This window comes from Dendrobates tinctorius, unplaced genomic scaffold, assembly GCF_039654945.1.
Source record: "Dendrobates tinctorius isolate UK_male_01 unplaced genomic scaffold, ASM3965494v1 ptg000062l, whole genome shotgun sequence".
NCBI lineage: Eukaryota > Metazoa > Chordata > Amphibia > Anura > Dendrobatidae > Dendrobates > Dendrobates tinctorius.
Window position 1 is genome coordinate 8623187 of NW_027361730.1, and position 72089 is coordinate 8695275.

Here is a 72089-nt window from a genome sequence, read left to right on the forward strand (position 1 = left end):
ATACCACAACTCATCATGCTCCGATACGGCAGAGAAATAGCGGTATAGTACAATGAAAAATACCTCACTTTTTACATCTCATGACGAGGCCCATCTATTTCTCCATACAAAATCATTGGTCCCATATAATGTTTGAAACAGTATATGATGAGCTCCACATAATGCTACAGTATATGTTGGTCCCCATGGATGAAGCTCCACTGTCTTATGGGCCCAAATAATGCTCCAAACATAATGGGCCCCATTTCTAATGCTCTAGTGTATAATGGGCCCTGTAAATGCTGCTCCAGTGTCTGATGTCCACCTTTGGAATGTTCCAGTGTATGGTGGGCCCCATCTATCATTCTCCAGAGTATAGTGCTCCCCAAAAATTGCTGTCCCAACATTGAAAACAATCAAATAAGTCTCCTCACTAGGGAATCCCTGTACTTGTCTGGACAGGTGCTGTAGCTTGCTTAAAAGCTCGCCAGCCGTTCTCACGCCCAGTATGGATTGCACGTGATTGCACAAAGGTTAGAAAGGGTACCGTATCCCTGGATAACATGTATGGATAGCGTACACATTCAAAATATATGTCTATACAGCATGAGGCAGGCTCAGACGGTGTTAGGCCCAATATGGATTGCACGTCATTGCACAAAGGTTAGAAAGGGTACCGTATCCCCGGATAACATGTATGGATAGCGTACACATTCAAAATATATGTCTATACAGCATGAGGCAGGCTCAGACGGTGTTAGGCCCAGTATGGATTGCACGTGATTGCAGAAAGGTTAGAAAGGGTACCGTATCCCCGGATAACATGTATGGATAGCGTACATATTCAAAATATATGTCTATACAGCATGAGGCAGGCTCAGATGGTGTTAGGCCCAGTATGGATTGCATGTCATTGCACAAAGGTTAGAAGGGGTACCGTATCCCCGGATAACATGTATGGATAGCGTACACATTCAAAATATATGTCTATACAGCATGAGGCAGGCTCAGACGGTGTTAGGCCCAGTATGGATTGCACGTCATTGCACAAAGGTTAGAAGGGGTACCGTATCCCCGGATAACATGTATGGATAGCGTACACATTCAAAATATATGTCTATACAGCATGAGGCAGGCTCAGACGGTGTTAGGCCCAGTATGGATTGCACGTCATTGCACAAAGGTTAGAAGGGGTACCGTATCCCCGGATAACATGTATGGATAGCGTACACATTCAAAATATATGTCTATACAGCATGAGGCAGGCTCAGACGGTGTTAGGCCCAGTATGGATTGCACGTCATTGCACAAAGGTTAGAAGGGGTACCGTATCCCCGGATAACATGTATGGATAGCGTACACATTCAAAATATATGTCTATACAGCATGAGGCAGGCTCAGACGGTGTTAGGCCCAGTATGGATTGCACGTCATTGCACAAAGGTTAGAAAGGGTACCGTATCCCCGGATAACATGTATGGATAGCGTACACATTCAAAATATATGTCTATACAGCATGAGGCAGGCTCAGACGGTGTTAGGCCCAGTATGGATTGCACGTCATTGCACAAAGGTTAGAAGGGGTACCGTATCCCTGGATAACATGTATGGATAGCGTACACATTCAAAATATATGTCTATACAGCATGAGGCAGGCTCAGACGGTGTTAGGCCCAGTATGGATTGCACGTCATTGCACAAAGGTTAGAAGGGGTACCGTATTCCCGGATAACATGTATGGATAGCGTACACATTCAAAATATATGTCTATACAGCATGAGGCAGGCTCAGAGGGTGTTAGGCCCAGTATGGATTGCACGTCATTGCACAAAGGTTAGAAGGGGTACCGTATCCCCGGATAACATGTATGGATAGCGTACACATTCAAAATATATGTCTATACAGCATGAGGCAGGCTCAGACGGTGTTAGGCCCAGTATGGATTGCACGTCATTGCACAAAGGTTAGAAGGGGTACCGTATCCCCGGATAACATGTATGGATAGCGTACACATTCAAAATATATGTCTATACAGCATGAGGCAGACTCAGATGGTGTTAGGCCCAGTATGGATTGCACGTCATTGCACAAAGGTTAGAAAGGGTACCGTATCCCAGGATAACATGTATGGATAGCGTACACATTTAAAATATATGTCTATACAGCATGAGGCAGGCTCAGACGGTGTTAGGCCCAGTATGGATTGCACGTCATTGCACAAAGGTTAGAAGGGGTACCGTATCCCCGGATAACATGTATGGATAGCGTACACATTCAAAATATATGTCTATACAGCATGAGGCAGGCTCAGATGGTGTTAGGCCCAGTATGGATTGCACGTCATTGCACAAAGGTTAGAAAGGGTACCGTATCCCCGGATAACATGTATGGATAGCGTACACATTCAAAATATATGTCTATACAGCATGAGGCAGGCTCAGACGGTGTTAGGCCCAGTATGGATTGCACGTCATTGCACAAAGGTTAGAAAGGGTACCGTATCCCCGGATAACATGTATGGATAGAGTACACATTCAAAATATATGTCTATACAGCATGAGGCAGGCTCAGACGGTGTTAGGCCCAGTATGGATTGCACGTCATTGCACAAAGGTTAGAAGGGGTACCGTATCCCTGGATAACATGTATGGATAGCGTACACATTCAAAATATATGACTATACAGCATGAGGCAGGCTCAGACGGTGTTAGGCCCAGTATGGATTGCACGTCATTGCACAAAGGTTAGAAGGGGTACCGTATCCCCGGATAACATGTATGGATAGCGTACACATTCAAAATATATGTCTATACAGCATGAGGCAGGCTCAGACGGTGTTAGGCCCAGTATGGATTGCACGTCATTGCACAAAGGTTAGAAGGGGTACCGTATCCCCGGATAACATGTATGGATAGCGTACACATTCAAAATATATGTCTATACAGCATGAGGCAGGCTCAGACGGTGTTAGGCCCAGTATGGATTGCACGTCATTGCACAAAGGTTAGAAGGGGTACCGTATCCCCGGATAACATGTATGGATAGCGTACACATTCAAAATATATGTCTATACAGCATGAGGCAGGCTCAGACGGTGTTAGGCCCAGTATGGATTGCACGTCATTGCACAAAGGTTAGAAGGGGTACCGTATCCCCGGATAACATGTATGGATAGCGTACACATTCAAAATATATGTCTATACAGCATGAGGCAGACTCAGATGGTGTTAGGCCCAGTATGGATTGCACGTCATTGCACAAAGGTTAGAAAGGGTACCGTATCCCAGGATAACATGTATGGATAGCGTACACATTTAAAATATATGTCTATACAGCATGAGGCAGGCTCAGACGGTGTTAGGCCCAGTATGGATTGCACGTCATTGCACAAAGGTTAGAAGGGGTACCGTATCCCCGGATAACATGTATGGATAGCGTACACATTCAAAATATATGTCTATACAGCATGAGGCAGGCTCAGATGGTGTTAGGCCCAGTATGGATTGCACGTCATTGCACAAAGGTTAGAAAGGGTACCGTATCCCAGGATAACATGTATGGATAGCGTACACATTTAAAATATATGTCTATACAGCATGAGGCAGGCTCAGACGGTGTTAGGCCCAGTATGGATTGCACGTCATTGCACAAAGGTTAGAAGGGGTACCGTATCCCCGGATAACATGTATGGATAGCGTACACATTCAAAATATATGTCTATACAGCATGAGGCAGGCTCAGACGGTGTTAGGCCCAGTATGGATTGCACGTCATTGCACAAAGGTTAGAAGGGGTACCGTATCCCCGGATAACATGTATGGATAGCGTACACATTCAAAATATATGTCTATACAGCATGAGGCAGGCTCAGACGGTGTTAGGCCCAGTATGGATTGCACGTCATTGCACAAAGGTTAGAAGGGGTACCGTATCCCCGGATAACATGTATGGATAGCGTACACATTCAAAATATATGTCTATACAGCATGAGGCAGGCTCAGACGGTGTTAGGCCCAGTATGGATTGCACGTCATTGCACAAAGGTTAGAAGGGGTACCGTATCCCCGGATAACATGTATGGATAGCGTACACATTCAAAATATATGTCTATACAGCATGAGGCAGGCTCAGACGGTGTTAGGCCCAGTATGGATTGCACGTGATTGCACAAAGGTTAGAAAGGGTACCGTATCCCCGGATAACATGTATGGATAGCGTACACATTCAAAATATATGTCTATACAGCATGAGGCAGGCTCAGACGGTGTTAGGCCCAGTATGGATTGCACGTCATTGCACATAGGTTAGAAAGGGTACCATATCCCCGGATAACATGTATGGATAGCGTACACATTCAAAATATATGTCTATACAGCATGAGGCAGGCTCAGACGGTGTTAGGCCCAGTATGGATTGCACGTCATTGCACAAAGGTTAGAAAGGGTACTGTATCCCTGGATAACATGTATGGATAGCGTACACATTCAAAATATATGTCTCAGGAGGCAGGCTCAGACGGTGTCAGGCACAGTATGGATTTGACGGCCCAGATTACACAGCGGAGGAGCAGGGAGAGGTAAAGATTGCAAATGCTGGGGCCCTGGCCAAGCAAGGGGGGCCCACCCGTGGGCGTCGGTACTGGCACTGGGCCCCTCATAGTACAGCGGTGTGTCTGACGGCGGGTGTGTACCACCACCGTCAGAGACACTTGATTGCACTATGAGGGACCCTGTGCCAGTGTCCGCGCCCAAGAGTCGGCCTACCCACCTGTCCAGGGCAACGGCACTCGCACGGTGTCGTGCGGTAGGTGGTGACCCCGGCCATGGGGGGGGAGGCAGCACAGTTAGGGAGTTTTAGAAAGTGGCATATGTTGATGTTGGACATTCAGCTGATGCAAAAGGCGAAATAGGTGAAGTACCAGGAAGAGGTGGACCAAAGCAAGCCATTTTTCTGTCACCCTATGTGTCATCAGGGGAAGGTGGGACAAAATCCTTGGAAACCCATGCGTGGTTCATTTTAGTGAAGGTTAGATCATCCACATTTTGGGTTGACAGACGGGTCCTTTTTTCTGTCAGGATTGAGCCAGCTGCACTGAAGACTCTTTCCGATAGCACACTTGCAGCTGGGCAAGCGAGCTCCTGTAAGGCATATTGGGCCAATTCAGGCCAGGTGTCCAGTTTAGCGGCCCAATAGTCAAAGGGGAATGACCTGTGGGAGAACATCGATATGGGAGGAAAAGTAGTTTGTAACCATAGTTGACAACTGCTGTCTCCTGTCACTTTCCATCGATGCAGTATTACCAGTTGTGTGAGTGGTATTTGAAAAATCAGTCCACAACATTGTCATGAAACCCCTGTCTCCAACGCCACTTCTGCTGTGTGCACCACGAACACCTCTGCCAAGCTGCCCCCGGCCCGTACGGCTCGTGTGAGAACCATCACCGCTGCTGTGTGCTGGGGATGCCTCAAGCAACCGATTTACCAGAGTTGCTTGTTTATTAGCCAATATTAGGTCAAGGTTCTCCTGTGGCATGATGTTTTGTAATTTGCCTTTATAGCGTGGATCCAGGATGCTGGCCAACCAGTAGTCGTCATCGTTCATCATTTTGGCAATGCGGGGGTCCCTTTTTAGGATCCGCAAGGCATAATCTGACATGTGGGCCAATGTTCCCGGTGTCAATGATGCACTGCGAGTGCTGGGTGGAGGAGCACTTTCTGGCAAATCCACATCCCTCCAGTCACGCACAAACCCTGTACCAGACCTTGCCACGCCAACATTTTCACTTGCCCCACGAGATGCATCCTCCTCCCCTAAGTAATCATCCCCATCATCCTCCTCCTCCTCTTCTTCCTCCTCCTCGTCCAGGAGAGGTCCCTGAGCAGACAATGGCTGAATGTCATCAAGGATTCCCTCCTCCTCTTCCTCCTCATCAACATTGGCTGCAGACGCCTGCTCCTTAAGGTGCGTCAAAGTTTGCATGAGCAGACGCATAAGTGGGATGCTCATGCTTAGGATGGCGTCGTCTACGCTTACCAGCCGTGTGCATTCCTCAAAACACTGAAGGACTTTACAAAGGTCTTTCAGCTTCGACCACTGCACGCCTGTCAACTCCATGTCTGCTCTCAAAGTGCCTGGCCGTGTATCCTCCCACAAATGCATTATGGCCTGCCTCTGCTCGCACAGCCGCTCCACCATGTGCAGGGTGGAGTTCCACCTTGTTGCAATGTCGATAATGAGGCGGTGGTTGGGAACGTGGAGCAATCGCTGCAGCTTCTGCATACGAACGGAGTGTACAGGCGACCGGCGGATGTGCGCGCACAGTCTTCGCACCTTCTGGAGCAGGGCTGTTAACTCCGGATAATTTTTGAGGAAGCACTGCACCACCAGGTTCAAGGTGTGAGCCAAGCAAGGTATGTGGCTGAGTTTTGAAAGGGCTATGGCTGCCACAAAATTACGGCCGTTATCACTAACTACCTTGCCTGCCTCAAGATGTACACTGCCCAGCCATGACTCAGTTTGTCACTTCAAGTACTCGGCCAGCACCTCGGCGGTGTGTCTGTCGCCCAAACACATCATCTGCAACACAGCCTGCTGACGCTTTCCACTAGCTGCTCGATAGGGGGACACATCGTGTGCAACAGTGGCAGCTGCAGATGGAGTGCTCGTACGACTGCGCTCTGTGGACGAGCTTTCGCTTCTGGAGGAGGAGGATGAGGAGGAGGGTCGAACGCCTACAGCCAACTGTTTCCTATACCGTGGGCTAGGCAGCACTGTCCCACCACCGATGTCCCCTGTGGACCCTGCATCCACCACATTAACCCAGTGCACAGTGATGGACACGTAACGACCCTGGCCATGCCGACTGGACCATGCATCAGTTGTGAGGTGCACCTTTCCGCTCACTGACTGCTTGAGTGCATGGACAATGCGGTCTTTCACATGATGGTGGAGGGCTGGGATGGCTTTGCGAGAGAAGAAGTGGCGACTGGGTAGGTCATAGCGTGGTACTGCATAGGCCATGAGTTCGCGGAAAGCTGTGCTTTCCACCAACCGAAAGGGCATCATCTCAAACGAGATTAGTTTGGCAATGTGGGCGTTCAAACCCAGTGTACACGGATGAGAGACTGAGTACTTTCTTGACCTACTCATAGTGTCTGGGAGGGTGAGCTGGACTTGAGAGCTGCATATGGTGGAAGTAAATAAAAAAATAAAAAAAATTTGATATGGTGGAAGTAGCGGTGGACAGGGCGGACTGAGAGAGGGTTGATGATGGTGATGGAGTTGGTGTTCTTTCTGATGGCCTAGAATCAGTCTTTCGTTGATATAACAGTGGGATTCCCTGACTGCTGTGGCCTTGCAACGACACCTCAACATTTGCTGCTGTGCTAACCGGTGGGCTTACAGTGGGGGAAACAATGTAGCGTTGCTGACTACCTTCGTTGTGATCAGTTGCACATGTGGCACTTGAGGTTTGGTGTTGTGTCCACGCTTGCAAGTGCATGCTGGTTAAATGTCTAAGCATGCAACTGGTATTCAAATTTTTCAGATTTTTCCCTCGGCTAAAGGTCTTTGCGCACTTCTTACAGATAACCTTGGCCTGATCATGAGGATTTTGTTCAAAAAACTGCCACACTGCACTCTTCCTACTTTGGCAGACATTTTGCGGCCTAGCACGCTGTGATCTTTTGACCCTCTGGACAAGCTGTCCAGCAACTCTTTTGATGTTTGGAACCTGTCTTTGGAGTGCTCCGGGCCTGCCAGATAACAGCTGTTGCGATGTCGATGTCTGCTGTGGATGCTCCTCATCTGAGCTATTGGAAGCAGCACCCTCTTCCCCCAATGGATGCCAATCTGGGTCAACAACTGGATCATCCATCACCTCCTCTTCTATGTCATGTGCACCTTTCTCTGTGTCACCGTGTATGGTGGTATAGTGTGCGGGAAGGGGCACCTGAGTCTCATCAGGGTCAAAATCTGGCTCTGTACACTGCGAGGACAATGTAGTGCTCTGAGTGAATGTACCAGCAGAATCATCCATCAGCGGCTGTGCATCAGTGCACTCCATGTCAGATTCATCTTGGCCTGGGTAATTCACCATTTCACTTGATAATCCAGGCATGGTATGTGAAAACAGCTCCATGGAGTAATCAGTAGTATGGCCTGCATCATCCTTCAATCTTGGTTGGGGTGAAGGACACAAGGAAAGGTGTGGTTCATGAACATGAGTCTCCAATGACGACTCAGTGCTTTTACTTTTTACAACTGAAGAAGAGGAGGCGATAGAGCTGGAGGCTGAGTCAGCAATGTAAGACAAAACTTTTTCCTGATGCTCTGCCTTTAAAAGCGGTTTGCCAACTCCTAGAAAACTAAGCGTTCGAGGCCTTATGTAGCCAGACGATGACGCAGGGTCAGCACCTCCTGCATTCGGTCCTATTTTGCTCTTGCCACTACCATCAGATCCACCACCAACACCATCATTACCAGCTGCCAACCCCCGCCCAATTCCATGGCCTCTTCCACCAGCCTTCCTCATTTTTGGTAGAAATGTAGACAAAATCCAACAAACTATATAGTAATGTAAAACAAGGTACAAGGTGTCTATAGGACAGGGGAGTTTTAGAATTTCTGCACACACTTGTGGACAGTGGACACTTGTGGATTGTGTGAGGCCCACTGATATCTGAGCGCTATGTAACACGCTCGATGGCACAGCTGCCTGTGACCAAAGTGACGAGAGGATAATGGAGATTTTGAATCTCTGCGTACACTTTTGGACACTGGACACTTGTGGATTGTGTGCGGCCCACTGATATATGAGCGCTATGTGACACGCTCGATGGCACAGCTGCCTGTGACCAAAGTGACGAGAGGATAATGGAGATTTTGAATCTCTGCGTACACTTTTGGACACTGGACACTTGTGGATTGTGTGCGGCCCACTGATATCTGAGCGCTATGTGACACGCTCGATGGCACAGCTGCCTGTGACCAAAGTGACGAGAGGATAATGGAGATTTTGAATCTCTGCGTACACTTTTGGACACTGGACACTTGTGGATTGTGTGCGGCCCACTGATATCTGAGCGCTATGTGACACGCTCGATGGCACAGCTGCCTGTGACCAAAGTGACGAGAGGATAATGGAGATTTTGAATCTCTGCGTACACTTTTGGACACTGGACACTTGTGGATTGTGTGCGGCCCACTGATATCTGAGCGCTATGTGACACGCTCGATGGCACAGCTGCCTGTGACCAAAGTGACGAGAGGATAATGGAGATTTTGAATCTCTGCGTACACTTTTGGACACTGGACACTTGTGGATTGTGTGTGGCCCACTGATATCTGAGCGCTATGTGACACGCTCGATGGCACAGCTGCCTGTGACCAAAGTGACGAGAGGATAATGGAGATTTTGAATCTCTGCGTACACTTTTGGACACTGGACACTTGTGGATTGTGTGCGGCCCACTGATATCTGAGCGCTATGTGACACGCTCGATGGCACAGCTGCCTGTGACCAAAGTGACGAGAGGATAATGGAGATTTTGAATCTCTGCGTACACTTTTGGACACTGGACACTTGTGGATTGTGTGCGGCCCACTGATATCTGAGCGCTATGTGACACGCTCGATGGCACAGCTGCCTGTGACCAAAGTGACGAGAGGATAATGGAGATTTTGAATCTCTGCGTACACTTTTGGACACTGGACACTTGTGGATTGTGTGCGGCCCACTGATATCTGAGCGCTATGTGACACGCTCGATGGCACAGCTGCCTGTGACCAAAGTGACGAGAGGATAATGGAGATTTTGAATCTCTGCGTACACTTTTGGGCACTGGACACTTGTGGATTGTGTGCGGCCCACTGATATCTGAGCGCTATGTGACACGCTCGATGGCACAGCTGCCTGTGACCAAAGTGACGAGAGGATAATGGAGATTTTGAATCTCTGCGTACACTTTTGGACACTGGACACTTGTGGATTGTGTGAGGCCCACTGATATCTGAGCGCTATGTGACACGCTCGATGGCACAGCTGCCTGTGACCAAAGTGACGAGAGGATAATGGAGATTTTGAATCTCTGCGTACACTTTTGGACACTGGACACTTGTGGATTGTGTGCGGCCCACTGATATCTGAGCGCTATGTGACACGCTCGATGGCACAGCTGCCTGTGACCAAAGTGACGAGAGGATAAGGGAGATTGGATTGCTTTTAAAAAAGCAGTTTGCGGAGCAGTGGGTAAACAGCAATGCCAGCGTGTCAGGAAGCCTTAAAAGGCAGCCCAACAACCAACACCACTGATACACCACAATATAGCCTCCCCTTGCACTGCACACACAGTGACTTGTGTGTTGTGCAGGCCAAATCGCTAGCAGCAGAAGCAGTTTTTTTGTCTTCTTCCCTGCCTAATGCTCTCCCTACAGAATCAACAGCAACCTCTCCCTATACTAATATCGGCAGAAGTAAGATGGCGGTCGGCGTGCACGCCCTTTTATACCCCCTGTGACGCCCACCAAAGCAAGCCAATCACTTGCATGCCCTTCTGAAAGATGGTGGTGACCCGTGCCTATGTCATCACGTTGCCCACAGTGTCTGTGGATCCTGATTGGCTGAAAAAGAGCGCAAAACAAACTTTTGAAACGCGACTTTGGCGCGTAAGTCGCCGACCTCGTGGCCGACCTCATCCTAGGGTCGGGTTTCGTTTCATGAAACCCGACTTTGCCAAAAGTCGGGGTCTTTTGAATTTTTTCGACCCGTTTCGCTCAACTCTACTAATGACATTATAAAGAACATGTGTTGTGTTTTAGTCCACTAACTTATTATAGTGCAACATATATCAGGACATTCATCTATAGTTCTACAACTACTTTGACACTTAATGCAAGAAGACAACTCAAAGGAAAAATTGGCTGCGTGTAAAAAGTCAGCTAATTTTAAATAGCGTCCTTGCAAGGACCTAGTAACATTTCTACTAAAAAAGTTATACTAGAGAAAAAAAATAAAATAATAAAATAGCTTAAGGGAACCCCTTTAGAAATAAACCCCCTAGCAGCAATGGTTGACATATGACCACACCGAATAGCTAAATATGTTTTGATCTCTCACTGTGACAACATGGAGTTAAAATAAAGCATTGTCCATCCATATGGTGTTTGAGAACAGTGGAAGAAAAAGATGCAGAGAGGCTCTCATCTTCACCCAATAAAAGACTCCCAGAATAAAAAGTATTTGTTCTTTAGTCTGGAAAGCAACCAACTGTTTAGGGAAAGAAACCTTGATTAGTGATAAGCACTTGGCGTCTTAGGCTTGGGGTGATGGTTTCACACTGGCAGAGAAAATGGATGTTATTATGATCCCACAAGTTCCTCATCAATTAGATTCAGATTCAAGTGAAGTTTTCCTTAATCACCACCTAATCACCAGAACAAGGCAGAGTTGAGTCGGGGTCTGGGAGTGAAGCAAAAACCTACTAAATCAGTTAGTTTACGATATAACTGCACAACTTAATCGATCAAATTTCCATGTGTCAAAGACAGTTCAAGTCTTAAAGAAAATACAAATCAACTCAAGGAATGTACCAAAAAAGTGTCTCAGGGTTGTTTCACATTAGCGTTTTTTAGTGCTGCGCTTCGTGCGCAATAGAAACGCATGCAAAAAAACGCATGATGCGTTTTGCATGCGTTTGCTTTTTAGACGCATGCGTTTTAACCAGTTTCTAGCCAAGTTAACTCTTAAAACGCATACGATTTTAAACGCAGGCGTGCGCATGTCCATGTGCACGCCTGCGTTCCCATAGACTGTAATGTGATTTTTTTGGCGCATTCCATGCGCATGCTTTTTTTTGACACGTTGGATGGACCAAAAATGCAACAGGTTGCATCCGGGCGCACCTAGGCGCACACTACAAAAAACGTCATGCTCACGAAAACACATACAAACACCAGACCATGCGCCCCCATGTTAAACATAGGGGAGCATGGCGCATGCGCATGGACGCGCACGATGTGCTGCGCTAAAAAACACTAGTGTGAAACCAGCCTCAGACAAGGACAAAGTTTCTTATGTGTGTGCCTCATAAACTTTACTGACAAACTCAAAGCTTGACTTCATTTTTTTTAGCCTGCTCATTCAGGCTTTAGTAATTTCATTTTTCAGAGTGAATTTATAACATTAAGCCTTACCACTTACTGTGGCTTGAAAACCGTCCGAAGCTCCCAAAATCATATCTGGATTAATTATTCTGTGAAATCTGCACCTTGATTACTATCAATTACCTCGATAACGCAAATTTGCAAATAACTTTAGACTTTAACTTCTGCAGTGGCTCGAATGGGCTTCAGTAATTTGTACCCACCATTAATAAACTTCCCCATTCATATAAACACTTACTCATGCCATTCACACTTGGATACTTGTAAGAAATCAATGTTTAACATTAGTTAATGTAGAAAGATATAAATCTATGTGACACATTCATTACTGCACTGAGATTTATTTCTTTCTGTATGAAATTTGAGTAAAAATGTATTGTGTCATACACATAATGCGATGTTTCGACGTATTGGAGGTCTTCATCAAGCGAAGACAATGTGACATGTCCCCAGTATAAATAGTGTAAATGAAAGCAATCTCTGCAATCAGAATTAAGAGAACACCCACAACACTTACAAAAGATAAAAGAAATAATCATATCCATACAGAATTAGGACAACGCAGAACATCTATTCATACAAAGTGACTTTTTCTCCCAGTCTCATACACAGAAAAAGTATATCAAGGAGAGGTTTACATGCACTTCCAGCTTTCTAATTTATATTAAATCCTGCCCATTTTGGTCTTTATACGTGGATGAGACCACTATGGAGATATCCACTTACATTAGCAAAACATAACAGCACTATTGCACCCAGTGTAATGGACCTTCCTGTCCCGAAACACTTTGTTGAAAATAGGCATTCAGTAAAGCACATGAGGTTTAGGGTTGGAGAACTGAGTGCGTGGTAAGGCGAGTCTAAAGATTTTTTTTTACATATTACATTTATTATGTCCCAGGGCATAATACATTAAATTTGTACATTAAATTTGCTGAAAATAACTTCTACAAATTGAATTTCCACGCGAACATGAAATTAACATTTTTGCCTGATCCACTCATCTCTACTTAAAATGGATTCATGAACTTGGAAGTCTACAACCTAAGAGTCTTAATACTGAGTGTAATTTGCACATATTGGCTTAAGTTAGATATTTATATTTTTTGATAAATTGTCAGGTTTTTTTTAGTATTTCAATTATCCGAGAACTGGATATTTATTTTATATATTTTTTTCATCTCTCTAGATCTTACTTGGTAGATTATTGACTAATACCTTGATGATGGAAAGATGGTGACTTTTATATTGGATGTTTTGGATGTTTCCATTACCATACTGTTACCGGCCTGTGGATGTGATTTTCGGCATGCACTAATGTTTCATAGATATTTAGATGTTTCCTTGAGAAATATTTGTAAATGTATTATTTTTGTGTCAAATATAGGCAATTTATTGAGACATGTCTACGATAAGCCATTACCTTTCTCATGTTTTACTACTAGTTTTCAGGCTCTCTTCTGCTGATACACAAATGAACCATTATCTAACTTAGCTCTTTCATCTTCAGTATCTCTATTGGCTTTTCTGTTTTGTAGTATCTATACCGTCTACAGATACCTTCATCATCTTGAGACTAAAACAGTTGCTTTACTCCTCCCAAAAGATGGAGTCGTAGAGGCAGTTTCACTCATTTTGGCACCAACTTTTCCCAACAATGTTTCCAATATAGCATACTTCCCTTGCTCTCTTTTTTATGTGTGCACAACCAGGCAGGGAGCACCTCCACCTACTTGTGAAGGACCGCTCACCCTGGGAGATCAAATAAGCCTAAGCTTATCCATGCCAAACTTTTATTATGAGGGCAAAGACCAGACAGCCATAATGAAGTGTAACTATGTACATGTCAAGTGGTGCACTCACCATTGGTACACGATGGGGTGCTAGTGGTCACTGCCATTCCAAGAACATAACCACTTGCCTAAACACAGCCTTTGGGAACTTATACTGCATGTACATGGCAGCCACAGTGTGTGAGGATTGCCCCAAGCCCAACATTTTCAATAAGTTAGCTAGGACACAAACAAGCACATACAATTGTAAAATCACATAAAATTAAAGAGATCGCCATTATGTCTCGTAGCCCAAGTCCCCAAAGCAAGACCCAGAAAGGAGGGGAAATGGAGTGACTGGTAAAGATTAAATCTATGGCCTCATTTGTCTGCCTTGAAGATTCTCCTGTTTGGGTTGCTTTGCCAAGGAAACTGAGCCTGCTGGATATGAGAGTTTCTCCACCACTCGATATGGAACCCTGTCTTCCCAAGCAAAGTTCTAGTATTCACAGGTAATATGGATAAAACGTTTATTTATAAAAGTTCCACATAACAATATAATAGTAAATATGTGTATGGAAGCCATACTAAGGGTGTGTGCACACGTTGCGGTTTTTGCTGCGGATCCGCAGCGGTTTAGGTTCTGCGGATCCGCAGCAGTTTTCCATGTGGCTTACAGTACCATGTAAACCTATGGAAAACCAAATCCGCTGTGCACATGCTGCGGAAATTTCCACACAGATTTGCTGCAGTTTATTTTCCGCAGCATGTCACTTCTTTTTTGCAGAACCGCAGCTGCAGTTTTCGTCCGGGAAGAATGAACATACTAAAGTATTCTTTCCCTCACTCACTCTCTCTCTCTTTCATCCGCACAGCCCAAACCGCAATAGAATCTACATCAATTCCGCTGGACAAAGTTTAGGAATCCGCAGGTAAAACTGCATGCATTTTACCCTGAGAAAACAAAAAGCAAAAAACACAAATATCCTGAACTAAAAAGTAAAAAATAAACTGCAAATAATGCATAAAGGTAATAATAATAATAAGGGTATTTAGTAAACATAATTTTGATCAAAATAATGTACAAGCCATCCCGTCACATCACGACGACCCTTGTGGGACAGACCCTACTCTAGTATTTAAAACCTTTTCACTTGCCAAGTGATGTAAATGTGAACAAGGATCGAGCGACTGAACCACTAGTAAAAGCTTAGGCCAGACAGGATGGTTTTCCCAGCTCAGAAAGAGGGCGGTCACACCCATATATGCACAGAATGCACAATAAAATGAATAAAAAATTGGAGTCTGAACTGAGAAAGTAAGTTAATATGTATGCACAATGTATGTGCATATTAACACATGACCATTAACCAGAGAAAACAAAAAGCAAAAAACACAAATATCCTGAACTAAAAAGTAAAAAATAAACTGCTGTGATAAAACACTCCGGGATCGCCTTTGCTGGGGTCAAAGGTCACGTGCATTCAGCATGAAACTCAGGCGCAGAGCTGGGATTCGGGTATAACTGACCCTGGGTCAGGTTTATTAATGGTGAAAGCAATGCATAAAGAAATAAAACATAAAACAAATCCTTGCCTGTCCGGCACTAACTAAACAATGGACAACCTAACTACCAACTGGCGGGCTTCTCCCATCCAGCCAAACCACAGTTGCAGTGGGCACTGCTTTCACTCACGTGTGTCTCTCACACAGACAGGCTCTCTGTGTTCCCAGGCTGAGACACTCACACAACCACCTTGCATCCTTTTATATCCACCTCCCATTATTCATTAGCAAGCAGGTGCGATACTGACCAGACTAGGCCACATAGGAAAGGAATCTGGGCGAGATATACCTGCCCTCATCCACTATTCCCACATGATTCTCACATATCCCCCCCCTCTGCTCAGACCACTCTGGTCGAGCAATGACACCCGCCAAACAGTGCACTCGGGACAGGGCATCTTCATTCCCCATCTGTACCCCTGGGCGGTGCTCCACCGCAAAAGTGTAGGCCTGCAGGGCAAGGAACCACCGGGTCACCCGGCTATTCCGTTCCTTGTTCAAGTGCATCCACTTGAGAGGGGCATGGTCAGTGATCAGCCTGAACTTTCGGCCCACCAGGTAATATTTGAGGGCCTCTAGAGCCCACTTAATGGCCAGGCACTCTTTTTCTACGACTGCATACCTTTGCTCGTGTTTATTCAGCTTCCTGCTGAGATAGAGGACTGGGTGTTCGACTCCGTCCCTCACTTGTGAGAGTACGGCCCCGATACCAATATCAGAGGCATCCGTTTGTACCACAAACTCGCTGCAGAAGTCCGGAGTCACCAGTACGGGCTGAGAGCAAAGTGCCCATTTTAGGCCATGGAAGGCTTCTTCAGCCGCTAAACTCAATTTAATCATGACGGAGTCTTTCCCTTTTGTAAGATCCGTCAGGGGGGTAGCGATGGCTGCAAAATTGGGTATGAACCGGCGATAATAGCCGGCGATCCCCAGGAAGGCTTGCACCTGCTTCTTGTTGACAGGTTGTGGCCAGTCCTGAACCGCCTGAATCTTATCAACCTGGGGTTTAACAACACCCCTCCCAATTACATACCCCAAATACCGGGCTTCTTCTAGCCCGATGTGACATTTCTTGGGGTTCGCGGTTAGACCTGCCTCCCACAGGTCGTCAATCACAGCTTGTACTTTCTGGAGATGAGTCTCCCAGTCCGAGCTGTAAATGACAATGTCATCCAAATAGGCCGAAGCGTACCGCCTATGTGGCCTCAGGACTCGATCCATCAGTCTCTGGAAGGTCGCCGATCCCCCGTGCAGTCCAAACGGCATATACACATACTGAAATAAACCTTCCGGCGTAGCAAATGCCGTCTTTTCTCTGGCAGCCTCAGCCAGAGGGATCTGCCAATACCCCTTTGTTAGATCTAGGGTCGTAATATACCGGGCTTTTCCTAACCGATCTATTAACTCGTCGACCCGGGGCATAGGATAGGCATCAAATTTTGAGACCGCATTCAGTTTCCTGAAGTCATTGCAGAACCGGATGGTGCCGTCCGGTTTAGGAATTAGCACAATCGGGCTGGACTACGCACTGTGCGATTCCTCAATGACTCCTAACTCTAACATTGCCTTCACCAACTCTTTCCTTGATCTCAAAGGGGCCCTGCCACTTTGCCAGGAACTTACTGTCCACCGTGGGGACCAGGATCAACACCCTATCTCCGGGTGCAAACGTACGGATCTTGGCGCCCCTATCATAGATTCTTTTTTGGGCTCCTTGAGCCTGTATCATGTGTTCTTTGACGATAGGCATAACAGCCGCAATATGGTCCTGCATTTGTGTGACGTGATCTATCACTGTTTTAAACGGAGTGACCTGACCCTCCCAGGTTTCTTTTGCAACGTCTAACAGTCCGCGAGGACGTCGGGCGTACAATAACTCGAAAGGCGAGAATCCCGTGGAAGACTGGGGTACTTCCCTGATGGCAAAAAGCAAATACGGAAGTAAATAGTCCCAGTTCTTCCCATCCTTGTCTATCACCTTTCTCAGCATCTGCTTCAGAGTTTTATTGAACCGTTCAACCAACCCGTCTGTTTGAGGGTGATACACGGATGTGCGTAACGGTTCGATTTGTAACAATCGGCAGAGCTCCTTCATTACCCTGGACATAAAGGGGGTCCCCTGGTCGGTGAGTATCTGTTTTGGTATACCGACCCGACTAAACACATGCACCAGTTCCTTGGCAATCGTCTTGGTGGCCGTGTTACGCAAAGGGATGGCCTCCGGGTAATGAGTGGCATAATCCAAGATGACCAGGATATGTTGGTGTCCACATGCAGACCGTGGAAGGGGCCCAACTAAATCCATCCCAATCCTCTCAAATGGGACTTCAATAATAGGTAGGGGTACCATAGGGCTACAGAAATGGGGCTTAGGTGCAGAGGCTTGGCAGTCAGGACAAGACTCACAATATACTCGAATATCGTGATGCATGCCTGGCCAAACAAAACAGTGTAATATCCTTTCGGTGGTTTTCTGGACTCCCAGGTGACCTCCCATCACATGTCCATGGGCCAGGTCCAGCACCTGCCGCCGGTAGGGTTTTGGCACGACTAATAGTTGCACCATATCTTCCCCCTTTTTCTCTATCTGATAGAGTAAATCATTCTCCAGAACCATGTAAGGATATGCCAGCCTAGAGCCAGGTTCTACGGGTACCCCATTTATCACTTTTACATTTGTCCTAGCCTGAGAAAGGGTAGGATCCTTTATTTGCTCGCTTTGGAAGTCATCTTTCTGAACTTCTAAATCCGGCAAACAGGGAGGTGGACGGCTGTCGGCCTCCTCCTCTTCCCCGGTCTCCTCCGTATCACCCGCCATGACTGAAATGGGAACTGCAGGTCATTTCCCGCAGACTCTTCCCCCGAGTCTTCCGGGGAGACCTCTTCCCAGGGTTCGGGACCCACACGAGCCCTGGGAGAAGAATCATGTACACTATTACCCGAGGGCATCAACTGATTCTCCACTGAAAAAAATCCCGGCCCAGGATAACATCATGCAATAACGCCGGGACGAGTCCCACTTTATGTTGCACAGACCCATAGGAAGTAGTAATGCATATGACCGTGGTGAGGTACGAACAGGTGTCTCCATGCACACACATTACAGAAAATTTGTCTGATGGTCCAGTCGGGGCTGACACCAGACTGGCCTTCACCAGAGTCACCACACTTCCCGAGTCTAACAATGCCACCACATTTTTGCCATCAACAGTTAAATCACACAAGTGTTTTTCCACATCCTTTTGACCGGCATTCACACTCACTACCCGTGCAACCATAGACATGCGGTTTTTAGAGTCTGTGACGTCGCACTGCATGGGTTCAGTAGTGACCGGACAGTTCGCAGCAATATGTCCCATCTCTTGGCAGCGGAAACACCTAACGGGCCCCTTGCTTAGACCATAGTTCATTACTCTTGGCCTCGCAGTGCGGGCAGTCCCGTTTTCCTCCCCCACTGTCTTAGGGATTTTTCCATCTCCCCTACTCCCTGGAACAGTCTTACCAGTTCCACGTGGAGATGATGAAGAACGAGGTGGGGTAGCGTCGTCTCGGAGTCCTTCCGCCACGGAGTAACATTCAACCAGATCCACCAGTTGATCTGCCGTTGTAGGATTTCCATGGCTTACCCACTTCCTCAGGGCTGGCGGTAGAGCTCTCAGGTACTTGTCCATGACGACTCTCTGGATTATCTCTGGCGCTGTCAACACCTCGGGTTCTAGCCACTTCTTCGTCACGTGGATCACGTCGAACATCTGGGACTGCGGTGGTTTATCCGGTTGATAAGTCCATTGATGCACTCTCTGTGCACGGACAGCGGTCATCACTCCCAGCCGGGCCAAGATCTCGGCTTTCAGTTTGTCAAAGTCCTGCGAGGCTTCAGGCTCTAAGTCATAATAAGCCTTTTGGGCCTCACCGGAAAGAAACGGGGCAATCAGGCCGGCCCATCGTGCCTTCGGCCATTTTTCTCTCACCGCCGTCCGTTCAAACGTAGTCAGGTATGCCTCGACGTCATCTTCGGTCGTCATCTTCTGCCAGTACCGACTCACGTGAATCACTCTCGACTCGGCTTCCAGGTTAAGCTCAGGTAAGCTTGCCAAGCGCTGCGCCACCTGCTGGAGAAGCGAACGATCGGTAACTGTCATGTCCACCAACTCCTTCAGCTGGGCCATCATCACCCGATTAGCTTCTTGCTGGACGGCGGTGGACTGTACCAGCGCTTTCACCACGTCCTCCATGCTCATGCTTGCAACGTGTTGCCCGCGTTCTCCACCACAATGTGATAAAATACTCCGGGATCGCCTTTGCTGGGGTCAAAGGTCACGTGCATTCAGCATGAAACTCAGGCGCAGAGCTGGGATTCGGGTATAACTGACCCTGGGTCAGGTTTATTAATGGTGAAAGCAATGCATAAAGAAATAAAACATAAAACAAATCCTTGCCTGTCCGGCACTAACTAAACAATGAACAACCTAACTACCAACTGGCGGGCTTCTCCCATCCAGCCAAACCACAGTTGCAGTGGGCACTGCTTTCACTCACGTGTGTCTCTCACACAGACAGGCTCTCTGTGTTCCCAGGCTGAGACACTCACACAACCACCTTGCATCCTTTTATATCCACCTCCCATTATTCATTAGCAAGCAGGTGCGATACTGACCAGACTAGGCCACATAGGAAAGGAATCTGGGCGAGATATACCTGCCCTCATCCACTATTCCCACATGATTCTCACACTGCAAATAAACTTACTTTTTCAGTTCAGATTAGTTTTTTATTCATTTCATTGTGCATTCTGTGCATATATGAGTGTGACCGCCCTCTTTCTGAGCTGGGAAAACCATCCTGTCTGGCCTAAGCTTTTACTAGTGGTTCAGTTGCTTGATCCTTGTTCACATTCACATCACTTGGCAAGTGAAAAGGTTTTAAATACCAGAGTAGGGACTGTCCCACAAGGGTTGCCGTGACGTGGCGGGATGGCTTGTACATTATTTTGGTCAAAATTATGTTTACTAAATACCCTTATTATTATTACCTTTATGCATTATTTGCAGTTTATTTTTTACTTTTTAGTTCAGGATATTTGTGTTGTTTGCTTTTTGTTTTCTCTGGTTAATGGTCATGTGCTAATATGCACTTACATTGTGCATACACATTAACTTACTTTCTCAGTTCAGACTCCAGTTTTTTATGCATTTTACCCTGCGGTTTCTGCCAAGCGATGCAGATTTTTCTGCAGAAAAAATCCACAGCGTGTGCACACACCCTAATAGAGGTCTGCTTTCCTCGCCCAAACGGTGTAAATATTGAAACACAGCCATGAGAATTTTGTGCACACACAAACCAAAATACTGAAATATTACAAGAAGCTTGTTTTGTAGAAACAATTTCCAAGATTTAAAATATAATTTCATGTCCAAAAACTTATCATACTGTTCTCATGATAATTTGTCCTTCAGTGACAGACTAGATGACTGTGTGCTAAATTATTGCTTTTCATTCGGCAGAGTTGAACAGTGAAATGCAGAATATGGTATAATATATATCCATTATTATTATATATTGCTGGAACCAACTACAATCTGTATTAACTCGTACCTCCCTGTTGATAATAATTGTGTTCTGTGATATTGAAACCTTCTTATGGGTATAATATTATTATTATTATGTTATTATTATGTTTTGAATATTTGGAAATTTATCAATTGAATTTAATAAAATTTATATATTTTTTTTCTCATTATTTGTTTAATTTTGTTCTGGCACCTATGCCCTTTTTTAAGTTTATTTATCTTCCCAGTGCCTTTGGGAAATATTCTTCTTCCATATTTGCAAGTTTTTGGTAGCACAAATTATACAATGTAGGTGTCCAAGATGTTAATGTGTTTCTCCAGAGTTCTATGGTGATAAAATGCTGTCCATGAAATAAAGTAGAAATACAAGACCATGCAGGGATGACTTTGAATATGTTTAAGGGGGGGTTGGATAAGGGGATCCCATGCTTCTGTTGTTCATTCGGTACCTGCCTGACAGCTGCAAATGAAAATGGTTGGCCACTTTATATTGTTAGTGCTGCTTTCCTCACAAACTGTCCAACAGCTCTGTCTATGAAATGGCTGCTGATAGAGGAGCTTGTGACCATCAGCTTCCTCCATAAACACAATTTTCCCATATGATGGTGATTTTTACAATTAAAGGAGGCTGATGGGAAGGGCTGGTCACATGCTCCTCCTCGAGGAGTCATTTTGTGGGTAAATGTGCAGTTTGTAAGGAGAACAGCTTTACATTAGATAAAATGGTCAACACCTTTAAGTCTACAGAGTGTGGTTGGTGCATCCCCGATCTTTACAGAAGTCAGCAGCTGACTGTTATTAGCCTGTTCTGGCTCCAGTGCCGGGCATTGCTTCCTTCTTTAATGGCGGGCTCCCTCTGTGCTTATCTGTATCAGGTAACTTTGGCAACCCGGCAATCACTGTTGTCATCTCCTAAGGCCTTTTAAGGCGGGCTCTGGCAGCTATGCACTACCTGAGTATTGAGGCAGTAAAGCACACTGCTACCAAATGGTTTCCTATGACTCAAGCTACAATTCCACCTCGCTCTGCTCAAGTCAGGTGTTTGATTATCTGTTAACATGCTATCACTTTCCATTACGAAACTCAGTCCTCCTAATACTGGTGCTATTCACACCTACAACTCTGCTGCAGCAAAATATATTTTAATAAACTCAACTCTGCTAATACTGATGCTGCTATATATACAGTGCTGTGAAAATTAATTGAGACAAAGCATTTTTTTAAGTAAAATCGTAAGTTGGTTACCAGTCAATACTACTTAATAATTAACTCATCTCTGCTATCCTGGAGCTGCTCCAGCTACAACTCTGCTTTGTAGTGTTACACATTCCTGAACATTATGTCAAGAATGCTGAACAAGCATTGTGTATACAGATTAAGAAGCACTGACAGCGTTTCCTCCTCCAAACTATGCAGAGTACAGGGAGGGAACAGGAGGTGCTTGGTCCTAAGAGACTCAATCAGCTCTTCTATGCAAGTCGGAGATTGAAGTTTCCCTTTAACAGGGACTAATATATTAGAACTAATTACAAGGGAAATCATCAATAACAATAATGTGTTAATATGTTCAAATGCCCCACTGATGGACGAGAGCACCCACTGACTCCATGTCTTCACACCTGTGAAATACTAGGAGAATATAGTCTGTTCAGATGAGGCCAAAATTTAACTCTTTGGATGCTGTAATATACACCATGTTTGGAGGTCAAAAAGCACTGCATATCAGCCTCAAAACACCATATCAACAGTGAAGTTTGGAGGTGTGAACATCATTTTGTTGGACTGTTTTTCAGCATACTGCACTGGCAAACTTCATATAACTGAAGAAAGGATGAACTGACAAAAGTACCAGGACATTCTTGATAGAAATCTGCAGTCCACTTTCTCTCTGAAGAGGTAATTTGCATATTAAATTTCCCAGAGGAGCATTGCATGGCGAATAAGCCTCCTTACTGTGACATCCGCCATGTCTGTAATGCCGCAAGTTGCCTGGAGCAGTGTGCATGCGCGCCTTACCTCATGGCTGCACGCTGTTGCTGGGTAATCATCCGTCTCTGTCTGACTCTGCAATCCACTGTATTCCTGGAAACCTCTGATCATGTGACCTTTCCTATGTTCCAGCCCTGCTCTGGTTCTGCAATCTGCTGTATTCCTGGAACTCCTGATCATGTGACCTTTCCTATGTTCCAGCCCTGCTCTGGTTCTGCAATCTGCTGTATTCCTGGAACTCCTGATCATGTGACCTGCTCTATGGTTCTACCCAGGCTGTTCTAGCGATGCTCTCTATGATCCTGGAGAATCTGAATCCAAAGTCCCTCCCTGGTCTTGACCCGGAAGTACTGGTGCTATGGTGCTATATCAGACCGCCCCTCCCTATGGTCAGGGCCTGATTATTGTGTTGCTTCCCTGCATGGCTGCTTGGTCTGCTGGGTCGCTCCCTGTATTCTGTGCCCCTGCACTCTGCCCTGTCGTGCGTCTCTGCACATGCTCTGTGCTTGTTCTCCGTCTCCTGTCTCGTGCTTTGTCTTATGTTTGTCTCTCGTGCCATGTTTGTCTTTGCCTTGCTTTGCCTTGTAGTACTTCCGCTGTTCTTTGTCTGTTTCGCTATGTCTGGTCTTTGCTATTCTGAGCCTTGTAGTGCTTCTCATGTTTCTTGGCTCTTTCTGGTTTTCCATACTCATTCCTCTGGTGCTCTCTAGCACACTCCCTGACTAGTCTCAAGATTCTCCCTTGGCCCGGCTCTGGGCTTTGGCCCATGCACCGCTGCTAGTTTTATGTCTCGTTTCCTGGCTAGTCCCAAGGCTCTGCCTTGGCCCGGCTCTGGGCTTCAGCCTATGCTCCGCTGCTAGCTCTGTTCTCTCTCTGACCTGACTCTGTATTTTTGTCTCTGTTTCTCTCTGTGTTCTGCTCCCTGCCTTGCCTTGCTCATTGTCTTGCCTTCCCTGAACCCCGGCGTGGGTTCCCTCGCTGCCTCCAGTGCCTTGGTTGTGCCTCGTGTTTGTGTACAGCCATGTGCACTGGCAAGTGAGGCGTGCCTCCTGCGTGGCTCCAAGCACGCACCATGCCTTGAACCCTGGTGTGGCTCCTAGCACGCACCCTGCGTTGAACCTTGGCGTGGCTCCTAGCACGCACCCGGCCTTGAATCGTGGCATGGCTCCTAGCACGCACCCTGCCTTGAACCCTAATCCTGGCGTGCCCTCTGCACGCGCAGGACTCTGCCTTCAACCCTGACCCTGGCATGTCTCTTTGCACAAGCAGGACTCTGCTTTGTTTCTTGTGCTTTGGCATGTCTCTACACACGCACCCTGTCTTGTTTGTTGTACTTTGAACCCTTCTGTCTTGTACCTTGTGCCTTGGCGTGTCTCTACACATGCGCCCTGTCTCGTTTGTTAAGCCTTGAACCCTAGCGTGTCCCCTACACACGCACCTAGCCTTGCACCGTACCCTGGACCCTGGTGTGCCCCTAGCACGCATCCTGCCTGGAATCCTGCCTTGGACCTCAGCGTGTTCCCTAACACACACCATGCCTGGAGATCTGTCATACCTCCTTGCCTGAACCCTGGTTTGCCTGCTGGATGCCCGGAACCTGCCGATCGCTGCGAGAGATCCTAAGCCTGATGACTGAGGCCTGATGTCCAGAGGTGATGTCCGCAGCCTGATGCCCTGATCATGTCGATCGTTGCCAGCTGTCCGGAGTCCGATGCCATTGTGCCTTTACCTGTACCCAGGCGTGCCACCTGGTACATACCATGCTATGGACCTTGGTGTGCCCATGCACGCACTTTGCCGTGTTTGCTTGTTCTCACCTTTTTGTACTGAATGTATCCTGAAGTTGTCTTAATGAAGATACCTTGAACTTACGTCTTGTCTTGTTTTGCTTCCTGCTTTCCTGGTCGTCAGACACTCACATAGTGTCCCCCTGAGCCGGCCGTCTGGTCCCAGCAGTCGTGGTGGCTCACCCCCTTGGTCTAGTCCCAGACACTCCCTGTATAGGGGGTGGCTCCTCACAAGGTTAACTCGCCCTCGGTGGGTGGGTGCCACGACCCAGAGGGTCCACTCAAAAAATCGGCTCAGCAAAAGCTGAGTCCGTCACACTTACCTTGACAAGCCAGAGCTGGTATGTCACTCTCCACAAGGAGAAACCTTACCCTTTAGACATCATTATTACACATAATTTATGTACATCTATGGTTTGATTTCTTTTCCTGTGTGGTTTGGATGGGTTGTTACTGACATCTGGTGAGAATTTCATGTCAATAGCACCTTTAGAAATATATTTACATAGAAAATTTGGTGACGTGTAGCAATGAGCAAACCCAAACAATAAAGTTAGGGGTCCGTACTGAACAATCTAGTTTTTGGGCTTGGCCTCCAACCATGGACTTCTCCACTTGTTACTGTTTGGGTTTCCCATTTACATGACAGTACGAGAAATACCAGCAGCTGAAATCGACAGTGACATCATTACTGATGGTAAGAGAACTGCAGTTCCCCCTGAAAACAGTGAGAGCAGGCACCATTGATGGGAGTGTTCATCAGCCAGCGCTTGTGCTATAAATAAAAATTGGTGTGGGTTCCACTCTATTTTTGATAGCCAGCATGTCGAAACAGAGGGCTGCATGCTGCAACCCTCAGCTGTCAGCTTTGCCATGGCTGGGTATCAAGAATAGAGGGCTTCCCATGCCATTTTTCTAACAATTAAAAAAGAGCTTGGGGTCCCTCCATTTTTTAAAACCAGCCAATCTAAAGCAGACAGCTGGAGGCTGGTATTCTCAAGCTGGAAAAATGCTATTCATATTGACCCCCAGCCTAAAAGTTGCGGTCCACAGCCACCCCAGAAAAGGTGCATCTTTAGATGCTCCAATTCTGGTGCTTTGCCCGGCTATTCCCACTTGCTATGTGGTGGTGGAAAATGTAGTTCATATTTCTGGGGTTGATGTTAGCTGTTTTATGGCCACTGACATCATGCTCACAGGTTAGTAATGGAGAGGCGTATATAAGATGCCTCTCCATTACTAACCCCATCTTGGTACACCATCTCATTAACCTGTGTTTGATCATGAGTAGTGTTGAGCATTCCGATACCGCAAGTATCGGGTATCGGCCGATACTTGCTGTATCGGAATTCCGATACCGACTTCCGATATTTTTTCAATATCGGAATTCGGCATCGGAATCGGAAGTTCAAAGTTGATTGACAGCCTGACGTCATCATGATGCGCGATGTGTGCGCATCATGATGCGCCGTCATTTCGGGCCTTCCGGGGGTCTCTGCCGGCCTGCCGGGGGCTGTGTGGACTGCCCGGGGTCTGTACCGGCCTGCCGGGGGGCTGTGCCGGCCTGCCGGTGGTCTGTGCACCCTGTGGGGGTCTGTACCGGCCTGCCGGGGGGCTGTGCCGGCCTGCCGGTGGTCTGTGCACCCTGTGGGGGTCTGTACCAGCCTGCCGGGGGGCTGTGCCGGCCTGCCGGGGGGCTGTGCTGATGTCCGGGGGTCTGTGCAAGCATCGTCCGATGGGATTACAAGTCCCATCTGGCGATGCCTGCTACCATGACAGTGATTGACACATTAGCCAATGATGGGACAGTAGTAGTCCCATCATCCGGCTAATGTGTTAAATGTTAAAAAAAAAAAAAAAATACTACATATATACTACATACATACTACATGCATGCTACATACATACTGCATGCTACATACATACTACATATATACTACATGCATGCTACATACATACTACATGCTACATACATACTACATGCTACATACATACTACATGCTACATACATACTACATATATACTACATACATACTACATACATGCTACATACATACTACATACATACTACATACATACTACATGCATGCTACATGCATGCTACATACATACTACATACATGCTACATACATACTACATGCTACATACATACTACATATATACTACATACATGCTACATGCTACATACATACTACATATATACTACATGCATGCTACATACATACTACATATATACTACATGCATGCTACATACATACTGCATGCTACATGCATACTACATACATACTACATACATACTACATGCTACATACATACCACATATATACTACATACATGCTACATGCTACATACATACTACATACATACTACATACATGCTACATGCTACATACATACTACATATATACTACATGCATGCTACATACATACTACATATATACTACATGCATGCTACATACATACTGCATGCTACATACATACTACATACATACTACATGCTACATACATACCACATATATACTACATACATACAATACATTCATACAATACATACATAGACATACAGTACATATAACATAGAGTAACATACTTACCAATACTTGTCACATTGTTCCCCGAAGCCATTGTCTTTTCCGGAATAAATATTAACATAACAAACCACAAAAATACTCACCCACGATCCGAAGCAGTCCACGAGTGTGTCCCATGACGATCTTGGGTAGAGAACTGCAGCATCAGATGATGCTGCCGTTCTCTACGGGCTGCAGGAATCCAATGACGGAAGGTAGGTATCCTTCCGCACTGTATTCCTCCGCCACTTAAAAAAAAAAAAGTCCCTAGTCTCACTTTATGCCATTGCTGCGTGGGAAATTCTACATACATGTAGTATGTATGTAGCATGCATGTAGTATGTATGTGGTATGTATGTAGCATGTAGTATGTATGTAGCATGCATGTAGTATATATGTGTTATGTATGTAGCATGTAGCATGCATGTAGCATGCATGTAGTATGTATGTAGTATGTATGTGGTATGTATGTAGCATGCATGTAGTATGTATGTAGTATATATGTGGTATGTATGTAGCATGTAGTACGTATGTAGCATGCATGTAGTATGTATGTAGTATATATGTAGTATGTATGTTGCATGTAGTATTTATGTAGTATGTAGCATGTATGTAGTATGTAGTATGAATGTAGCATGTATGTAGTATGCATGTTGTATGTATGTAGCATGTATGTAGCATGTAATTTTTTTTTTTTTTTTTACATTCAACACATTAGCCGGATGATGGGACTACTACTGTCCCATCATTGGCTAATGTGTCAATCACTGTCATGGTAGCAGGCATCGCCCGATGGGACTTGTAGTCCCATCGGACGATGCCTGCACAGACCCCCGAAGCCTGCACAGACCACCGGCAGGCCGGCACAGCCCCCCGGAGCCTGCACAGACCACCGGCAGGCCGGCACAGCCCCCCGGCAGGCCGGCACAGCCCCCCGGAGCCTGCACAGCCCCCCGGCAGGCCGGCACAGCCCCCCGGCAGGCCGGCACAGCCCACCGGAGCCTGCACAGACCACCGGCAGGCCGGCACAGCCCCCCGGCAGGCCGGCACAGACCACCGGAGCCTGCACAGACCCCCTGGCAGGCCGGCACAGCCCCCCGAAAGGCCCGTACAGACCCCAGAGAGGCTGTACAAGGCAAAAACAGGGTTTTTCTTATTCCGATACCGGAAGTCCCATAGACTTGAACTCTAATCATGAGTGTATATACGGAAGCAATTATTGTCCTCACCAAAGGTATTTGCTCCAGTGTGTTGAAGACTGAACCACAGTCCATCATTGGGAATGGGGTCTGAGTGAGGGATTTCAGTCCTCCACCTGGCGACCATATTTTCTCAAACAAGTGCAGCAAAATTTGCATTGTATTATTGCACTGCTTCCATTCTGAGCTTTGCACTGTGCCTCAAAAGTAGTTTTCGACCACATATGGGGTATCGGTGAACTCAGAAGAAATTGCACAACAAACTTTAGGGTCCATTTTCTCCTTTTACCCTTGTGAAAATACAAAATTTGTAGCTAAAAAGATTTTTGTGGGAAAAATGTGATTTTTTAAAAAAAAATTCCACGGCTCTACGTTATAAACTTCTGTGAAGCACCTGTGGGTTCAAGGTGCTCAATACACATCAAGATAAGTTGTCTAAGGGGTATAGTCTCCAAAATGGTATAGTCTCCAAAATGGTGTCACTTATTGGGGGGTTCCACTTTCTAGGTACATCTGGGGCTCTACAAATGCGACATGGCATCTACTAATTATTCCAGCAAATTTTACATTCAAAATGTCAAATGGTACGCCTTTCCTTCCAAGCCCTGACATGCACCCAGACAGTTGTTTTCCTCTACATGTTGAATATCTGTGCACTCAGGATAAATTGCACAGCAAATTGTGTGGAGAAATTTCTCCTTTTACCATTATAAAAATGCAAAATTTTGAGCTAAAAAAGATTTATCTGGGAACAATGTGATGTTATTTATTTTCAGAGGTCTGTGTTATAAACTTCTGTCAAGCACCTGTGGGTTCAAGGTGCTCAATTCTTGTCTAGATAAGTTTCCTAAAGGGTCTAGTGTCCAAAATGGTGTCACTTGGGGATTTCCACTGTTTAGACACATCAGGGGCTCTCCAAACATGAACATTCAAAAAGTGAAATGGTGCACCTTCCCTTCTGAACCCTGACATGTGCCCAAACAGTAGATTTCCCCCAAATATGGGGTATCGGCATCCTCAGGATAAGATATATTCCATGTTCTCCTGTTGCCCTTGCAAAAGTAAAGAAAATGAGGTCTAAAGGAAATTTTTTTGTGAAAGAAAAGTATTTTTTTCCTTCCACATTCCAAAAATTCCTGTGAAGCACCTGAAGGGTTAATAAACTTATTGAATGTGGTTTTGAGTATGTTAAGGGGTTCAGTTTTTAGTATTGTGTAACTTTTCAGTCTTTTCTGCAATATAGTAACTTCAAATGTGAGGTGGTCCCTAAAAAATGATTTTGCACATTTTGTTGTAAAATTGAGAAATTGCTGGCCAACTTTTAACCCTCATAACTTCCTAAAAAAATTATGTTTCAAAAATTGTACTGACATAAAGTAGACATGTGGGAAATGTTACTTATTAACTATTTTGTGTGATATGACTCTCTGATTTAAGGGCATAAAAATTAAAAGTTTGAAAATCAAAATTTTTGCCAAATTTCCATTTTTTCACAAATAAACGCAAGCTATATACATTTTTTTACCACTAACTTAAAGTAAAATATGTCACGAAAAAACAGTCTTAGGCCGGTTTCACATTAGCGCTTTTTAAGCGCACGCACGGCCGGGGGTAGCTCCGCCCCCGAGCCGGCTCTCTGCCCGGCGTGCCCGCCCCTTGCTTGTAGCGCCGCCTACTAGCGGACAGCGGCGCCTGCGATCGGCGCACCCTATCTTTAGCATAGGGTGCGCAGATCGTGCGCAGGCCGTGCGCTAGTTGCGCTTTGACCTGCGCTGCGCACTTTTGACGGTGCGCCGTGCGCGCCAAAATCAAACTTTTCGGATTTTGTCGTGCACGGCGCACCGTCAAAAGTGCGCAGCGCAGGTCAAAGCGCAACTAGCGCACGATCTGCGCACCCTATGCTAAAGATAGGGTGCGCCGATCGCAGGCGCCGCTGTCCGCTAGTAGGCGGCGCTACAAGCAAGGGGCGGGCACGCCGGGCAGAGAGCCGGCTCGGGGGCGGAGCTACCCCCGGCCGTGCGTGCGCTTAAAAAGCGCTAATGTGAAACCGGCCTTAAAGTGACAGTGGTCAGAATTGTAAAAATTGACCTGTCAGGAAGGTGAAAACAGTCTTTGGTGTGAAGGAGTTAAAAGCCTTTTAAATTGTGCACTCACTTTTGAAGCACTTCAGTTTATTACAAAATTAATTAACTACAATGGCCTAATATACTTTGAATATCAATCTGAGCAATGAAAATAGCATTTTCGTGGAAATCAAATTCCATGTGTGTGCAGTTAGAGTTTGTCAGAAAACAGACTGTCAAACCAAAGGTACCCTTTCATTTTATACAACATTGTCATTGCACATCTGCAGAAAAACTGCAAGTTAATCCATGGCATAATATAAAAATTATACACAGCATTAAACGGTTTCTCATCTCGTCTCCTTTCCTTACAAATGCAGTAAACCATGTGCTTTCTTTTGGATTGTCCTATGCAAGATCAGTGATTTATGTAACGCATACAGTAAATCTGTGTTCATGACTATAAATATGAAGATTTATCTGCCACTTGGTGTTTTAGATATGTATCCACTATTGGATTGTTCAACATTATAGTCAAGCTGTGGTACAGAGTGATCTTGAGAAATCAGAAGGGGTTGCCACCTTACAACTGTCTCAAGATCAGTCTTCTGCATATCTTTTTGGACAGATACTGTATCTTATCTGAGGCCAGAGAAGAAATCAAGAACATCACAACTTGCTGCTTTCAGTGCACACCAGATTTCTTTTCTCATCTATTTTTTTTAAAAAAGAGGTTTAATCTTTATTTAATTATTATTTTTCAATAAATTGGAAACACTGGAGAATAATCGAAAATTGGTCTAGGAACTTATAGAAACTAGTGATGAGCACGGTTCTCGCTCACAAATCCTTTCCAACATATGCAGTGTAGAGTTCCAACACTTGGGGACATCACACACCAGTCGGTGAGCTGGAAGCTGCAAACGCTGCTGAAGCACGGCAAGGGTGGCAAAAGCTGTTGCTGACTTTAAAAATGAGCAGACAGGTGGCATACTTTCAAAAGCAGATCCAGCAACTCCAGATAGCTTTTGAGAAACCGATGAACAACGAGGTTAAGCACATGAGCCAGGCATGGTACGTGTGTGAGCTCGCCTCACCTCAGAGCCACCACTAAATTCCAGCCATTGTCACACACGACCATGCCTGGCTGTAGGTTCAGTGGTGTCAGCCACAGATCAACCTGCTCTTTCAGAACTGTCCACAATGCTTCATCATTGTGCGTTTTGTCACCTAAGCATATTAGCTTCATAGCTTCAGCTCTGCCTGTTTCCGCTTGGCTGAGGCAGTGCTGCAGTGCTTCCAGCTTGTGACTGATGTGGTCATTTTGGAGATGGAGGCTGAAAAGGAAGAGGAGGTGCAGGAGTTGAAGACTGTGGGGGCAACCCTGACCGATGTAGGGCCCGCAATCTTCGTTGTCGGGAGGACGTGTTCCATCCCAAGGTCCAACTGGGTCCCGACTTCCACTATGTTAACCCAGTGTGCCATCAACGAGATGTTCTGTCCCTGTCCACAAGCACTTGTCTACGTGTCTGTGGTTAGGTGGACTTTCCCAGTAACAGCATTGTTGAGGGCACGGGTAATGTTATGGGACACGTGCTTGTGTAATGCCAGGATGGCACACTGGGAGAAATAGTGGCAGCTAGCGACTGAGTACCTTGGGACAGATGCCGCCATCAGGTTGCAGAAAGCTTCCATCTCCACGAGCATAAAAGGCAACATTTCAAGCGCAAGCAGATGAGAAATGTGTGAATTTAGTACTTTGGCCTGTGGGGCGCTGGCTGCGTATTTATGCTTGAGTTGCAAGGTCTGGGGTATGTTCAACAGAACGCTGCAGTGGGACAAGGACGTGGATGTGCTTGATGATTTGGCTAGTTGAGTGTGTGCAATGACAGATGCAGGGCAGAAGGCATCTTTTCAGGCACCATGGACAGGGGATTTGTAAAAAAGAAAAAGTACAGCTCACCCTATTATGTCCAGGTTCCTTGGCTGGTCATCGCTCACGAAGCTGCCCTGGTCCCAGCGGTATGGAAATCCAATGTGCAAGAAAAGTTGTCTCCAGCGACCACAGGAAATATGATTCTTAAAACTTGACGTTTATTTGATCATCATATTAAAAAGCACAGATATGCAGATATGGGCAATCCCAACGCAAGGAAAACCCTACATGTTTAGACCTACACGGTCTTAATCATGGATTACATCTCAGAGTAACAGACAGACATATATGCATATATATATGCATGCATGGACAGGGGATTGGCTTCCACACACAACAACGGAAGAAGCAGTGGTGTCACCCGCAGAAAGTATTCCTGGACCCTGGGGTTCGGTCCACAAAGTCGGGTGCTTTGCTTCCATGTGCCAGAACATGCTGGTGGTGGTCAGGCTGATAGTTTTGCTACCCCTGCTGTTGCGAGCATGGCAGGTGGTGCAAATAGCCTGTTTGGGGTTATCGGCAGGGTCTTTAAAAAACAACGAGACTCAGGAAGACCTAACAGTTGTACTGCCAACTTTCAGCATGTTGGTGTTACAAGTAATGGTTGCCCGCCTTCTGTCTGCAGCCACCACACTGCTTCTTTCTGCCTGTTGAGATGCTATGCCTCCCTCCACCTGTGTGCTCCTGCCAGGTTGGGTCAGTTACTATATTATCTACCACCTCATCTTCCACTTCCACAGCCTGGTCCTCCTCCTGACTTTCTGGCAATTGTGTCTCATCATCATGCACCTCTTGTGACTTTTCCACCTTCTCCTTCATGTGATCATGGCTGCTCAAATATTTGGGCATCACTACATGCGATCTCATCTTGCCCCGCTTCAAGTGGACCGGGCAAGAGGCTCCAATCTATTAATGGAAAAGTGAACAGCTCTTCGGAGTGTCCAAGTGTAGGATCAGTTGTCTCTGGGCACTTGGCATGGTAGGAGCAAGGAGGATCAGGGTGAGGAATATGTGGTCCAGACTAATGGCTACTCAGACTTGACCATGTGGAAGACAGGGTGGTGGTGGTGGCAAAGTGACTGGAAGCATTATCTGCAATTCAACTAACAACCTTTTGACACTGCTCTGGTTTCAATAGTGGTGTTCTGCGGACCCCTAGTAATTCAGACAGGAAGGTTGGGCGAGAAAATGTGGATGTTTGTTGTGGCACAATTTCAGCTTGCCCACAGCCTCGACCTCTGCATGCACCATCACCATCACGTCCACTTCCCCACCCCTACAATATTTTCCACGTTCACTACAAAAGGCTGAATTTGGAGTGAACTTATATGTGATCTGGATAACTAGGCTTAGACACAAGAAAAATTGTTGAATGGAGGCCTGAAATGCCACAATTTGTAGCCCACAGATAGATGAGGCGTGTGATGGAGATACCACACTGTAATATATGTGGCCTGTTTTTTTATTTTTTTACAGGAAAATAGTATCAAGAACTAAGGTAACACACAGCAAAAACAGTTGAATGGAAGCCTCAAATGCCACAATTTGTAGCCCACAGACAGATGAGTCTTGTGACGGAGATAATATCTGGCCTGTATTTTTTTTTGGCCAGTAAAATTGTGTCAATAAGTAGGCTAAGACACAACAAAAGCAGTTCTATGGAGGCCTGAAATGGCACAATTTTGAGTTTTGACAGCAATGAAATACGATCCGTGTGGGGACAAAACCCCATCGAAAATATCTGCCCTGTATTTTTTTGCCAGCTAAATATTTTTTTTTTGCAGTGAAATGGTGTCAAGAAATTGTATAAGACACTCAAAAAAAATGTATCAGTACCACATAAATGGCAGAATTTTCTGCGCACTCAGATGTGATCGTTGGAAGGGCAAACCCGTTTAAAATAGCAGGATTTTCACGCTGTACTATGAAAAGGATCTGGCCGTATTCTGCAGTGTCAACAAGCAAATGGAGAAAAGAAGTGTGCTCTGAATTGCTGTTGAATAAAATAATCAGGATTAAGATGCAAAAAAATTATTCCTGGCCAGTGGTACCTGGATCAATATATGTAATAGGCAGCAGCAGACAGTAATGGAATGGACCCTCTTGATGTATGCAATGAAGTATGCCACATTCAATGCCTGCCTGACTAACAGTGATATCTATATACCCACAAACAGTGCTTGCATGCCTTGCACTGATATGTATATACCCACATACACTCCGTGCCTACCTAGCACGGTGACGTCACCGCACCAACGCTGCCGGAAAAAGCTGAAGACTGCCGAGTGCAGTGAATACTGGCGGAAATTAAAGAGCGGCCTCGGAAACAGATGTGGCCAGGAGACAACGGAATGGGAGGATGCATTGCTGGACAGGTAAGTACAATTATAATGTTCTCTAAGCAAACATAAAAGTGATCTGCACCGCTGGGCGACCACTGCAATAGCAAACCTCTGTTAATAATCTGTTAACATTGCATGACAAGCTCATGTGATTTAACCTTTCAGGTGCATGCCAGCAGAAAAAAGCAGAAGTATGCTTGTATGAAGAAAAGATAAGGTGTCACTCACCGGCAGCTGACCCGTAGAAGCGCAACAGGGTGAAATGGCCGTCGTCACTCGCACGCTCCATCTCCCATTCTCCCTGTGGAAATGCTGTGAACCGTCTTTTGAATAAAGAATGGACTTTTAGACCGGTAAGTGCCACCTTATCTTTTCTTCTTCATACAAGCATAATTATAATGTTTATTATTAATTTTCTGCTTTTTTTACAGCTGGACCGTGTGCTCATTTTTAAAGTCAGCAACAGCTTTTGCCGCTCATCACTAATAATTATGTCATAAGTGGTAAAACTAGGGTGTATATGTGGACAGCAAACTCAACTTTAGTGACTAGCACCAGGCAGCTGCTGCCAAGCATATACACTGCTCAAAAAATAAAGGGAATACCACATCCTCACGGTGCTAGCGAGGATCTCACCGAGGTCATGGCAGTTCAGCCCGGCAGGGAACGGAACCTCGGTGACCAAAGGTAACCTCAATGACGCCACCGCTGGTCACTGACACTGCACTCGCAGCAGCTCAGTCACCAGTGCTTCTCAGCCTGGAAGGTCGCATCTTGGCACTGTCCAGGTTGAAAACTGTTTTTCCCCCAGACATGGATTACAGCATGGGACAGAACAACCGACAGGTGAGCAATATTGTTGTTTTTTTATTTTAGTTTTATTACAAGAGAATGAAGGCTTTGGTGGAATTAGACATTAGGTAAGTATAACTGTGTTTTTTATTTTTAAATAAAAAAGGAAAAGTAGTTTGTTTTATTTCAAATAAAGGACTTTATTCTGGCTGTGTCTTTATTTACAATACAACTATAAGATTAGTAATGGTTAGGTGTCTTATAAATACCTATTCATTACTAAGCCGTGAACTTGATGTCACCTGGCAAAACAAAGGTGACATCAACCCCACAAATATTAACCCCACGTGCCACTGCTGCAGGTCAAGTGGGATGAGCAGGGCAAAGCGCCAGAATTGGCGCATCAAATGGATGTGCATTTTCTGGGCAGCTGCGGGCTGCTATTTTTTGGGGGACCAATATCCATGGCCCCTTACCACCCTGAGAATACCAGCCCCCAGCTGTCTGCTTTAGCAAGGCTGGTTGTCAAAAATGGGGTGGACCCAATGCGGCTTTTTAAATTATTTATTTAAATAATAAAAAAAAACAGCTTGGGGACCCCTCTATTCTTGATAACCAGCCTTGTTGAAGCTGACAGCTGAGGGTTGCAGCCCCCAGCTGTGAGTTGTGCCTGGCTGGTTGGCAAAAATACAGCGGAATCAATGCTGCTTTTTTATTATTTATTTATAGTGCAGGAGCGGCTGTTGAATACTCCCGTCCGCAGCTCCTGCTCTCACTGATATTAGTGGCAGCATGTGTTGGCTGATGGGAGCTGTAGTCCCATCAGCTGACACCAGTGACCGGAGGAAAACTTTATACCTCCGATCACAGCTGAGCACTCATGCTGTCTTTTGACAGCGCGGGAACTGCGTCTCTCTGACCAGCGGGGATGATTTCACCGCTGATCAGAAGTGGTGTTTGCCACCTTGTCATGCACATGACAGCGCTACAAACACCCAGTGTTCAAGCAGCCAAACTAGAACAGCACCACGGACTTCCTTGTGAAGTCCGTGTTCGGTGTCCATTCCCGAACAGTAGGTGTTCGGTACGGACGCCGAACTGTACTGTTCAGGTTCAGCACATCTCTAGAGGTAATATGTGGTCTGATCATGATGTGGCAGCATTTATCCCTTGTATGTAATATTATTGGTTTATTGGTTTTGGTGTGGTGGATTTTGTTCTGTAACAGGATGGTGGTTTTGTTAGCAAATATTGCGATGTTTCTTATTTGCCAACTGATCTTATTAGCGTGTTTCCTATGAAATGTATTTATTTTACCTGTGTAAAATACTTGGGGAGTGAACACGCATTTCTTTATAGCATCTAGAAAATTACAGGGGCACATTCATCTGACCAACATTAGGGTGCGAGGTTCAAATTTAAATTTTGTCCCAGAGCCAAGAGAACCCCAGTTATGCCACTGACTCTGACCTTCTTTCCCTTCATTGTACAAGCAAAAAATGTTTCTCCGTGGCAAACCCATCTGAAATCCTTAACTGTTACCCATGTTAGCTCGCTTGATTGACTGTGCTACACCATGTGATATGAAAGCTGCAGGGCATTATGGGGAAACCTTTGCAGCCACACCTGATGCCATTAGCCTACTCGCTGAGTTTTTAGAAGGGTGTCAAATGGCACCATGCCTTTTTTTGGTGAAGGAGGCAATGATTGGAAATTGAATTGCAGAGAATTTTAATGTATGGGGATCTATGAATGTCAGGAAATTTGAATCAAAGTTGATGCTTCTCAAATCGATTAGCTCATGTAATGTCCATTTTTAACTCCTAAAATAATGACTGAAAATCACTCTAGATCCACCATTACACTATTATTATTCTACAACAAATTCATCCACAGGGCACAGGCTGCACAGAGCAGAGATACTGACCTATTACTTGCACGGTGCACCAGTCATAGACAGTATCTATAGTTTAGATTTGTGCTCCATTCATATAATTTGCTAGTATTGTATTTTAAGAATCATTTAACGGATATAATTGCATTAGTCAAGGTTTCAGAGGACATTCTAAATATGACCTAATCTAAGAGAAGTCTAAATCAGAAACACTTATGTACTGCTTTTTATTTTTATGATATGTTTTAGACATTTAGATATTTTAAGACTAGTTTTTCATATAGTTTTTGTAAGATGATTTTGTAATAAACAGTTCATAAAGGTCACTACTTCTGTTACCAGATATTATTCTTATGGCAGCCGTTATTGTCACCCAGCCTTGCCATTAACAGTGTAGTATTGATGTTTTGCAGAAGAGCTAAATAGCTCAACTACTGCCAGTGTATATGCAAATGGGACTGAATTTTCTGATTACATATTCATGGGAATTATGTTTATCGCCACGATCGGTAATTTCTATGTAAACGAGCACATATCATCTTATTATGAATTCAGGTAGAATTTACAAAGCTACCACATTCTTCTTTATCATTTTAGAAACAACTGACTATTTTTACCATCTAAAAGGCATTGTACGATTTCTCACAATGTTGATATTTAATTCCTAATGGCATGCCAGCGAGCACAATTTAGCAGTAAATGGATGTGTACAAGTAATGTAGACTCAAGCATGTAATATTCAATGTAGAGAAAGGTCCTCAATGGAAAAATAAACAGCAAGTGTGAAAAATAAAGACATGTTTGTGCGTAATCATTCAATATATACCTAGCAGAAACTGAGTGATTTCATTCAGGCAGGAATTTCTGGCACATCGGAGCAGAACAGAACCCAACAGGGTGACGGCACAGATGAGCTTCCAGTACACACGTTGCTGAATATGCACTGTGGTTCCTGCTTGGAATAACAAGCTTCTCAACAAACTCACTAAGCATTCTTGAAAGAAGGTGATTCCCAGTTCTACGTGCTGTGCCACGCTGCAGAAAATTACTTGCACACTGCTGTTAGGGTTGGTTGTACTTGTCTGGCGCTCCCAAAAGCCCAAGCGCAGCCTGGTGAAAGAGTGCCACTGCTTATAAGAAAGAGGATGGAGCTTTAGCTATCCTTTGCTAGCTGTGAAGCTTTGACAATTTCTTTAAATATTAAAAGAGTAGAGATCTTGAGCTTTTTGAGCTTGGTCTTGAGATTTATGAGAGAATTTCAGTGTTGGTAATCCAGATCAGATCACATTTTAAAGTTTTAGTGCATATGTCTATAAACTCTAGGGCTAACAAACATCTGTTACCCCAAGCATTTATTGCTAGTCTAAACCATATATTGGAGAGAGCATGACTTGTTACCGTTTACTGCCTTACTGAGGAGGATGAAAGCAAAGCTTTTTGTATGTAATACATTAGTAAAGCTAAGCACGATGGCACAGGATTGGGATTTTTAGTATTAAAAAAAAATATACAGTGGGCAAAACTGATAGACTGTGTTTTTCCTATTGCAAGGTCTGAAGGAGCGGATAATGATACAAGGATATAAAGAAGATCAAAGAAGGAATCCATGAGCCATGTACTGCCCCCTCATGCCCTGACTAGGTACACAAGGCTGTGTATCATCTTTTATCGTAGTGCTGATTTAATCACTGCTTATATAAAGCACCAGCAACATTTTTTCATCTATAACATTAAGCACAAAGTGGAAAAACTATCCAGTTGGTCTTTTCTATAAAAACTCCAGTGAATATGATTTAATACGTCTGTGTTTTCCCTTCCTATTGTTAATGATAATTTATTTTATTAAAGTTTAACTCTTGAACAATACTCTACTTTATGTTATCAGATACAACAAAAGTAATTACCAGGATGAAATAAATTGACTCCAGCAAGATATCGTTAAGAAGACACGGCTGAGTCAACAGAATCCGAAGGAGCAAAACTAACTTCTTGTTCTGTCCGGTGACAATCTCTGCAGGCTCAGGTGGTGACTCTTGCTTCTTTTGACCTCATGCCATCAGAGCAGTAAGTTTATTAAGATCACATTCTTTAAATCAACATACTCATAGTCAGTTTGTTTAGCCATTGGCAAAACCATTTTAACTCTTGAACTCTGAATGATAAGCAGGCATGTTTTTGAGGAAGTACATGCATATTTAAGTTTACACACAAAGTTAATTACACAATAACAAACACATAAGGGTAAAGGGGTTTTACACATAGTGATATCGCTAGCGATATCGCTATAACGTCACCGATTTTGTGAGTATCGTGCGCTGCGTCGCTGTGAGATCTGCCTGTGTGACAGCTCACTACCGATCATTTAGCGATGCACCAGAGATCCTGACCGGGTCGGATCGCTGGTCAGATCGCTGGTGCATCGCTAAATGTAAAGGGGCCTTAACCCTTCTAATCATGGCTGACAAATTCAAGGCACAAATCTGCAAGGGCTAAGAAATGTCTTCACAATGGGTGGGGGTAGTGTTAGGCATGTAAATTAGACCTGGAAACATAAAAATTCTACTTGTACAAATGTTAGTTGTTGCTCTAATCAAAACATCATTTATGCTCCCGACAGTTGCCAAATCTCTTTGGCCTATATGCCGCTCATTTCTCCTGTCATCTCATTACAAACTGGTTGACTTTTCTTTGGCCAGGGAGGAAGTGAGGCTAGCCATCAATTGTCTTTAAACATGCTGTATATTTAAAATAATATTTCACACCAAGGCTGTCAGCCTTGCTTGTGGTGAGTAAGACTTTTTACGTTAAAACCGCCTTTTTGTTTGATGGTCCAATGGCAAGATTTTAATTTTTAACTATGGAACCATGGCAAGACTGTGTTAGGCGTCAGATTTCCGGCGCTGCACAGCGGGAATCCTGAGCCTTGCCTCCGACGGTCTCCCATTCCTCCCCAGCCGCAGAGGAGTTGCTCAGCAAACTCGTCGGTCCCGGCACTCTGTCCAGACCAGCTCCGTGGGTTTGCTTGCTGCTGTCACCCCTGGTTCAGCTTTGGCAATGCATGCTGCTCAGCAGCAAGATCCTCCAGGGACTAAGTCCTCATGTCGGGCCACTGAGCATGCCTGTGGAGTGATCTCCCATTGGAGATCAAAGGTCATGTGCTCAGGTCCTGCTCGTGTTCGGATTGGCCCATCCGAGAAGCAAGGAGGATCACGGACGCCTGCGGCTATAAAAGGTTCGCATGGCCGCTCGGCCATGCGCTAAGATAGACTCAAATAGTTTGGTGTGTATGATGATGGATGCATGTATCTGGTGTCTGACTCATTATGAAACCCCTACCCTTTGATACGTCTGTTGTTAGGGTTTAGAGTCTGAGTCAGCGCCTGCTAGTGGCTAGCCTGTAGGCCACAGTGCATACCGGCCGTCTGCACACTTGCACACGCCATTTATTTGATCCCTGTTGGTATCGCAGTCGCGGTGCCGGGCGCTAGCGGTCTAGAGGGACTTCAGTCCTGCTGTCTAAGGGCTGAGTCCTGTGACGTTACGCTAGCGCTTACTCTGCCGAGCTATGTGAGCGAAAACAGGCTACGGCATCTATTATTTGCGGTAGTGCGGCTCTAAGTCATAAGAGTTCGCCTCGGTACACCTTGGGTGAGGTTAACCCCGTGTGTGCCATTATTGCACCGCCATATCGCGTCCGCCATTACCGAGCAGCAGTTAACACCTCTGCACGGTGGACCTCGGGCTGCGAACGCACCTAAACACCATCTTATTATTTGGTGTGTTCCGCCAGCTCTTAACATTATCTTAGCGCCAGGGTCTGGCCGATAATGGCGGATGAACAACGACTGCATAGGTACATCCAGCAGCTGGAGGGTAGGTTGGCAGCGCTAGAGCGTTCCACCTCAGCTGCGGATGTTACCTCGGTCGCCGTTCAGGCAGCTACAGAGGCTGTCGCTCGTGTCTCCACGGCCAGTCCTGCCCCGACCTTGTCCCACTTCCCGCTGCCCGAGAAGTTCTCAGGGGATAGTGCTTCGTGTAGGGATTTCGTGAGTCAGTGCTCCATTCACCTAGAGCTGCTGACTACACGATTTCCCTCTGAGTGGGCCAAGGTGGGATTTATCATCTCCCTCCTGTCGGGCAGGGCCTTGGAATGGGCCACTCCACTGTGGGAGCGTGGGGATCTCCTGGTACAGAGTGCCACCCACTTCTTGGTGTTCAGGTGTTCCTGGGACCTCAGGTCACACATGACACGGCACTCCAGTTGCTGGCGCTAACCCAGGGTTCGTCTTTGGTCAGCCAGTATGCCATCCTCTTCAGAACTCTGGTCTCTGAGCTGGAGTGGCCAGATAAGGTGCTCATACCCATATTCTGGAGAGGCCTGGCTGATCATGTCAAGGACGCCCTGGCCACCAGGGAGGTGCCTACCACCCTAGAGGAGCTCATTACAGTCTCCACCCGGATTGACGTTCGCTTCACTGAGCGAGGGTTGGAGCGCTCCAGGTCCCGCCAACGCTATAAGTTGGCTCCAAATTTTGCCAGACCGCTGGAACCCCTCGGCCCACCGCCTGAGCCTCCAGAGGCCATGGAGGTGTCCCGCTCTGGGTCCAGGGTCCGGTCCGTGCGGGTACCCCCAGTCTGCTTCCGTTGTCGGCAGACTGGGCACCACGCTAACCTGTGCCCACAGCGGCCGGGAAACGCCCCCGTCTAGTGGTTATCGGAGGGGGTCTACTAGACACAGCTAATTTCTCCTCCAAGCTCCTGTTTAAAGGGGCGTTAGAGTTTGAGTCTTCCACTCTGATGGTGGAGGTTTGCGTGGACTCTGGAGCGGAGGGCAACTTTATGTCATCTGCCTTCGCTCAACAACACGCAGTCCCTCTGGTCTTGCTACCTCAGCCAGTCACCATTAGGGTGGTGAATGGGGCGACACTCCCGTCCCTAATCACCCACCAAACGGCTCCACTGAGACTCTCACTGTCTCCGTCTCATCAGGAGATGCTGTCTCTCCTTGTGATGCCAGAAGGTATCGATCAGGTCCTCCTAGGGGTTCCCTGGTTACGGGCCCACTCTCCCCACATAGACTGGACCTCAGGGAAAATCCTCGCTTGGAGTAAGTCCTGCGAGGGTAGGTGTCTGAGGGACTGCATTCAGGTCGCTACTTCTGAGGTTCCTGCAGATCTCTCCTCGCTTCCCAAGCCATATCGGCAGTATGCAGACGTTTTCTCCAAGAAGGCGGCAGAGATCCTTCCGCCGCACCGCCCTTACGACTGTCCTATTGACCTCTTGCCCGGCGCTGAGCCTCCCCGGGGTCGAGTATACCCCCTATCTCTCCCAGAGACAGAGGCCATGTCGCAGTATATCAGGGAGAATCTGGCAAGGGGATTCATTAGGAAGTCGGTGTCCCCGGCAGGAGCGGAATTCTTCTTTGTCCAAAAGAAGAATGGGGAATTACGTCCGTGCATCGATTACAGGGGACTTAACGCCATAACCGTTAAGAACAAGTATCCTCTGCCCCTGATATCGGAACTATTTGATAGGCTACGGGGAGCGAGAGTGTTTACTAAGCTTGATCTGCGGGGAGCCTATAACCTGATTCGCATCCGTGATGGGGACGAATGGAAGACGGCATTTAACACCAGAGATGGGCACTATGAATATCTGGTGATGCCCTTCGGGCTATGTAACGCCCCAGCCGTCTTCCAAGATTTTGTGAACGATATCTTCCGGGATATGCTTGCCACCTCGGTAGTAGTCTATCTGGATGATATTCTTATTTTTTCTCCAGATATTGACTCCCACCGGAGAGATGTTCACAAAGTTTTCGATCTCCTGCGGGCCAACTCCCTCTATGCCAAATTGGAGAAATGTGTGTTTGAGCAGGAGTCCTTGCCTTTCCTGGGTTACATCATCTCAGCCCAGGGTTTGGCCATGGATCCTGCCAAGCTACAGGCGGTGATGGATTGGCAGGAACCCCATTCTCTCAAAGCGGTGCAGCGCTTTATGGGGTTCATAAATTACTATCGCCAATTCATTCCCCATTTCTCAACTTTGGTTGCACCCGTGGTAGCCCTCAACAAGAAGGGTGCGAACCCCAAACTGTGGTCGGAGACTGTCTCCAAGGCTTTCGCCTCCATTAAGTCCCATTTTGCTAGCGCTCCCATTCTACATTGCCCTGATGTAGATAAGCCATTCATTCTAGAAGTGTATGCCTCCTCCGTCGGTGCTGGGGCGGTCCTTTTCCAGAAGGACTCGCAAGGTCGGAAGCACCCATTCTTCTTTTTCTCCAAGACCTTCACACCGGCGTAGAGGAATTATTCCATCGGGGACAGGGAGTTGCTAGCAATGAAGCTGGCCTTCTCAGAATGGAGACATCTCCTGGAGGGGGCTCGCCATCCTTTCCAGGTGTTCACCAATCACAAAAATTTGGTCTATTTGCAGACGGCTCAGCGGCTGAATTCTCGTCAGGCCAGATGGTCCTTGTTCTTCTCCCGGTTCCATTTCACAATACATTTTCTCTCCGTGGAGAAGAACGACCGAGCTGATGCTCTTTCTCGCTCTGTGGTGTCATCAGAGGAGGAGGAGGAGCCTCGACTGATAGTCCCATCGGAGAGCCTGAGGACCGTGGCTCCGGTTGCTCTTGAGTCTGTACCTCCGGGCAAGACTTTTGTCGCTGTCCATCTGCGACCAGAGGTCCTCTCGTGGGCTCATTCGTCCAGAGTGGGAGGTCATTTCGGGATCAAACGGACCACCGAACTACTGGCGAGGACGTACTGGTGGCCGCATATGGCCCGTGACGTCAAGGACTATATTCAGGCGTGCGTCTCTTGCGCCCAGAATCGGCCCTCTCGGCAGCGGCCCGCTGGGTTACTCTATCCTCTGCCGGTTGCGGACAGGCCCTGGGAGATGGTTGGTATGGACTTTGTGGTGGGCCTGCCCAAGTCCAGTGGCAGCACCGTCATCTGGGTGATCACCGATCATTTCTCCAAGATGGTGCACCTAGTACCACTCTCTCGGCTACCGTCGGCACGAGGCCTAGCGGCATTGTTCATTAAACATGTTTTCCGCCTACACGGCATGCCGGATAAGATTGTCAGCGACCGGGGTCCCCAGTTTGCTTCTCGGTTCTGGAGAGAGCTCCGTTCTCTGCTCAGCATTGAGCTAAATCTCTCTTCGGCCTATCATCCCGAGACGAATGGGTTGGTGGAGAGAGCCAACCAGACCCTGGTGACATATCTGCGACATTTTGTCTCGGCTAGGCAGGATGATTGGGCGTCCTTACTGCCGTGGGCGGAGTTCGCCTTGAACAACGCGGTAGCCGATTCCACCGGTCAGACCCCATTTCTCTTAAATTACGGTCAGTATCCGCGCGTCCCCGTGCCCATGCCCGTGTCATCCACCGACTCTAGGGTGGCAGACTGGGCGGTGGAGGCACATGACATTTGGGACCGCACGCAGGATGCTATCCGGGCCTCCAAGGAGAGAATGAGGTCCTCCGCTGATACCCGCTGGTGCCCTGCTCTGACCTTTGCCCCTGGCGACTTAGTGTGGCTCTCTGCCCGTAACATCAGGCTGCGGGTGGAATCCGCTACGTTCGCACCACGCTACATCGGTCCTTTCAACGTCCTCGAGCAGATTAATCCTGGGGTCTACCGTCTAGCCCTTCCACCACACTTGGCTATCTCGGACACGTTTCATGTGTCGCTCCTCAAGCCAGTTCACATGTCCCGGTTTTCTGAGCCAGCTGCCAGAACATCAGATCTGTCGTCTGACGAGTTTGAGGTCAATGCCATCGTGGGATGCAAGGTGATGCGGGGCAAAAAGTTTTACTTGGTGGATTGGAAGGGTCATGGTCCAGAGGCCCGGACCTGGGAGAATATCCACGCTCCTTTTCTCATTGCAGAGTTTGAGCGGAGCGAGGCTCAGAGAGGACGGGGTCCTAGGGGGGGTAATGTTAGGCGTCAGATTTCCAGCGCTGCACAGCGGGAATCCCGAGCCTTGCCTCCGACAGTCTACCATTCCTCCCCAGCCGCAGAGGAGCTTGCTCAGCAAACTCGTCGGTCCCGGTGCTCTGTCCAGACCAGCTCCGTGGGTTTGCTTGCTGCTGCCACCCCTGGTTCAGCTTTGGCAATGCATGCTGCTCAGCAGCAAGATCCTCCAGGGACTAAGTCCTCATGTCGGGCCACCGAGCATGCCTGTGGAGTGATCTCCCATTGGAGATCAAAGGTCATGTGCTCAGGTCCTGCTCGTGTTCGGATTGGCCCATCCGAGAAGCAAGGAGGATCACGGACGCCTGCGGCTATAAAAGGTTCGCATGGCCGCTCGGCCAATAGTTTGGTGTGTATGATGATGGATGCATGTATCTGGTGTCTGACTCATTATGAAACCCCTACCCTTTGATACGTCTGTTGTTAGGGTTTAGAGTCTGAGTCAGCGCCTGCTAGTGGCTAGCCTGTAGGCCACAGTGCATACCGGCCGTCTGCACACTTGCACACGCCATTTATTTGATCCCTGTTGGTATCGCAGTCACGGTGCCGGGCGCTAGCGGTCTAGAGGGACTTCAGTCCTGCTGTCTAAGGGCTGAGTCCTGTGATGTTACGCTAGCACTTACTCTGCCGAGCTCTGTGAGCGAAAACAGGCTACGGCATCTATTATTTGCGGTAGTGCGGCTCTAAGTCATAAGAGTTCGCCTCGGTACACCTTGGGTGAGGTTAACCCCGTGTGTGCCGTTATTGCACCGCCATATCGCGTCCGCCATTACCGAGCAGCAGTTAACACCTCTGCACGGTGGACCTCGGGCTGCGAACGCACCTAAACACCATCTTATTATTTGGTGTGTTCCGCCAGACTGTTTGCAAAGTGTCAATGTTCTCGGTACACAGAAAAATGGCTATATGTTTGGAATCTCAAAGGCTGAAAGTGTTTTTTGTATTATGTCTAAATGGATCATGTTTTCTCATTATAGAACCGATGATAAATTGGAGGACTCAGATGACTTGGCAATACCAAGCCCCTCGGGGTTAATGGAGCCTAAGGCCTGTTTCACACTTCTGATTGCAGGTATCAGTCACAATCCGCCATTTGGGTAAAAAAAACGGATTTGACGGATTTGCCTGGCAGATCCATTTTTTTCCCCATAGACTTGTATTGGTGGCGGATTGTGATGGATGGCCTTCCGTTGCGTCTGTTGTGTGGTGGATCTGTCATAAAACTTGGGTCCGTCAGAAAAAAACGTCCATAGGAACATTTTTTGTCTGCGTCAAAAAGGCGGACATTGACGGATTCTGTTTCTTTAAACTGAGCATGCCCGGAAGAATTTCCTTTCATGAAATTTAACCCCAAAACCCGTTCTGGCACAAAATCTCTCTCTCCCTCCATAATCTGTCCCTTTAAAATCCCACCAACTACTGCATCAGTTGTTTGCAACCTGCAACGGATCTGTTTTTTCAATACTTTGATTGTGACTGACGCCTGAAAACGGAAGCATGAAACAGGCCTTGAGTGCAAGTGATCAAGCTTCACAACTGGCTGATGCACAGCCAGATTCCATAAAACATCCCCTTGAGCTCATCACCAGCAACAGCAACACCAACTCAATTGCAACAGCTGGTTACAAGGACCTTTTTGTAGCTATGCTACATATCAAATTGGAGGTATTTGCTAGTATTATTATTATACCTACTACATATTGGAATAGGATCTTGGAGATGGGAATACCCCTTTAAATCACATTAAAGTGTGTTTGAAAAGGTTTATAAAGACTGGTTTTATAGCATTTCTGTGGTATTAACCTTTTAAATTATGCTTATAATATATTACTGTTTATATTATTTTCCACATGCCATAATAAAGTTGTTAATTACTTTCCTTTTCCACAAACTACTGTATGTGATGTGCTACAAATGGCCTTATTAAAGAGTACCTTTCATAAGTTGTAGCATGTTACATTTTCCGCATCATACAACAGTAGCTGTTGAAACTCGATGAAACGTATTTTTATTTTTTTTATTTCTCATCTCAGAGATTTTAGCTTATAAAATTTATATTTAAATTTCCTCTATAACCAAGGGGCTGCTAGTAGAGATTCTTCACTGGTGGGGATTTACTTTTTCTCCTGCATTGTTCAATTTTAATCAGGCAGCATCAAAAATAAAAAAAAAGAAAGAAGTATCCCCATAGAAAAACTGGATATTTCTGTGTAACATGGAAATTCACATAAGGACACACAGATCTTGTTAGGCGTCGGGTTCCTGCAGCTGCAAAACAGGAATTCAGAGCCATGCAGCCAGCGGTCTCCCATTCCCCTCCAACCTCTCAGGGACCTACACAGCAATCTTGGCAATCCAGACGCCCTGCTCAGACCAGTTTGGTTTGGTTGTTGCTGCCACCTCTGGACCAGCAATAGTAGCGCAGCCTGCTCTGCAGCAAGCCACTCCAGAGGCTAAGTCCTCTCGCCGCGCTACTGGGCATGCTCACGGGACGATCTCCCAGTGGAGATCGGGAGTCACGTGCTCAGGTCCTTCTCCTGATCTGATTGGTCCATCTCAGAGATCTGGAAGGTCCTGGAAGCGCACGGCTATAAAAGGCCTGCATGGCCGCTCGGCCATGCGCTAGTATAGACTCTACTTGCTATATGTGTGAATTATGACGGATGCATGAACCTGCGAATGATTCATTAAGACTCCCCTCCCTCTGATATTACGTGTGTGGATAGGGACTTAGTAATAGAGTCAGCGCCAGTCAGTGGCACGCTACAGGCCACAGTGCATATCATTACCTAACTAGCGTCAGAGAGTGCGCCCCTACTGGCCCTGTTGCATAGCGGCTGTGTCAGTCGCCGCACTGCAGTCTGCAGCACCTCTGGGCGTCCGCGGTAGCGATGCCGCACGCATGGTAGGTCTAGATGGACTCTGTCCCTCTGCCTTGGGCTCAGCTCCTGTGACCATATACCATGCATGCATTTCTCTGAGACCTGTGAGTCCAACAGGCTCAGTACTTATGTTTATGTTTAAGGCGTATCTGTGAAGCTAACAGAGTACGGCCAGTGCACACCGGGTGACGTTCAACCCGTGTGTGATATACCGCCATATTGTGCATCTGCCATTATATAGCAGCAGTTTAACACCTCTGCACGGTGGACCCCGGGCGGCGAACGCACTTTCTATTATTTTATATTTAGTGCGTTCTGCCGTCCCTAACAGATCTGCTCTCTTCCCATGGTCACACAAATCTCATTGTGAGTGTCTACAGTGCTGGTGGGTTGTTAACTCTTTTCCGACATCGGGCATACATTTATAAAGATGTTGGACTCGCTCCTTTTGATGTGGGCTCCGGCGGTGAGCCCACATCTTTCCTGGGGCATGTCAGCTGTTTTGAACAGCTGACATGTGCCCGCAATAGCCATGGGTGGAATCGCAATCCACCCATGGCTATTAACCAGTTAAATGCCGCTATCAAATGCTGACAGTGCCATTTATCATGTGCTTCTGGCAATCGCGCCGGAAATACGCCCGCTGATGACCCCCGTCACCTGATCGCGGGTCATTGGTGTGTTGGCATGACAACTGGAGGTCTCCTTGAGGCCTCTATGGTTATCAGTACCAGCTTGCTGTGAGCACCAACTAGTGGTCGGCGCTCATAGCAAGTGAGTAAATCTGCTATATAGAGGCGATCTGATCATCGCCTCTATGTAGCAGAGCCAATTGGGTTGTGGCAGCTACAGTTATTGAGACTATTGAAGCATGCCAAAAATAAAAAGAAAATGTTTTTAAAAATATAAAAAAAAAAAAATATATAAAAGTTCAAATCACCCCCCTTTTGCCCCATTCAAAATAAAACAATAAAACTAAAATCAAACATACACATATTTGGTATTGCCACATTCAGAATTGCCCGATCTATCAACAAAAAAAGATTAACCTAATCTCTAAATGGCATAGGGAGAAAAAGTCAAAATGCCAGAATTAAGTTTTTTTGGTCGTCGCAACATTGCATTAAAATGCAATAACGGGCGATCAAAAGATCGTATCTGCTAAAACGGTATCATTAAAAATGTCAGCTCGGCAACCAAAAAGTAAACCCTCACCCAACCCGAGATCACGAGAAATGGAGACGCTACTGGTATTGGAAAATGGAGCAATTTTTTTTTTTTTAACAAAGTTTGGATTTTTTTTTCACCACTTAGATAAAAAAGAATCTAGACATGTTTGGTGTCTGTAAACTCGCAATGACCTGGAGAATCATAAGGAGAATTATAATGACAGGTCAGTTTTAGCATTTAGTGAACCTATTAAAATTTCCAAACAAAAAAGCAAACTTTTTTTGCAATTTCACCAAACTTGGAATTTAGTTCCCGTTTTCTCTTACAAGACATGGTAAAATCATTGGTGTTGTTCAAAAGTACAATTCGTCCCGCAAAAAGCAAGCCTATTTTGACCAAAAAATAAAAAGTTATGGCTCTGGGAAGAAGGGGAATGAAAAACAAAAACACAAAACCGCTCTGGGGGTTGAGGGGTTGAAGCAGAGCTGTGTGTCATTATAAACACTTTTCTGCAACCATTCCAAGCATCAGGGAATAATGTCCCGATAGCAGGCATAGACACACAGTGATGTATGTGACATGCTGCAGCTTTTATACGGCATTGATAGTGTGGAGGGAAGGGGAGGCCAGCCAAGCTTACCATGCTATGAGAAGAGAGCTCCAGTGTGTCACATACATCACAGTGGATCTGTACCATCTATCAGGACATTATTCCTTAATGTCTGGAATACATGTAGAGAGGGATATGTAATGACACACAGTGGGTGCAAGCAATGATATCTGCGTGACCTGAGGAGGAAAGCGAAGCTGTGTGTCACTACATGTCTTACCATATAACGCAAATAAATGCATTTCTGACCTTATTTGGGAGCAATTCAGTTTTTTTGCCTGCGTATAATTGGTCCATGTCCAGAGAATGCAAGGGAAGAAGTAAAGGCCTCCATGAAGAACCTGTGTTAGCACCCCCTTGATTATATTGGAGATTACAATGTAAATTTTAAAAGCCAATAATTCTACAATGGAGATGAGAAATGTAAAAAAAAAAATAACATTTTATTCAGCTCTGGTGTGGCCTGTTTAAATTGCTGAAACAGGTGAAAGATCATCTTTAAATAATGCTTTTAGCAATGTACAAGAAAATGAGATTTTGCTTCAGAATAAATGTGTGCAGTCATTCTCTCATGTATAGCTGCTTGTGCTCAAGACTCCCTGTTTTCTTCTTTTGTTAGGCTGACATTAGCAGAATGAATAAGACTTAAAGAGAACCTTTCATTAAATTTCTCATGTTGAACTTGACACGTGATGTAACAAAACTTTTTTCGTTTGTGCCTCTCCATTGTGGACATATTAGCAACTTTTCTTGAAGTCCGAGTGTTTGTTATTTTCTCTGGGGGTGTGTACTGCTCCCTCTATGATGCTGACCAAGCACAGGCAGCAACAGTCAAAGAAAAGCAGCACTCCTACCATAGTTTAGAGCAGATTTTCTGAGGGTGTGTGATGTATAACAGACAGCTTGATCTCATGGTCAGCATAAAAAATTTGAAGAATGATTCACTTTAACGAGAACATGTTACAGATGACAATTTTTTTCTCTTATTTTGTAGCACTGGGGTACTGTGTTCAAGTTCCACCAAGGACAAGAGTTTGTATGTTTTTCTCATGTTTACATGACAGACCTTAGGTAATCTAATTTCAATGACTCTACCATAGAGCATGTGATTTCTGTTACATTTTGGTGGTATATAACTGTTAAGCATCAGATTCCTGTCCCTGCACAGGAGGAATCTCAAGTCTTGCCTTCTGCAGTCTCCCATTTAGTCCCAGCTGCAGGGGAGCCTGATCAGCAAAGACATCATTCCCAGCATCTTGCTCAGGCTAGTGCTGTCAGGTTGGTTGCTGCTGCTACCTCTGGGTCAGCTTTGGCAATCCGCACTAGCCAGCAGCGAGCAGCTCCAGAGGCTAAGTCCTTTTTGCAGCCTTCTGAGCATGCCCATGGGACGACCTCTCATTGGAGGTCGGGGATCACACCCTCAGGTCCTTCTCCGGCTCAGATTGGACCATTAGGAAGGTCCTGGAAGGACGATGCTATAATAGGTTCACATGGCTGCTCGGCCATGCGGTAGCATAGTCTGTTATTTGTAGTGGTATGTGTGATGATGGATGCTTGTGAAATGCTAACTGACTCATTATAAAACCCCTTCCCTCTGATACATATGTTGTAAGGGTTTAGAGTTCCAGTCAGCGCCGGGTAGTGGCACTGCCTAGCGCCGCAGTGCTCCCAGCTCCCATCACATGCTAGCGCCAGTGTGCGCCACACTACTTTAGGCACTACGGTACAGCACGTTCAGCGACACCAGCCTAAGCAGCACCGTGCGCCACTAATGCGCTTTCCAGCCCAAAGCTTAGGCTGGTTAGTGGTGTCCGCCAGAGCTGTGCTGTACATACCTTGTGCGGTATTGAGCTATCAGCTGTGCCCTGTGGCTGTTAACAGGGCATAGTGTTTAGAAAGGGTCTCTCCCTAGCGTCGCCGTTGTGGCACTGAATGCTGGTGGATCTAGAGGGACTCTAACCACATGTCATTGGGGCAGGGTGCTGTGACCAAAACACTAGTGTTCACTCTGCGGTATCGCAGCCCTGTGAAGCAACAGGGTTCACCTCCTATTCACCGGGTGAAGTTAACCCGTGTCTGTCTGCTATACCGCCAGTTTCTGTCCGCCATTACTGAGCAGCAGTCTACCATCTCTGCACGGTGGACCCCGGGCTGCGAATGCACTGCATTACCATCTTTTATTATTTGGTGCGTTCTCCCAGCCCTAACAATAACACTATGAAAAAACTCCAAAGAAGCTGTCAAAAACATTTCTGAATTCAATTACTCACCCATTGAGTATTATGTACTTTCTGTTATATTTCAGTGGTATATAAGACTACAAAAAAGTGTTGAACATTTTTTTTGTGATCTGAGAACGAAGGGAGCAGGATGAATGCTTTTTGAGAAATGAACAGGCCTGGGAGAGGCTCCTTGAGGTTGATCAAGACAGTACTACCACCCCCAAGAGATCATACTGTCCTTGGGGTTCCACACCTTCTTTGCGGTAGCAGGCGATGGTGCAGATGATATAGGGGGCTGTAGCCCATTTCTAGATGTCAGGGGCTCCAGCACTACCTGAAACCAGATCAGTTACAGCCCAGGCATCATGAATCAGGGAATCAGGCTCCTGGAAGCAGGCAGAGGCAGTCCCCCAAGCCTCCCGAGGAAAGAGAAGAAGAAGCGGGCAACAAAAGTGGAATACTGTATTATCCTCCTTATAATTTTTTTCCTGGCTTTGTACTTTGTGCAAAACCTTTATGAGTGTAGGAGACTGGAGTAAATCAACTAAACTTCCAAAATAGTGAGGCCCACCAATTGTTGCCTTTCAGGGGTCTATGTATGACTGGATGTCCCTCCTTATAATTTTTTCATGAGTGCAAAGCCTTTATGAGTCTAGAAGTGTCACAAATGCACTTTCTAAATTTCGGTTATGAGGCACTCCATTTGGTGCACGGATGACCCCACTTGTATTTTTTTGTCAGGCTTTGCACTGTGTGAATTATATGAGTGTAGAGGTACCACAACTACACTTTGTTTGCAATATTTGAATGAGGTACTACAATTTATGCCTTCAAAGGTCTATTGATGACCCTCCTCATAATTTTTTGCTGTCTTTGCACTGTGTGCAAAGCCTTTATGAGTGTAGGCATACATCAACTACATTTTCAAAATATTTACGTTCAAAAAATTTCTGGATTCAATTAGTCATCTATGCTTTCTGTTAAATTTTGGTGGTATATAACACTCCAAATAAGCGTTTTCATTTTTTTTCTGGATTTAATTAGTCCCCCATTGAGTATTAAGTGCTTTCTATTACATTTAGGTGGTACAGTGGGGAAAAAAAGTATTTAGTCAGTCAGCAATAGTGCAAGTTCCACCACTTAAAAAGATGAGAGTCGTCTGTAATTTACATCATAGGTAGACCTCAACTATGGGAGACAAACTGAGAAAAAAAAATCCAGAAAATCACATTGTCTGTTTTTTTTCATTTTATTTGCATATTATGGTGGAAAATAAGTATTTGGTCAGAAACAAGCAATCAAGATTTCTGGCTCTCACAGACCTGTAACTTCTTCTTTAAGAGTCTCCTCTTTCCTCCACTCATTACCTGTAGTAATGGCACCTGTTTAAACTTGTTATCAGTATAAAAAGACACCTGTGCACACCCTCAAACAGTCTGACTCCAAACTCCACTATGGTGAAGACCAAAGAGCTGTCAAAGGACACCAGAAACAAAATTGTAGCCCTGCACCAGGCTGGGAAGACTGAATCTGCAATAGCCAACCAGCTTGGAGTGAAGAAATCAACTGTGGGAGCAATAATTAGAAAATGGAAGACATACAAGACCACTGATAATCTCCCTCGATCTGGTGCTCCACGCAAAATCCCACCCCGTGGGGTCAGAATGATCACAAGAACGGTGAGCAAAAATCCCAGAACCACGCGGGGGGACCTAGTGAATGAACTGCAGAGAGCTGGGACCAATGTAACAAGGCCTACCATAAGTAACACACTACGCCACCATGGACTCAGATCCTGCAGTGCCAGACGTGTCCCACTGCTTAAGCCTGTACATGTCCAGGCCCGTCTGAAGTTTGCTAGAGAGCATTTGGATGATCCAGAGGAGTTTTGGGAGAATGTCCTATGGTCTGATGAAACCAAACTGGAACTGTTTGGTAGAAACACAACTTGTCGTGTTTGGAGGAAAAAGAATACTGAGTTGCATCCATCAAACACCATACCTACTGTAAAGCATGGTGGTGGAAACATCATGCTTTGGGGCTGTTTCTCTGCAAAGGGGTCAGGACGACTGATCCGGGTACATGAAAGAATGAATGGGGCCATGTATTGTAAGATTTTGAGTGCAAACCTCCTTCCATCAGCAAGGGCATTGAAGATGAAACGTGGCTGGGTCTTTCAACATGACAATGATCCAAAGCACACCGCCAGGGCAACGAAGGAGTGGCTTCGTAAGAAGCATTTCAAGGTCCTGGAGTGGCCTAGCCAGTCTCCAGATCTCAACCCTACAGAAAACCTTTGGAGGGAGTTGAAAGTCCGTGTTGCCAAGCGAAAAGCCAAAAACATCACTGCTCTAGAGGAGATCTGCATGGAGGAATGGGCCAACATACCAACAACAGTGTGTGGCAACCTTGTGAAGACTTACAGAAAACGTTTGACCTCTGTCATTGCCAACAAAGGATATATCACAAAGTATTGAGATGAAATTTTGTTTCTGACCAAATACTTATTTTCCACCATAATATGCAAATAAAATGAAAAAAAACAGACAATGTGATTTTCTGGATTTTTTTTTCTCAGTTTGTCTCCCATAGTTGAGGTCTACCTATGATGTAAATTACAGACGACTCTCATCTTTTTAAGTGGTGGAACTTGCACTATTGCTGACTAACTAAATACTTTTTTTCCCCACTGTATATAAAAAGAAGCACTACAAAAAAGCATTCAAAAATTTTTCTGGTTTGAATTTGCCATCCATACAATATTATATTGTTTGTTTTACATTTCAGTGGTATATAATATTCCAATAAAACATTAAAAATGTTTCTTGATTCAGTTAGTCATCCATAGATTATTACGTGCTTTCTATAAAATTTTAGTGGTATATAGCACTCAAAAAAAGCATTGAAAAAAAATTTCTGGATTTTATTTGTCATCCATAGAGTATTATGTGCTTTTGTTTCACATTTCAGTGTTACTGTATATAGCACTCCAAAAAAAGTTCCAAAGTTTTGCTGGAATCAATAAGTCATCCATATAGTTTAACACAGTTATTGTTACATTATAGTGGTATAAAAAACTAAAAAAAGTTCAAACATTTCTACTGGATTTATTTAGTCATCCATACAGTTTAATATGCTGTGTATATGGTGGCTCAGTAGTTAGCACTGCAGCCATGCAGCGCTGGAGTCCTGGGTTCAAATCCCACCAATGGCAACATCTGCAAGGAGTTTGTATGGGTTTCCTCCGGGTACTCCAGTTTCCTCCCACACTCCAAAGACATACTGATAGGGAATTTAAATTGTGAGCCCCATCGGGGACAATGATGATAATATGTGCAAACTGTAAAATGCTGCGGAATATGTTAGCACCCTGTAAAAATAAAGATTATTATTACTTAACAACTTCTTGGCCTGGTACAGTTCACAAAATACTAGTAATGCTTGGTTTGTGTGAAATGTTGTTGGTTTCAAATAAAATTCAAAATTGGCCTGCTACAGGTGTACAAATTTGATTGTTCAAAAATTGACTATTGTCATATATACTGTAGAATTTGGTTTGTGTGAAATTTCGTTAGTTTGAAATAAAAACCAAAATTGACCTACTATAGTGTAGATGTACAAATTTGGTCCCTAAGTACTTTGTCCCCAGCTGCCACTATTTCTCCCGGTGTTTCATCCCTCCTTTACACCAGCACATCTCCAGGAACACCACCTGTGCCCTTACCAATGCTGTTACTGGAATTGTCCACTTAACGATCGACACGTCAACAAGCGCTTGTGGCCATGGATGCTACATTTCTCCAATGTAGTTGGTCTACATGTGTGTGCATCACCACATCCACATAATTTGCAAGGTTCGATGTCAGGGACCCTATCCCTGTAATTATGGGTCTCCAACGGCACACTGTGTGAATATTGTGGAGGCCGAGTCCCACCCTGGCACGGCACATGCTCTACCAACACAAAAGATTGCTGGCCCTACTTCTATCAGGGTTTTCTCCACCTCCTACACCAGTTCCTATGCCCCCTCCTGCTACTCCTCATCATTCATCTCGGATGTGCTATCTTAGAGCATGTCGTCCTCATCAACCAGAAGCTGGAAGCTCTGCACCACTGCCTCAGCAAAGCGGCAACAGACTGTGCTGAAACTAATTTTTCTAGGAGACAAACTGCACACCACAGCAGAGTTATTGACAGAAAGAACAAACCAGACAGACCTGTGGCTCTCGCTGCTGAACCTCCAACTAGGCATGGTCATGTGTGATAATAGCCATAACCTGGTGGCAGCTGTGAAGCTTCGCAAGCTCAAACATGTACAATGCTTGGCCCACATGCTCATCTTGGTAGTTCACCAGTTTCTGAAACCCTATCCAGATTTGCCAGAGTTTCTGCTCAAGGTATCAGCGCGTTCAGCGCGTGTCAGCGCCCATTTCCCCAAGTGATCTAAATTTGCCACCACTCTGGCAGTGCTGCAGCAGCACATACAAGTACCAGTTCAATAATTGGTGTGTGACGTCATCATGTGCTAGAACTCCAAACTGCACATACTGACAAGGCTTTGTGAACAGCAGAGGCCAGTTGTGGAATACCAGCTCCATAACGCCCATGGGTATTCTGGTCAGCCTCTGCACATAACAACTGAAGAGTGGGCATGAATGTCTGACATTTGTCAGTTCTCCAAGACTTTGAGGACTCCACAAAGATGGTGAGCGCCAATGATGCCATAAACAGATCAACAATCATGCTTCTGTGCCTACTTAAACAGCCATTGTTGACAATTAAACATAAAGCTTTGCATATGGACTAGGTGGAGATAGAGGAAAACATGAGAAAGGGAGATACTACCCAGCTCAGCCTCATCTCATCTGCTCAGCGCAGATTGGGTAATAATGATTAGGTAGAATCTGAGGAGAGAAGGAACAGGAGTTGGCTGAACTAGCACAACAGACGCTAGTACCTGCACAACCTTTGTCCTGTTTCTCCTATGTGGATGGGCTGAGGAGGAAAATGAGGAGGAAGAGATGATGGATAAGATAGACTGTAGTCATCATGATCGAGACAGGGAGACAGTGTTGGCCGTAGGGACTTTGGCACAAATGGCAGGCTTTATGTACTGCTACCTTACCCGTGACCTAATGTTACATTCATCTTGACTATAAAAGAGTACTGGTTATTCACTCCACTAGATATGTGCTGCAAGGAATACCTTGTATCTCTCCTTCCTGAGGGGTAGAGCTCTACTAAAATGGTGCTATACCAGAAGGCCATTGTGTATAATATGTTGAAAAAAATCTAATCAGACAACGCTAGCTGACGGAGACAAGCTTCCTTGCCCAACCAAGGAGAGGTGAGGGAGACACAGATCAAGTACAGCAGTCAGAAGTACAGTGTCAAAAGCCTGGGCCAATTTTATGACACCCTCACAGTGTCTGGACCCTGATGACCAGGTATATTTGATAAGGAAGGAAAAGCTTTTAAAGATCGTCAAGCAATACTCAATGACAAAAGCAGTACACTTCCTAATTCTTCTGCGACCTTAAACTATTGGGTCTCAAAGCTGGACACCTGGCATGAGCTCTCTCTATATGCATTGGAGATGTTGTGTTAACCTGCCTGTAACATTTTGTCCAATTGGGGTTTTAGTGCTGCTGTGAGGGTCAAACAGAACAGTTTTTCAACAGAAAGTGCTGTCAGGCTCACTATAATATAAATGTAAAAATGAACAAAGCTTGAATTAGCCCCAACATTTCCACACCACCAGATGACAGCAGCACATAAAGTATGTTTAATCTTCAATATTTGAATGATGCCCGCTGCTGTTGCCTTCAAAGGTCAATGGATGACCATACATAAACTTTTTTTCCTGTCTTTGCACTTTGTGCAAAGCCTTTATGGGTGTAGCAGTACATCAACTAGACTTTCAAAATATTTTAATGAGTCCCACAAGTTGTTTTCTTCAAGGGTCTATGGATGACTGTATTACCCTTTTTACCATTCTTTCATGGCTTTCCTTTGTGCGCAGAGACTTTATGAGTGTAGAAGTGCCACAACTACATGTCTTTAATTTTTTTATGAGGCTATACAGTTGATGCCTTCAAGGTTGTATGGATGACCCTGCTTGTAATATGTGACAGACTTTGCACTGTCTGCAGAGCTTTTATGAATTAAAAAGTACCACAACTATACTTTGTTCCCATTATTTGAATGAGGCACTACAGTTGGTGCCTTTAAGGCTGTATAGATAACTCTGTCTGTAATTTTTGGCACTCTTTCCACTTAGTGAATAGCCTTTATGAGTCTAGAAATGCCACTACATGACAATTTGAACATAAAGTGTATGAGGCCCTCCTTTATCTCTAATGCAGGGTGTATGTGAGTCCCTCTTCCATCATATTTTTGCCAGTTCTTGCCTCCTTCATAAATTCCACTGAAATTTCCAATGTTTTAATAAAAATTTAATTATGGTTAACTTAAATTATTTTTTAAAATCCTTTTTAAATGTTGCCTTATATACAAGTCATTATAAAGGAAAGAATGTTTCTTAACATTTTTTCCTGTAAACTCCAATTTCTCAGCAATTTTGAATGTTATATTGATAGTCCATAAAGTGGAGTAAATACTGTATGTGACACCAGTGTTCTTAGTAGAGATCTTATCTCTTATCCGAGATGCTTCCATAGGTCTTCCTAATGCTGTTCTCCTTCCATTCAGCACTTTTTCCATCCATTTCAACATTTTCACTGCCCCACAGACCTCTTTGTATGGTCTGCTGGAAAAATGCCATTGACTCCCATTATACTCGTTACTCCAAACGAGCACCCGAGCATTAGGAGATTCTTGGTTCGAGTAACGTGCATCAGAGCATTTTAGCTCTCACTCATCCCTAGGATATATTTATGTCTTTGCTAATATATTTAAATTTGTTTTTTTTTGTGAGATAACACTACTTATATACAATATGGAAATAATATTGTAGAACTATATGCTCACATGTAAAGCGCCAAGGAATAAATGGCACTATAATAATAATAAATAATAATAACAATAATAATATTACTATTTTTTAGGCTTTGTATGGAATAATTTAAGCAAAACTGTTAACCAAACAAAATGTAGCTATTTTACAACACTTTCTCAATAACACTTCCCAGACAGATTTTGTTAAAATATCACCATCAAATGTTGCAAAATTTTTGCGAGTTTTAGCATTTTTATGCCAGTCTTGATCCGCTTCACCAAAACAGGAAGAGCATGGATATGACGAAGTGTAGCTAAGCAAGCCTGTCTAGTTCATCAAAATTTATGTCATTCCTGACGGAGGCACACACTTGACGTACGGTGCACTTAATTCAACACGTGCTACGTGCCTCTTAATAATATAAGCACAATGTACTCCAACTGTCCAGATCATTAAGACATGAGAAAACACAAGTCTTAATGCATAGGGCCCTAAGTGTTAGTAGTAATGGCAGCATACTACTAGTACTACATAATATAAATGACGAGACTGAAGCTTGACTGAAATGGTTGCTTGGCATTATGGCAGTGCATACAATCAGATAAAGCTTATAGTAAAATGAATAAATATACTCTTTTTTATTTAATTGTTGAGAAATTTGACTAATGTCACATGGGGTTATCCATAACCATTTTTAATAACAACTGTGCTATCATAAGAAAAGAGGTTGACATAATGTGCTGTTTACGTTATTGAATTAACACTTTATTCAGGAAACCATATATTCACCTATAAACATGAATAGGAATACAAATAACTTCAGAAAGTGATTACATTAAATTAAATTGAGAAATATGTAGACATTAAAGGAAACAGGCACATTGCTGAATGAAAAGAAAGAGAAAAAAATGAGCAATTACTATAGACGCAAATGATGAAATCGATAAAAGAGCATTACAGTTAAATATTATACCAATAAAATAAAAAGAACTAGAACTAAAGAAACTACAACAAATTGTGTACCATAAAAAGAATTTTATAAATTTGTAAAGAGACTAAAGATGACTTTTAGCGGTATTTGAAACATTTAGAAATGACGTGTATTTCTAAAAATGCAAGTTTCCATGCTAAGAAACCATCAGTGGGAAATATGTCTGAATGAATCAAGAATAAAAAACATACAAAGCTGAATAATACTAGATACTAGACAGCAAATTCTGTGTTGATAAAAATTAGTTTTTTTTCTTATTTTTTAATATTTTAAATTAACAATATCATCTTTTTAACACAAAACATACAGTTATGGGCAAAAGTTTCAGGCAGGTGTGAAAAGAATTCTTCAAAGTAAGTTTTAACAGTTAATTTTTATCAATTAAAATGCATTGGAACTGGGGTGTAGAAAACTGACAGCAGGTGCTCTGGACGAATGAGTACAAATGTGAAATACTTGGCTATAAAAGAAGGAAATTTGTTCACAAAAGAGCTGAGGAGTGGAATAATAATGAGAGTCTGCAGGCAACAGTGAAGCATGGTGGAGTATCCTTCTAAGGTTGAGGCTTCATTTCAGCAAATGGAAATGGTGATTTGGTCAGGATTAATGGTGTGCTCAATGCTAAGGAATATAGACAGAAACTGATCCATCAGGTAATACCATCAAAGAGGCATGTGATTGGTTCAAAACTTATTGTGCAGTGAATAACAATCCCAAACATATAGCCAATATCATTAAGAATTATCTTCGATGCAAAGAACAGGGAGTCCTAAAAGTAATAATAGAATGATTTGCACAGGTCTACATCAACAAAAGAACTGGTTAGTTCTTTGAGATGTTTTAAACAATTTTGCTGCTGAATTTCTTCAAAAACTGTGTGCAATGCACCTAAAAGAAGCATTTCTGTTTTGCAGGGAAATTATTTTACATTTCTTTTGTTGATACACATTGCATATTGTTAATTGATAAAAGATAGAGGCCCCAATTCATCAAGTGATTTTATTTCACCATTCTTGATGAGGGGGCTAGTTAGAGTAAGACACTCCTGATTCATTAAGAGGCACACGTCCCTGACTGGAGTAAGTCTTCTGGCTCCAGGAACGCTACAGCTTGTAATGACCTAGACAGATTGTGGCGTTACATCCTCGTTGAGTCCCGTTTCTACCCAGCTATACCATGCTCTGCTCATTTTGGCATTTTCATGGCAGCTTCTCCCAGCTCTGTCAAAATGAGCAGAGCTGGGAGAAGCTGACATAAAAACGGCCAAAGTTGCAAATTTAGGAGAGATAAAAGGGAGGCTAGCAGCAGCAGTGCAAGGAATTTGAGCATCATTTCTGGTAAGGCACAAAGAGGTGCACACCACCGATAAGATAAGCCAAATTCATAATTCAAAGGCTATCTTTGGATTCCTCTTGTAGAACCAGTCTTAATGAATTGTGATATACTGTAGATAGGTAGCAACAAGAAAAAACAACAACGACTGAGTGAATAATTTTAAAGAAATGCAACAATACTATTATGCACCATCTATTTATTATGTGTAATAAATACACCAATGGCCTTGGAAAATCAGAGCTGGGAAAAGTCACCAAAGGCACCTGCACAGCAAATAGAATATTGGAACGAAGCCTGGGGAATAGTAAACATAGGAATACAGAAGGTAAGACTAATAAATGAGAAATATAAATACAATCGAACTAATTGTTATCTAAACATAATTAGAATGAAAATAATGGAGATAGCTATTACATTTCACAATTGGTTTATAATTCTAAAGGTCAAAATCCATTGATGAGCTAAAGAGGTTGCACAATCCAAGACGTGCAAACTTTAAAATTCTGGAACCCCTTATCCTCTGCTCCTAAATTTAGCCCAATGCTAAATTCAAAACAACTCAGTGGGTCCATACGAGGTATTATCCCAGGTAGTTCTTCACAATACTGCATTTTAAAGGGAATGAGGACAGTGTCCATCTGTTGTGAGCACTGCCATTATCACAATGAGAGATAATTGTAAGGTTTTTTTCTTCTATGCATGTAATATGTCTATTTGATCCTTTAGTAAAATCATATTAAATAACACATTTTAGCAAACATTTTAACTAAAAGCTAGTGAAAGGGAGCAGCATTTTCTGGATACAAGATAGTGCATTGTAGTTATGGCTGCAGAAAAAAAATGAAATTGTTAACAACAGAATACAATGAATATCTGTTCTGGAATTGAAGTGTAAAGTCATAATGATCCAAAATAAAGGGAAAAAAATCATTCCAGCAGTAGATTTTACCTGTGTGAATTCATGGCTAATTAGTTACAGCTTACTTGTGAAGCCAAAAGTAAATATAATTTTTTATTAATAGAGCTAACACAATTCGGCAAATCAGGAGCAGCCTGGATCTCTGGCCAATTAGCACTAGCTTTGATCTCCCCCCCGCATTCAGCGATCCTTGTTAGCCTTCTCTCAGGCTGTGAAAAGGCTTGTTAGCAAGGCCAGCCTGTGAGCTTCATACGTTTCCTGCAGGGAAACTATTAATTAATACAATCAATGCTTTCATTGATAAGTGCCCTTGTGTCTTCTTCACTGTTTTCATACAGAGGCTAAAAAAAATTGCAGTTGAGAAAGAAATGTCCATGAGACAATTTATAGTTTAGAAAATGTTAAAGACTAAAATTAATAACAGACAACAATATACATAGATATTATATCTGACTCAAAATGCAGTGTATGTAATAGTGGCAATAATCCACAGCCACAAATCATACCACCTCGCCATACCTTTTCCTAAGCAGATCAGCACGTCAATAGAATTTAGAAGCATACGTACTTGCTGTCCATCAGTTTCCATTGTAGTGTCTGTTGCTTTAACAAAGGAGCTTCTATCAGAGCCCCAAACACATTGTTAAGCCTCCTTCACATGTCCTGGTGATGTACAGGAAAAGTCAGTACTGGTGAAATTCGAGGTTCATGTCCATGTGTCATCCGTATGTACAGTATGTACTGTATGTGACATCCATGTGACATCCGTGTGTAAATTTGCTGTCAGTGTCCGTGTGTCAGTGTTTCACATCCATGTGACAACCGTGTGCATTCCATGTGACTTTGTGACATGTACCGGAGCCTGAGAAAAGCAGTACAGTTCAAGCTGATCCCAGTTGCTGGCTGCTGAAGGCAGCTCTCATCACTGTCTCTTGGTCTCCCTGAGATCAGCGTGATCAGGCGGTAATGATGGGAATTGTATTAAATAAAGAATTACATTAAAAAAATTGCATGGGCTCTCATGTAATTTTAATAACCAGCAGACAGAAAGCCCATGGCTGATGTTAATAGTCTAGGAAATGGGGTAATATCCCAAAAAGTAGCCAGGCTATTAATAACAGCTCACAGCTGTCTGTCTAGCCTTTCCTGCTGAATTTAAGGGGAACAACAGAAAAAAATGATGTAAGGTCGCTCTATAAATTCAAACCAGCAAAGGCTAGAGATATTGCCCCCTCTCCCAGGCTACCAACATCAGCCCTCAGCAGCCCCAGACATTTTCCATCCATGAGATGTGCCTAATCTGGTCCTTAGCCTCGCCCTTACCACTTGCACTCAGGCAGTGGCAAGTGGGGTAATATGGTTGGGGTTGATGTTTTTAAATAAAGCAAAACACCCTGTTTTACACATTTGTTTAAAAATAAAAAAACATGCCTCCTGTAAAAAAACAAACAAAAATAATAAACAACCATATCCCTCACCTGTCCAAAGTGAAGATAATCCATACTGTCCCACATAATCCATCTCTGCTATGTCTGGTTTACATGCTGGACTGTGCCATGTTGCGACCGTCCAGGCTGAAAACCAGGGGACGATGACGTGCTGCAAGCGCAGCTTCAGTGAGGAGCAAAGATATCATAGAGGTTACCGCCACTCACTGAAGCTGTGCTCCCACAGGCCAATCACTGTGAGCTGGGATGATGGACTGCAGTGACCTCATTAAGATCACAAGGAACACCGCTTGTCATTGAAGAATGCTCGCAGCACCTCATTGTCAGTATGGAGTATCTTCACTTCGAACAGGTGAGAGATATGGTTATTTATTATTTTCTTTTTCAGTGGACATGAGAGGATTATCTTAGTGTCTATGGTTGTTTACTATTTTAGATTTTTTATAGGGGACAAGGGCTTCAATGGACTAGGCATAAAGGAGAGTATAACTTTGTTTTCTATTTTTAAATAATTGTGTAAAACAGGGTATTTTGTTTTATTTAAAATAAAGGATTCTATTCTTGCTGTGTGTTTATTTCAATACTTACTATGGGTTTAGAAATGGGGGCGTCTTATAGATGCCTATCCATTACTAACCAATCTGCTTGATGTCACCTGACATGAACCTCAACCTCAACACTCAACCCTCAAGCCATAATCATCAACATTAACAGAAATAAACACTTGAAATAGATCACTCTGTTTGTAATGACTCTTTATAATATATGCGTTTCAGTTTTTGTATTGAAGAACTAAAATAAATTAACTTTTTGATGATATTCTAAATTTAGTGAGAAGCACTTGTACATGCGCTGAATCTGGTGCACCACATAGTAATCTGGGTCAGTACGGTTAGCATTGATGACACTGTCACTGGTATTTGGACACCAGGAGACTTGGGAAACTGAGCGCATCCTTAATACTAAAGTAAAAGATTTATGAGAGATGAATGAATATCTTTGCATACATTTATTATCATCATGGTCCCGAAAACCTACATTTATGTTATGCTTAAGGAGACCAAGATATGATCCGATAACTCATTTCCGCTTCTAACAGTTTTAGATTTGTGACATATACAGTATACTCCGTAATAATTTACTCTCATTTTATAGATATTAAGTGATGCTAATATTGATATACATGTTTTCCTAAGTAATGTAAATATTGGGGATATTGCCAAAATTGTCAGCATTTTCAATTAACATCCTAATTTAATTAAAATTAATTAGCATTTTCAGTGCCTTTTAATGTCTAATTTTGGTGTACAATAAACTGGTTTAAGTACATTATTTCCACAATAAGCCATGAATTGAGCGCCCATGGTAATGCAAATTTGGACAACTGACTCAGTTACTAAGCTATGGATGACAAAATTGTAAGACATTAATTTTTAAAAATGTAAATTTTCTACGTGAGAAACTTAATTAAAAATGTCATTCACAAATTTGTCACATTCTGTTCTTGTGCATTTTTTGTAGTTTTTTGTACATAAATGTAATTTGCTTCTGCTTATTACCATGGCAGCATCTGTTGCATAAATAAAGGTTTTAACAATGAAGTGAAAATAATATCACTTGTAATATTAGGTCAATTTAAAGTACTAGCAAGTAGAATTGCTTTAAGGCTATGTGCACACGATGCAATTTTTAAGCGTTTTTGCCGCGATTTTCGGCGCAAAAATGCTTAAAAATCGTGTACAGAACGCCCCCCATGCATTCCTATGGCTTTCCGCATATGCTGTGCTAATGCTGCGCTTTTTTCCGTGGCGGAATCGCATCGCAGAAAAAATCGCAGCATGCTCATTCTTTTGTGCGGAATCGCAAAGAATTGCCGCGATTCCGCACCCATAGGAATGCATGAGAATCGCTTACTTCCCGCATGTGGCTATGCCCACCATGCGGGAAGTTAAGCGTCTCATGTGCGGTTGGTACCCACGGTGTGGAGGAGAGGAGACTGTCCTCCAGGACCTGGGTACCATCCCCCTGTAAAAAAAAGAATAAAAAATAAAAAATCGGGGTATATTTACCTTCCGGTGTCCCACGCTGCATTCCCGGCCTAAGCGTTCCCAGTAATGCCTTGCGGCAAGGTCCTGTGATGACGTAGTCTCGCGTGACTCTAGCGGTCTCACGAGATCACTATAGTAATGCGAGACTACGTCATCACAGGTCTCGCAAGGCATTACTGGGAACGCTGAGGCCCGGGAATGCAGCGCGGGACGCCGGAAGGTAAATATACCCCGATTTTTTTATTTTTTTTAGCATTTTAACATCCTATCTTTTACTATTGATGCCACATAGGCGGCCTCAATAGTAAAAACCTGGTCACACTTGTCAAACACTATGTTTGACGAGTGTGACCAACCTGTCAATCACTTTCCAAGTGATGCTTCAAATCGCTTGGAAAGTGCTTGAATATCGCACGCGAAAATCGCTGCAAAATCGCGATCATAATCGCGGTAAAATCGCGATGAAATCGCGCGGAAAAAAACGCGCAATTTCTGGGAAGGAGTCCGGTTTTTAGTGAGCGTTTTAAAACGCTATGTGTGCCCACAGCCTAAATGTTAAATCATTGAAAGGGATGGAACTTTCTAATACACTTTGGGCCTGATTTGCTATTGCATGTGCCTCTGTGTTTTTACCCCTTTTTTGCTCTATTTTCATCTTTCCATTTTTGCCTTTTTTAAAGGTGCTTTTTTATGTGTCCAGCTGGGATTTTTTAGTTTACCACTGTTGGCGGAGTTTAAGATTTTCAGATGTTTTCACTACATTCATCATTTGCAACTTTCTACAAAATCCCCCTTCCCAAGAGTGATTTTATGTACTTCTTAAATTTTCTCGCAAAATTTGTGACATTATAGTTAAATATGTGATTTTCGTGCTAAAAAGATGCAAAACAATTTAAAGATGAGAAAAAGGAGCATTGCTTATTTTGTGCAAAAATCACCAAATATGTATGCCATTTTAGTGAATTTGGTAGAAAAAGTGTAAGGGAACAAAAACACACGACCTTCGAGTGGTATCCTTTTGGATTTAAGGAAAGTAAAAAGAAGGTGCTCACCTGAGCAGGTTGTGTGCAGGCACAACTTCTGTGAACACCTAAAAATATCAGCTGCTGCCTTATGGCTGGGGGACAATCTCCTCCAGGATAATTCACCAAATTGGATGATAACATGATATCAGACTGCGCTGCTATATTGATTTTAGTGAATTTGACACAAAAAGACAGTGAATGCCACAGAACAAAAGAAGAGGGTCTTAAAAATTGCAAATGATGACTTGGGCCTTATGTGTTTTAATTTTACTCCCCTTTTTCTAGATATGTCTGTGATCAGTGAATGAAAACATTCTCATGTTGACTGAAAAGGGTTGTGCTAGTTAATCAAATATTACACAAAGGCATTTAATGGTATAAAATAGTAAGTCAAACTAGACTCACCTAACTTAACACATCACACCAGCACAGGCTTCTCTGATGCTTTCAAAGGGGACCAGAAGTGATAATGTCTTTCTTTGCCTCGCCACTGAGGTCTGCGATTTGTTGGTATATGCAACAGTTGTGGACTTCTTTGTGTGAAGGAGGACTTTATGCTGATCTGACAATAGATGGTGATGTTGGGTAAAGTTTCCTTGCTTAATGTATTGTAAGAGAAAAAGGTCTCTCTTGTACTTTCAGTTTTGATTTACTACTTCCTGATGCAGCACTGAATGACTGTGCATTTTTCCTTTACCTCATGTGATGTTTTCTACTGCAACTGTGGGTATCTAGAGGCTGTGCAACAAGCTGTGCAGCAGGTTATGGGCCCAGGCACCAAGAATACAAGGCACCAAGAATCCCAGGCACTGAGGATACCTAGCACTGAGGATCCCAGACACCCAGGACACCAGAACTCTCAGCAAGACCATGGCAAATGCAGAAGAATTCTTCAGTAGAATTCTCTCAAACAAGTAAGACAAGTTAAAGATGATGAGTAGCACAGAGCTAAAACTTACAGTAGCTAAGCTGAATAATAAGAACTGTTGTGAACACTTTTGACCTGGCTTCTGAGTTTGGGCTCCCTCTGCTGGTTGCTGCTGGTAATGGAGCTGGTCTGGCTGACAGAAGTCAATCACCTGAGGAGGATGATTGGAGGTCAGGTGTTACAGACTGGAGAGATTTAAGTGAGCAACCATCCCTCAGTTGTTGCCGGTGATTTGGTTTTCTTCCTGAGCATTTTGGAAGTCTGCTTGCCTCCTGCTTTGTCCTGCCTCTTTCAGATAAGTTATTTGTCTGCTTGAATCTTTTTGTATTTTATCCATTTTTACTTTTCTCGATTTCTGCTTTGCTGGTGTGAGTTCAGCCTTTTTCCCTGCTGGGACCTGTGCTGCACTCTGTTCCATATGCCACAGCTCATGTCAGTCTTTTCAGTATTTCTAATCCCCTGTTATATCAGTATCTTTTGTTTTGCATCCAGTTCACACCAGAGTTATGATTTAGTGGGGGAGAGGTCGTGTGGCCTCAGTATTTTTGCATATCAGACGTGTTGGATTTTTTCTTAGGGTTTTTTGCGTGATTGCAGACAGTATCCTTTCCTATCCTGTTCTATCTAGACAGTTTGGGCCCCATCATTTGCTTACTCTATTTTCTGCCTGTGTTTTGTGCCTCATCTTGTCTCACCAGCAATATATGTTCAGGGGTTATCTATTCCTTTGGGGTTCAACTCCGAGGCAGTTTAGCTTTCCCCTTTCTCTCTTTAGGCTGTTAAATTCTTTGGCTGTGCCGAGGCGTCTAGAGCATTGTAGGTACTAGGTACTTCCCACAGCTAATTCTAGTTCTGTAGTTAGTTTAGGGGTCCGCAATCTGCTAAGTTACCAACCTCTCTGGTTATCTGGTTGCCTAGCCTATTCCCCTGCTATCCTGCTACCTAATCATAACAGAGAACTATCAGCTATGGAAGTTCAAAGTAGAGATGTTAATGTCTAAAGATGATTTATGGGAAGCAATCACTACAGATAGACCTGATGAAGATAATCAGATATGGGATATAAAAAATAGGCAAGCAAGAGCTGCTATCAGCTTATTAGTGGATGATGCTCAATTAATCCACATAAGGAATGAGGATACAGCAAAGGGAATGTGGGAAGAACTAAGAAAGCTACATGAAAAATCCAGCTCAAATCACAAGTTATTTATGTTAAGAAAGCTTTACAGTATGAGACTAAGTGCAGACAATAACATGCAGAAGCACATTTTCTCTATTATGGAAGTGATATCACAGCTGAGATCAATTGGTGAAGATATTAAGGAAAGCCATGTAGCAGCAATATTATTGTGCAGTTTACCGGATTCATATACTGTTTTAATAAATGGATTAGAGACAAGACCTGAAACAGACATTACATAAGAATTTGTGAAGACCAGACTCATATATGAATATCAAAGAAAGAAAGAACAAACAAATTATTATTCTACTGAAAAAGATAATGGAAATGCTCTTAAAGCTACAGAATCAAAAAGACCCTATTATAAAGAGACAAGAGAATGTTTCAGATGTAGGAAGAAAGGACATTTAAAGAAAGACTGTACTATATGGAAAGCAGAACAACAGAAATTACACCATAAGGAGAATACACAGAAGGTGAAAATAACAATTTCTGATTCATGTGAAAATAATTGGAATGGCTCATCATTGAATTGGTTTATTGACTCAGGAGCAACAAGTCACAAGACAAGTAATAAAAATGTCTTTACTGAACTTGATTTAAATAAGAAAGAAGCATTTATATTGCAGATGGAAGCAAAATAACTGCAGAAGGTGTTGGACAAGGAATGCTAAACCGTTCTAACATGTTTGGGCATGATTAAAAAATACTTGTACAGGATGTGTTATACAGTGGGGCAAAAAAGTATTTAGTCAGTCAGCAATAGTGCAAGTTCCACCACTTAAAAAGATGAGAGGCGTCTGTAATTTACATCATGGGTAGACCTCAACTATGGGAGACAAACTGAGAAAAAAAAATCCAGAAAATCACATTGTCTGTTTTTTTTTTTCATTTTATTTGCATATTATGGTGGAAAATAAGTATTTGGTCAGAAACAAGCAGTCAAGATTTCTGGCTCTCACAGACCTGTAACTTCTTCTTTAAGAGTCTCCTCTTTCCTCCACTCATTACCTGTAGTAATGGCACCTGTTTAAACTTGTTATCAGTATAAAAAGACACCTGTGCACACCCTCAAACAGTCTGACTCCAAACTCCACTATGGTGAAGACCAAAGAGCTGTCAAAGGACACCAGAAACAAAATTGTAGCCCTGCACCAGGCTGGGAAGACTGAATCTGCAATAGCCAACCAGCTTGGAGTGAAGAAATCAACTGTGGGAGCAATAATTAGAAAATGGAAGACATACAAGACCACTGATAATCTCCCTCGATCTGGTGCTCCACGCAAAATCCCACCCCGTGGGGTCAGAATGATCACAAGAACGGTGAGCAAAAATCCCAGAACCACACGGGGGGACCTAGTGAATGAACTGCAGAGAGCTGGGACCAATGTAACAAGGCCTACCATAAGTAACACACTACGCCACCATGGACTCAGATCCTGCAGTGCCAGACATGTCCCACTGCTTAAGCCTGTACATGTCCGGGCCCGTCTGAAGTTTGCTAGAGAGCATTTGGATGATCCAGAGGAGTTTTGGGAGGATGTCCTATGGTCTGATGAAACCAAAGTGGAACTGTTTGGTAGAAACACAACTTGTCGTGTTTGGAGGAAAAAGAATACTGAGTTGCATCCATCAAACACCATACCTACTGTAAAGCATGGTGGTGGAAACATCATGCTTTGGGGCTGTTTCTCTGCAAAGGGGCCAGGACGACTGATCCGGGTACATGAAAGAATGAATGGGGCCATGTATCGTGAGATTTTGAGTGCAAACCTCCTTCCATCAGCAAGGGCATTGCAGATGAAACGTGGCTGGGTCTTTCAACATGACAATGATCCAAAGCACACCGCCAGGGCAACGAAGGAGTGGCTTCGTAAGAAGCATTTCAAGGTCCTGGAGTGGCCTAGCCAGTCTCCAGATCTCAACCCTATAGAAAACCTTTGGAGGGAGTTGAAAGTCCGTGTTGCCAAGCGAAAAGCCAAAAACATCACTGCTCTAGAGGAGATCTGCATGGAGGAATGGGCCAACATACCAACAACAGTGTGTGGCAACCTTGTGAAGACTTACAGAAAACGTTTGACCTCTGTCATTGCCAACAAAGGATATATCACAAAGTATTGAGATGAAATTTTGTTTCTGACCAAATACTTATTTTCCACCATAATATGCAAATAAAATGAAAAAAAAACAGACAATGTGATTTTCTGGATTTTTTTTTCTCAGTTTGTCTCCCATAGTTGAGGTCTACCTATGATGTAAATTACAGACGCCTCTCATCTTTTTAAGTGGTGGAACTTGCACTATTGCTGACTGACTAAATACTTTTTTGCCCCACTGTACATTCCAGGATTAGAAGGAGGACTGTTATCTGTAAAACATCTAACAGCTAAAGAACTTACTGTAAAATTCAAAGATGATGAATGTACAATCCTAGCAGTAAATAAGGTAATAACCATTGTTGGATATAGTAAAAATTGCAAAGGATATAGAATCCTAGATCCCAAAACAGACAAAGTTACAATGAGTAACAGTGTGACATTCATTGAGGATCTAAATGAAGACACTATGATTTCACTGGAAACAAAAAATGTGAAAAACAGCAGTGATATAGTTGAAGGAATATCTGATGAAAAAGAAGTTGAAATTGATAAAAAACGGCTTAACAGTCCGAATAAGAGGTATGCGGTATGGATGGAGATCAACCGAACCCGTGCCGAATTGGTATGCCTCCCGGAGGTCAAACTGGCCTCCGATCAACACCCGATCTTCCA